The 60,948-nt window shown below is 43.4% G+C and overlaps 1 protein-coding gene across 1 annotated transcript; it reads right to left on the bottom strand.

Annotated features, from left to right (window-relative positions):
- Positions 1-317: 317 nt before the first annotated feature.
- LMAN1 (lectin, mannose binding 1) lies at positions 318-23,318 on the bottom strand. The gene is made up of 13 exons (XM_008705155.2): positions 22,993-23,318; positions 19,340-19,494; positions 18,975-19,082; positions 17,985-18,046; positions 16,674-16,773; positions 13,437-13,560; positions 11,723-11,781; positions 11,138-11,270; positions 9,560-9,753; positions 9,366-9,436; positions 4,645-4,798; positions 814-935; positions 318-523 (listed from the first exon to the last, which is right to left on the bottom strand). Exons 1-13 carry the CDS (start codon positions 23,228-23,230, stop codon positions 487-489), a joined length of 1,557 nt encoding a protein of 518 aa, XP_008703377.1. The 5' UTR covers positions 23,231-23,318; the 3' UTR covers positions 318-486.
- Between the last annotated feature and the right edge of the window lie 37,630 nt (positions 23,319-60,948).

Below are 60,948 nucleotides of genomic sequence, written 5' to 3'. Positions count from 1 at the left end.
TATTATCTAGATCCTACAGCTCTCAGACAAAATATTCTTTGATTTCAAAGGGAATGACATTAGCTAGAAGGACTGCTGGACTGGGTCTTGGAGTAGGAAACTCTGACCTCTTAAAAAGACTCTGGTTATAAAATAAACATGACTGGACCACACAGTCTGGGGGGGCAGGAAGGCAGGTGTGGAGACTTAGGGGTAACTTGCCCCTAGTTTCTAATATTTACCCTCTTATTTATCAATATTCTGTTCAGTGGCTGTATTTTACTGGCCAGACATTCGCTGAAATTTAAATAGATTTACGTACTATGCACAAATTTACATGTGGTTGTCTTTGTTTTAAGGTTTATTCTTACTGCAAATCAATGTTTAAACAGTCATTTTATACAAAATTTAATAATTTAGACTATGAAGCAATTTAAATACTTAAATTCCCTCAAAAAGACAACATTTTGTACATACATACATGATGTTCACATATGAAAATGGTGGTCAAAAGAATTTTTTGGCAGCTGCTTCTTGCTGAGTCCTAAGGAAAAAGAGAAAGAAAAAACCTGAAAGTTCTATATATTTCACTTCAGAAAGAAACAGGATTGCCTAGAATTGAAATATACATTGTCTTTGGAAGTATATAATGCGTTACGATAAGCATACTTTCTAAGCGTGCACTCCCACGTGACTGAAATAGACTAAATATAATACCTGCTTTGTGTTAAATCAAATTTTACAAGGACTGAAGTTGTTACACACATAGGTTACTTTGAGTACTTAAAATTAAACAAATACAGAAGAACAGTGAGTCCGATTTGAGAGACTTACCTATACATGATATAACCAATGAATAACACCGTTTGTACCACTACAAATATAACGAAGTGCATCGTAGATAAACATGATGGGAACGGTGGCAGTTCTGGGCATTTTGGTCTTTCATTTGATGGCTATAAGGCAAAGAACTAGGACAATTAGTCAAATTGGGATTTTAGAAAAAGAAAGAAATGTGACACCTTTACAAAATTAATGGTTAACTACATGAACTCAAGATTTTCATTTATTCATCCCATAAATATCTTCCACTCCCTTCTTACCATTTTTTCTTTAAATAAAGTTTACTTATTTTACTTCTTTAGTAATCTCTGTGCCCAACATGGGACTCAAACTCACGACCCCCAGATGGAGAGTTGCATGTTGTGCTGACTGAACCCGCCAGGCGCCCCTCCCCCCGAACTTTCTGCAAGAGTAGCTGACACTGGAAGGCCTCCACCTTCGCGGTCCAGTCACTATCACACCGCCTTCTGGCTCGAATCTGCAGCACAACGATGATGACTTTTTGTGTTCTTGATGGTCACAGACCACGAGCTCCCTGGACACACACAGTTTATACTTGCTGTACTACAGTGATATTAATAGGATCCCCTTTATTCTCAAAAGTGTTCTGGTTCAGGCAATTACATGGTCACCCTGCCAATGAACTGCCTGACAAATATAAGGGCTTTTGCTTAGCCCTCACCCTCCCCACCTCCTAGCAGTCAGCATCACCAATCAGTATTTTGAAAAATGTTTCTTTTCCTATTTCCATGGGTATTCTTTCTATTTTAAGGGGGTAATTAAATACCAGGGACAAAGATTTAAGCAAGGTACCCAGACAGAACGGCCTCTCGGATTAGTTGTTCTCAGTACGTTCACATCTGCGGGACAAGGCTCTGCAGGACATATATACACCCCCCCCCCCCCCTCCAGTGCCAGCCTGGCCACCACAACGCAGGCCAAAGCTGGGAGAAAACCACCTCAAACACAACTCCGGGAATAGACCACAATGCTTTGGATTAAAGGTAATGGTTACTAAGAAAACTCTTAACTCATATTTGAAAAATACGAATATCTAAGACATACATAAAAATATAGGTAAGAAAGGCAATATCTAAAGATATAAAGGAGACAAGAGTGTATGTTAAAGACCTAAGTTCTTCCCTTCTACCACTTACTAGTTATTGACCTCAGGAAAATTACGGAATAACATATTAACTTTCTTTCCTAAAGGATAATAGGTATTTTTTAAAAACTTCACATAACATATAAGGTATCAGGACTTCAAGGAAGGTAAACTGGGTAATACGGACCAACCACACAGCAGCAGACAACTAACAGAGCTAGACACAACCTAAAGCAAACAATACCTGTCTGAAGGCAAAGGCAGGGAACAAAATGGCAAGAAATGATGGGATCAGCATTTTGGGGGTGGGGGAAGGACAAAGAAAGACAACTTCAAACCCATGGATCAGAGAAGAAATTGAAATGGAAATGAGAAGGGGCACCTGGGTGGCTCAGTCAGTTGAGCATGTGACTCTTGGTTTTGGCTCAGGTCATGACCTCAGGGTTGTGGGATCGAGCCCTGTGGCAGGCTGCGCTCAGGCTGGCTCAAGATTTTCCAAACTTAATGACAACTATAAACTCACAGAACCAAGATACTAAACCCCAAGCAGAGGAAAAAGAAAACGAAAGCAAAACATATCATAGTCAAGCTGCTGAAAATCAGTTATCAGGGAGAAAAATCTTAAAAGCAGAGAAAAAAGACACATTAGGTACAGAGAAACAAAAGTAAGACTGACTGACTTCTCATGAGAAATGATAAACTATGATACAGTCACATAACGGGGTTCATGCAGCTGTAAGAGGAATAAGGCGGATCTGTACGCCACTAGGGGCACACTGGTAAGTGAAAGCAAGCAGGGAGAAGATAAATAGCACAGTCTGCTACTCTCTGTAAAAAAGGGGAAGATTTCATCACATCTTCTGCTTATAGTAAGAAAAGCAAGAAACAGTGGACAGAGAAACTACAGTCCCCCCAAATTGTTCCCTAACAAGGAAAAGTAAAAAGCACAAATAAAAAGTTAGTCTTCCTTGAATCTATCTTATTCTGCAGATGTGAGAAACTGTCTGAGCTTTAGTGTAGATCCGAATTTATAGGAAATTTACATTGAGTATAATTATCGATACGGCTGGCTTCATAATTACCATCTTATTACTTATTTCCCATTTCCCCAATCTGTCCCCAGTCTTTTAGAGCTATTGAAATAGTTCTGCAAGAACAGCCTTGAGTACACCACGTATGTTTTTTGTTATTTTTAAGAGACTTATTTATTTGAGAGAGAGGGAGAGAGAGAGTACGCACACACGAGAGTCAGGAGAGGAACAGAGGGAGAGAATCTCAAGCAGACTCCCGGCTGAGCGCGGAGCCCGATGCTGGGCTCCATCCCACAACCCTGAGATCGTGACCTGAGCTGAAATCAAGAGTCGGATGCTTAACCAACTGCGTCACGCAGGTGCCCCTAGGTATCCGTTTTTGTTTTTTTCGCCAGTGTGTCTGTGAAAAATGCTAGGTTAAATAGGCAAATGAATGTGTACTTTTACCATATGTTGTTCAACTCCCCTTCCCAAGGGTTAGGCCATCTTGTACTCCCTCTGGCACTGTGCCACTGGGTTTTCCTCTAGCCTCGGCAATGGAGTATGTTGTCAGACTTGGCTTTTTGTCAAACAGGTGTGGTATCACAGGAGAGTTTGATTTTTCATTTCTCTCAAGTAGCTTCAGCATCTTTTCATATATGGCACAAGCTTTTCCCGTGAACACTCTGTTCATTTCTCTAGCACATTTTTGATCGGGTTGTTCCACATCAAATTTTTAGTGGTGGTCATTTCAAGGAGATTGGACTGGAAGGGGGGGGGGCAAATGCTATAAGCATTTGTGAATTTTATAAGGGTTTTGGAAGCCAGTAAACAAGGACCACAGGTCTATCGTCTAATATTGTCTCTTGTGCATATTAAACTTTGAAAACACGTTACCTATCTTTAATATTTACGGCCAATCTCTAAAAATGTAGATGGACTTACACTTAAAAAAAAAAAAGGCCTGATAAAGTAAACCAAAACCAAAACCAAACAAAAAAAAACTTTTAAAAAGTGAACCAAGTAAGAGAGGAAAAGTTGCTGGAAAAAAGAAGAATCTTGCTTAAAGAAAGAGGCTACCAGTCAGCCAGTGTCAGACCTGCGCTTCCTCACAGCCCAGAGAAGTAGGAGCTACCCAGCATCTGTCTCAGTAAAGGGTCAAGAGATGTTCACCTTTTTAAAACTGTTTAAAGATATCACTACTGATAACAAGAGCCATTTTTTTAAAAAGAAAATTTACAGGAAGAATCTAGAAAACAGAAGTCTGAGACTGTGGTATCTCCAATGATAGGAATAGCAATGTATTTTTAAAAATTCTATTCAGTAGGGTAAGGAGGGGTGCCTGGGTGGCTCAGTCAGTTAAGCGTCTGCCTTCGGCTCAGGTCATGATCCCGGAATCCTGGGATGGAGTCCTGCATTGGGCTCCCTGCCCAGCAGGGAGTCTGCTTCTCCCTCTGCCCCTCCCTCTTGCATGCACATGCTCTCTCTCTCTTGAATAAATAAAATCTTTAAAAAAAATCCTATTCAATAGGGTATGGAAACATGGAACACAAAGGTATTTGGATCATATAGAATAATTCTACCTTGAATATTAAAAATGAACATTAGTATTAAGTAAAAAGTTTTAATATGTTCCATAGAATATGCGTTCGTTCTTTTCTAACTAAGGAAGACTGGTAATGATAAAAGTAGAAGGCAAGAGCTTACCATGTTTCGCTGCACTAAGTTGTCTATGTCCCGCTTCACGATGTGAAGGTGCTCTTTGATGTCATTGAAGTGCTGGGTTGACTCATAAACCCCCCCTGCAGACCCCGGGTGCTGCATGCCGCTGACCAGTCTGACAGTCTCACTCATGGAATTCCTGAAACAGAAAATCCCTTTAGACAAGGGAACTGCTAGAAAAATGATTTTTTTTCAGTCCCGCATTTTAAAAGGTTAGATGCACTTCTAAGCCCAGTATGTTAGATTATTAAAAAAAAAAAAAATCAGTATTTAGAAATACTGAATTGTATTCAGGATTGGAAAATAATTTATAAAACTACAGCTTATGGGGCGCCTGGGTGGCTCAGCTGGTTAAGCATCTGCCTTCGGCTCAGGTCATGATCTCAGGGTCCTGGGATCGAGTCCCACACCAGGCTCCCTGCTCAGCGGAGAGCCTGCTTCTCTCTCTCGCTCTGTCTCTGCCCCTACTCATGTTCCCTCTCTCTCTCTCAATTTCTCGCTCTCAAATAAATAAATAAAATCTTGAAATAAAAAAAATACACGGAGAGGGAACTTTAGAGTAAGAGTGCCAGCGTTCACTCTCAGGAAACGAGGGATTCAGGTTATGGCCGTGACCGCCACTAGAACCCGGAGGGGTTGATGGGGGTGCTTCATGAGGAACAGTGAGGATCCAGTTACTAGTAACTACTGCAAATGGGGGATGGGGTATGAGGGATGGCTTTTATGCTCAACTTCTTTGCATGTTTGAAAATGTCTAAAATGAAAATAAAAATCGGCAAGGCATTCTGGTATGCTAGAAATAGCACCGGAAAGTGAGGAGATAATGAAACCACTTCTGACTCTTCTTATGTTGGGACCTTTTACCAGTCAGGGCCTTTTTTTCTTTTTCTGTGAACTGAGCTTCTGCTAAAAAAAAATTCTATGATTCTCTAACGACAGGAAAATCCACAGACACAAACTACCCATTCCACAAAAGGCAAATATTTCCTTTCTCTTTAGTTTTTTTTTCTGAAGTCTAATCCAGAAGGAAAAAAGCTCTCAAGGACAAATTTAGAAATCTGAGTTGTTTTTACCTTAACTTATGGTATGTATGACATCTGTTCTCAATTAGTAAGTGGGAGTTTATGAGGATTGCTAACTACTCTAGAAAGTGCTTTCATGGATAATACAGCCAGAGGGCTAGGATTTACTAACCACTAACTGAATCTTAAGACTTTCTAGTACCGCTGTTATGTGAAATAAGCAAAGCACAAAAGAGTATCTAGAATATACTACCATTCACGTAAGGAAGAAGGGGATCTAAGAAAATACACATGGCGGAAAAAGTACAGGAAAAACAAACCAGAGATGAATGGGATAGGTTAGCAATGGGGTGGGGGTGGGAAAAGGCTAGAAAGGGGGGAAATGGGAATGGGGTGGTAGTGAGGAAGAGGGAGTGACACTTCAGTGAACATACATTTCGACCCAGCACCTCTCAGCACCATCATATTCACAAACCTCCCTATACGCCAAATATACACAATTAAAATCAACCAGGATGTAGGAAGAATACAAACGCTAGCAAAGAGCCTAACTCTACTACAAATGCCTATCATAACCATACTGAGCAGAGTGGGAAGAGAACTGAACGAAGTAACTGTCTGGAAGATACCATCTGCATTACAAACTCTAAGGTTAGATGCAAAAGGACTTTCACATAAATCCAACAGTAAACATGTTTCTCACCGGGATGTGAGTTTACAATCTGAAACCACTTTATGGGTACCTTATATGCACACTAACATAAGTAAATACACTATAGATAATAAAAACCAGGTTTCTTCCTCCTGAAGAAAGAATTTTCGAAGAAGGAAAGAAGGAGGTGAAAATCAATCCTGTAATGTTCAGCCTAGTCTAGTCCAACCAGAATCCAAAGTGTCTGGATAATCTCAGGGGTTTTTTATTTTTATTTTTTTTTTTAAGATTTTTTATTTATTTATTTGACGGAGATAGACAGCCAGCGAGAGAGGGAACACAAGCAGGGGAAGTGGGAGAGGAAGAAGCAGGCTCCCAGTGGAGGAGCCCGATGTGGGACTCGATCCCGGAACACCGGGATCACGTCCTGAGCCGAAGGCAGCCGCCTAACGACTGTGCTACCCAGGCGCCCCTCAGGGGTTTTTTAATACAAACGTAAAGTGATGGGTACAAAAATAAAGATATGTGTATATAGGTGGGTTAACAGACACTCATATATTCCCCAGCTCTGTCCACTGAGAGGGCCTAGGAGCAGGGGCACTGCAGGGGTAGTGAGCACACCTACTGTCCAGATCTTGGGTTTCTAAATACCTTTCTTCAATAAAAGGAACCAGGGTTCACTGTTCACTGAGGTGGTTGATTCTAGAGCCGGGGCAAAGAAAACACAAAATGAGCCTGAAACATGGTATAGCACCAGAAAGTGAAGAAATGCTTTAAAAAAAGATGGGAGCTTGCTGAAAGAACACAGAAGCCAACCTGGAGGAGTTCTTAATTACCAGAGCAAAACACTTTCAGCAGTAAATAATGATAGTATGGGACTGTAACCCATAGAATACATATCCATGAGCCCATACGACATAAATAACTGATTAAATAAATAAATGGTACAGAAGAGAGCCGGTCCTTACAAAATTCCAATAAATACATGGGAAGGAATGATGAAAATAGAAAAAAAAAAAAATCAGCATTTGGGAAAAACCTCATTCTTGTTTCACGCAAGGTGTCAATGGATGCTACAATTAGCAAGCAAAAGTTTAAACTGAAACAGAATATTTATATATTTACATAGTCTCAAAGTATCTTTTCCAAAATATAATTAATCACCACAGGAAAGATACTAACAGAGAAAGCAGGAAGAAACCACCATAACCAAGTAATCCCAGCCAACGTCAACAACAATAAGACACACAGACATCATGAACATGATACAGTGTTGTATTCTTGTCAGAAGTGCAGAACTTCCATCCAGTCACGAGTAAACGCCAGACAGACCTGAATCAAGAGACAATGGACCAAATAACTGCTCAACGCGGAAACTGTCACGGTCATGAAAGACAAGGGAAGATGAACTATTTCAGACTGCAGAAGTCTAAAGAGATAGAACTAAATGCAATGTCTGTTGCTGGATAAGATCCTGGAACAACAACAACAAAAAAGGGCATGCATGGAAATGGGTGAAATTTGAATAAGATCATTAGTTAATAGTACTGTACCAATGATGTTCATTTCTTGGCTCTGACAACTGTGCTATGGTTATATAAGTTGTGAACATTAGGGGGGATGGGTAAGGAATAGATGGAAATTGTACCATTTTTGCAAGTCTGAAGTCTAAAATTAGATCAAAATAAAGATTTTTAAAAATAATGTCACATGATCCAGTCTCTTTCTGAAAGAATTTTTTTTTTTAAAGATTTTATTTATTTATTTGACAGCGCGAGAGAGCACAAGCAGGGGGAGCACAGGCAGAGGCAGGGAGAGAAGCAGGCTCCCCGCTGAGCAGAGAGCCCGATGCAGGGCTCAATCCCAGGACCCCAGGATCATGACCTGAGCCAAAAGCAAATGCTTAACCGACTGAGCCACCCAGGAGCACCTAAGATTTTATTTATTTATTTGACACAGAGAGAGAGAGAGAACCAGAGAGCACAAGCAGGGGGAGCAGGAGAGGGAGAAACAGGCTCCCCACTGAGCAGAATGCCAGAAAGGGGTCTCGATCCCAGGACCCTGGGATCATGACCTGAGCCGAAGGCAGACACTTAACTGATTGAGCCACCCAGGCGCCCGTATTTTTGAAAGAATTTAACTATTCATTTAAGATCATAAATATTTTAATCGTAAGTTTACAACTTAAAGATTTTTAAAAATGCCGGACAGTACAAGTGAAAAGAAGTACAAATTTGCAGTTCCAAGTGGGGTTGCCTTTAATCTCTAAATGTGGATATTATCACCTTCTGTTTAACCTAATACTGTTTAATTTTCCAGTGCTAAAGAACTCACCCTGACATTCTTGTTTGTCAAGGGTTGTACTGGTTGGTTCACTACTCTAAAATGTTAGCTTATAAAATGTAACATTTTGCCTGTTTCTCTACTCTAGGCATTGAAAGCTGTTCATTATCTGCCTAAGTGAATACTTTTTACAAACTTATCATTCAAAGTTCCAAGGACACAGTAGCTCCTCTCTGCTCCAACTCTCTGTCCAGTCTCTCTTAGGATACAAGATGGAATGGAAGAGAGGTAGTCACACCCAGCATATTTCCTTGAAAATGGTTTCATTCCATCACACAGAAGTTCCTGCACCAGGCACACTTGTATTACAGTTCTACAATGCTATGCATGCTTGCTCTTCTAGGATTTTCCACAGAATTGTTATATATTACACATATTCTCTTTATTTTAGAAATGTATGACTACTCCTGGCTGTCAAGTAGCTGTGACAAATGTATTTTTTAAAAGATGCTAAAGCATTTTTTCTCTTCTGGCTTAGAACAATTCAAACATTGAGGCCTATTGGCAGTTTTTGAATATCAAAGGTTCCTGTACTTTCCACTCCCTGATTTATAAAATGAATCTAGAATGTGATTCTTACCCTCATGTGGAATTCTTACAATAATAATGTGCTTGCATAGAGAGAGAGAGGTCATGAATTTTGGATAAATGTATCACCTAACACTCAGACATTACTTCTGTAGACTTACTTCATTTCATTCACTTGTCTCAGGATCTCATGCTCAGTGTTCACAACAGTATCCAGCTCTTGCTGGGTGATCTGGAGGAAAAACAGAAGAACCCAGTTCTGTAGGAACATATGGCAGAGTAGCCTTTCTTTCCTCCAGGCCTCCTCCTCCATCAGACGCCACCTACGGCACACATGCGTATTTGGAAAGCTTACCTGTCCCTGCTGCCCTGGGATTCCTGCTCCTCTTTTAGAGATCTCCTCTGTCAAGGAAGAGACGTATCTTCTCTGTTCATCAAGAATCATGTCTAACTGTCGGTTCAGCTGCTTGATTTCTAGATGGATGCGATTCTGTCCTTCGAAGATTTGTCTCAGCTCGCGGTCTCCTACGCTCTCAAATATTTCATCCGCTGAAATGGAAATTGCAAATTAAAACGATCCAAATCATTTCTGAAATACCATAAGTGACTGAAGTATCTACATATACTAACATTAGACCATCATCAGTATGATCTACTCCAGCGGTATGACCTCCTCAACAGTAAACATGCAGATAATCAATTCAATCACGACAAAACTACTATTTGTTTTTTGCCATGTCTGGTGGCTGAATACCTATTATAAATTAGTTCTGAACTTTTTTCACCTAAAAATAGTTTTCTTTTAAATATACTATATGATTCTAGCTATAGGAAAAGGCAAAACTAATCTGTATCACTAGAAATCGGGAACACTGGTGGCCTCTACAGAGGGGGCCTGACTTGAAAGAGGCAGAGGGAACATCCTGGGGTGATAAAATTATTCTCTGTGTTGACCTGAGTGATGATTAAGCCGGTATACAAATTTGTCAGAATTCATTAAACTGCCCTTTTAAAATCTGTGCCTTTTACTTACACAATAAATTTTAAAAGGGAGTTGAAAATAGCTGATTTTCCTTTTAAAGCTGACTGTGCTGAAAACTATTTCATTCACTTACTACAATAAGCTTCAGGATATACTCACAAATCATATGTGATATTTAAAATAAATCCAAGAAGAGAAATTTATTTTTCACTCTTATCTTCATTAAATCTGATTCCTATTACTGATCGTTTAGAGAAACATACTACAGGGAGTACAAAAGCTAGCTATGGCTTTATTAAATACAGCTTTGATCATCTGTGCTGGTGGGAACAAGCCAGATAAAAGTTAGCAGATAATATAAAGTCACTCTACTTGGACTTGTCATGTTTTATTTTTGACACGTAGCACACTGAAGTTCAGCACTGGCTTAGACTATTTTAAAATCTGCAAATTTTAAAATTCAGAGTTCTGTAGAGCAGTAAGGGTAGGAGAGCTAGAGAATCATTTCGTATTACTTTCATAAGAATTATGATATTTCTCCAGTATTACCTCTATATTAATAAGGTAATGTGTGCCGATCAAAGGAAAGACAAACTTTACGTGATTTCATTCCACAAATATTTACTGAGTCTCAACTACCAGGTCAGCATTGGGTTTTTCGTGTTTTTTAGGTGTAGGGGCGCAGGGCAGTCAACAGAAAAACAATCCCTGTTCTCACAGAGCCCACACTTTGGGGGATCACTGTTCACATCACCCAGTATTGCCCACCACACGCTTTCCTAAGCCACACTCTTCTGGTAGAAACATCAACCTCCAAGCCTTGTGATGGCAGATTTGCTCATAGATTGCTTCAGGAAACTACTTGGATGTGCCAGACAAGAGCTCGAGGATGGGATGAGTGCACCTGCCACAGCCCCTGTGCGGCTCTGAGCACAGCTTCCTCCAACTCACCAGGATGCCCCTGAAGGTCAGGGTGGCCCTTCTGGAATTCCTCCTTTTTTTTATCCAATTCTTGTTGAAAGTGCTCAAATTCCTCCTGATACTTTTCTTTTTCTTTTTCTGAAATGTCTTTATCTGGTGTAGGCTTTTTTGAAATTTAGGAATAGATCATTAAAAAAAAATTAAAAAGAAAATAATAAACCTCAAAATACTTTTTTCCCCTTCATTTTAACTACTCAACCATTAGTTGAAAGGTTAACATAAAAATGTTACTTCTTATTTAAATCAAAACCAATTTACTCTTACTACTAATAATCACAACAAAACGGTAACACTGGCCACCACCATTTCTCGAGTGCACGCACTGTCTTATTTAATGCTCATGACACCATGAGGCAGCGGTACCAATGTCTCCGTTTCACCAGCGAAGAAACGGAGCGGGGTACAGAGGTTAAATCACTTTTACAAGATCAAACAGCAATAACAGGCAGAAAAAGACTCAAATCTAAGTTGGGCTTCCCAAGTTTTCAGATACAAGGAGAGACCAATAAACTGAGAACAAACTTTTTTTGGGGAAAAAAAAATGTGTGTACTTACCAGCTCTTTCCCAGGCTCAGTCAACTGGAAGGTCAGAAAAGAAAGGACATCATGGTCATCTACCAAAAAAAAAAAAAAAAAAAAAAAAAAGAAAAAAGTTCCATAATAGATTATTTTTATGGTTGTGAAGTTACTTTAGAAAGATCTATTGCTTTAAAAATAGTCAATATGAAAAATAACAAAAATCAAATCTCATCTGGTAAAGGCAATGGTGCTCTGTGAGCTCAGAGATAAAACTCACCAGCAAGATTTACATAAAAAAAAAAAAAAGAAAGAAAAAGAGTTACATCAGAAATCAACTAAAATTCACTTTCTTTTATCCTAAACCAGAATATTTAACAGTGTTTAATATATAACAGATGTTTAATAAATAAGGGTATAAAGGATAATAATAAATAGGGGATAAGGGAATAAACAAAAAATGAGGGGTCAAACCAAGCCCAAACTCCTAAACCTGACACCCAGATCTTCCCATATTTTCCCACAAATCTCCTTCACTGGCTGTGTCCCAGCCAAATGAGACAAAATCCCGTCCTTCCGTATTTCCGTACCTGTCTCTCAATCTTTCTTACAGTACTTACCACTACTTGCCTTACTTTCTTGTTATAAACTTGACATTGCTTTGTCCTGGCTTACTGGGACAGTCCTGATTTACCTATGTTGTCCTGGCATTACTAAATGCATCTTCTTTTATTCTCAAAGCATTCCAACTTAGATAATATGATGACGCTGTCTATACATCATTAATGTTTGTTTCCCTCACACAGCAGATATGAACAATTTTACTTTATCTAAAATCATATTTTAAAAATCAAATTAATATCAGGCTGCTTAAGCTGAAAACGGACTTAGCAGATCAAACCTCATAATGCTGACCTAAAATACCAATCCTGGCTAGTCATGTCTGCAAAGCAAGAGCAATTAATTCCAACTGGCAATCTCTATGCTTTCTGTCACTATTATGGAGATCCACATATGCAGCCAGATGAAAGAGAAAATTGTTAACACTCTAAGTGTGTAAGTTACGGAACTTCAGGAGAAAACGTACAGTGTAATAGAGCACTGGACCCAGGAGTCAAAAACCAAAAACAAGTCCTGCCTTGGTTTGGCCATTACTGGCCACGTAGTATTTATAATGTACTTTAATCCAAGATTTGGCAAACTTAACTAAAAATAGGGTAAATACAATCTGTCCTCTCTCTCTCCCTCCCTGTGATGTTGTAAAGGAACAATTATACATTTGAAAATAGTGAAAAATTATACAATGTACCATGTAAACAACATGATATATTTTTTTTAAACACAAGATGGTATTAATGTGAGAAGTTCATTTATCACCAAATGTGGAGCAAAAATGGTAAATAAATCTTGTTTAAACTTTAGTCCCCAATAATATGTCCTCAGGCTACTAAATTCATCTAAATGTGCTGTGACAACCTTCAGGATCCTAAACCACTTGGCAATTACACTATTACAGCCTTGACTTGAAATGTCCACCATCAGTTGTATGCAGCCCTAGCCAGCTGCATACCTACAGAATCTCAGGAGAAAATGAGCAGATTCAAGACACCAAAAGACTGGCTCTGCAAACTATGTAAAGGTTACAGCACGTCTTAAAAGGTTAAAAGTAAACAAGTCTACATATCTCCAAATAGACTATTCCCCATGAAACTCAATTCACAAACTTCTAATATTAAAAGACAGCAAGACTTACCTGCAAGACCGCCAGTTGCAGCAGATATGCCAAAATGCCCCTGAGAAGGGACGACCATATTGTCCACTCTGGCGCAAAATTCATAGTCATTTTTATCTGGTGTGAAGCCATTATTGATCATTACCTAAAAAAGACATACTACAGCTATAGCTTTTACAACAGACATTGTAAAATGAATTTCAAATAGTCAATTTATGATTAATTGATCTTTATATTTGGTCTACTAACCAACTGTCAAAAAGCTATTAGTTTTCTCTCACTGTTATAAAGGGTAATCCTCTTCCGTGAAATAACCTCACTTACTTAGCATCATTATACAAGATATTTCACTTTATTTATTTGACAGAGTGAGAGACAGAGAGAGTGCACAGGCAGGGGGAGTGGCAGAGGGAGAGGCAGACTTCCCACTGAGCAGGGAGCCCGATGCGGGGCTCAATCTGAGGACCCTGGGATCATGACCTGAGCCGAAGGCAGACGCTTAACTGACTGAGCCACCCAGGTGCCCCTCTATTACTAATTCTTTAAAAAAAAAAGGGGGGGGGGACATACTCATTGTATTATGAGTCTGGAGGAACGTTAGGTGTGTGACTGTACAGGCAGCACACGCCCACTGATTAGTACCGGGAACACTTCTCAGGAGATCATCAATATTCACCTTATATAGTATCCCTTACTGATCTCACAGTTTCAATCCATGGTTAACTCCTACTCGAGCAGGATTTAAAAACCTCTTGTTTTAACTAAGTTCCTCCACTCACAGCATTTCTTGCTCCTGCTTACACTGTTTTTCCCTCTGAAGTTCAAACAATTGCGACAAGATAAATGTATAAGTGCTAATTCAATAAACATTTCCTGAGTTACTAAAATGAGCACAATATTAGGGACTATAAGGAATAAGATATCTACACTGACAAGTTTATCATCATACTGATGAGAAAAAACAAGCAAACCATAGTTAACTAGTAATTCAAGACAACGTATTTCAAAGGCCAAATATGCATTAGAGAAAAAAAACAGTTTCAGAGACACAGATCATTATGAGCCGATGTTTGGTGTGTCTGATGGAACAGGGATCTGAACCAGTGTGTTCTAGAATAAGGATGACTCGGCCACGTGGAGAGAAAAGAGGGGAGTACTGCAGGAAGAGATAAGAGACTGAGAAAACATTTTATAAAGGCTGGAATCAGTCAGTCTTGTGTCCTGCCAAGTCGCTCTCAAATGTATTCTTCCGAACACTAGTTTTATAGACATTCAGATATTAGGTAATTCCATGACTTTCTAGAATCTTCAATGTGCTAATTTGCATAGCCGTGCCCAATCTCTTCTGACTATGGAGCTCTCTTGGGAGGCATTCTGTAGGACGAATGTTTTGGGTATTGCTGGTAGGGTTCACTGCTTTGGGCCGTGTAGGCAGCCTCCCTGCAATGTGTGAACTCAAGTGTGTGTCTGTACTCCCCATGGTTGGTGTCTGGATTCTGCCACGTAACGGTGAGCGTGACTTCCTGATGACCCTAACGGAACAGTACAGGATGTGTAATAATTACAGTGGAACTCAAGTCCAAGTCAATTGTAATAGACTAGACACCTCTATTCTGAGACCTCTAAATTAGTTTGGAATTTAAGACTAAGCCAATATAAAGTTTTCCAAAGAACTGCCTGTGCAACGCTAGCTCATGATTTAGGAGAAAAAAAAATTTTAAATAAGATATTTTTTATTTGTAAGTATTATATAACCAGGTATTGATGGCACCTTTAACAAGCAAAGTTCACATGATATTAATACTAGAACTACTAGCTGGATACACCCACTTTATTTTTTGTTTTTTAAAAGATTTTATTTATTTGAGAGAGAGCGAGAGTGAGAGAGCACAAGCAGGGGGAGCAGCAGAGGGAAAGGGAGAGGGAGAGAGAGAACCAGACTCCCCACTGAGCAGGGAGCCCAATGCAGGGCTTGATCCCAGGACCCTGGGGATCATGACCTGAGCCAAAGGCAGACACTAAACCAACTGAACCACCCAGGTGCCCCAGGATATACCCACGTTAAGTATTACCCTGAACTCAATTTGTCTACAACTGAACTAATTACCAACTCTCAGCCTTCCGACTCCTCACTCAAACCCAAATGTGCTACTTCTTGGGTTAGTTGTACAACTGGCCAGACCCCCAGGAACTACCTCTGACTCCCCCACTGCACACACCCTCCTACCCCCAAGCACGTCTCTCCCTCCTAACTGCCTCCCCTCTCTTTCCTCTCCCCTGACTCAGACCGCAAGTGGAGTCTTGCAGGGAAGACGGCACTCGGTTCAAATCACAGTTGTGTTACTTATGTGGTACGACGGTAAGTTACTAAAAATGTCCCAAATCCCATCTCCCCGTGTATAAGATGCGGATGCCTGCCCCATAGGGCTACTGGAACAAGTAAGTGAGAAACTGCACTTGAAGTACAGAGCACCAGGCATGGCCCATTACAAGTAAAGTCCCCCTTCAAAAACACCATTATAAGAACACTGCTGCTTAAGTCATCTGCCCAAACTGCAAATGGGATCATTTCACTTTCCTGCTTAAAACTTTCAACAGTTCCTTATAGGATGAACTACCCAAGGCCTACGTGCCTTGCCACCACCAAACTTTCAACCCCACTCCCCACAGTCTCCTCTATCCTCCAGCCGTTTCAAATCATGTGCCCTTCCAAGTCTTTCACCATCCCTGTGCCTGTTTTCTGCCTGGAATATGCACCCCGTCTCAGAAATTTCCACTTTCCCTTCCTGGTGCAGCTCAGTTCTGAGAAACTGTTTCTGACCTTCCCTGCTCCCATCTGCAGTTTTAAGAGTCTAACCCCTTGATTACTTAATGGTATGTGTGCTGTGATACGTCCCCGACCCAGCACAGTAATGTGACACAAGTGTCTCCCCTCCAAGAGACTACAAGCTCTTTGGAGAAAATGACCTTTCTCTTACTCAGATTTGTATCTGGATGGCTCTAATATGTATGTAATGGGGGATATCTAGCAAGCGGGATGCTTAAACGTGTACTGACTGAATGCAAACCTATGGGGAAGGTTTTACAACACATGACCACTTAGGCCAAGCTCTGAAGCCACTTCTGTTCTCTCATAGTAACACCGTGTACATAAACCCACATCCAAAGTTACATGCCTTTAATTTCTATCAAAGATTCAGAATGAGAAGTCCTACTAGAATATTGCTCAGTTGAGTATTTCTAAGTAATGTTACTTACTGTCAGTGTTTTCTGATAATACGTGATCTTTGCCCGGACAGGATAGGGTTTATTACGAAAGTCTCTCTGGCAACTTGCTAAAGCTTGACTAGCACCATCGCTATAGCGTGAAGAAAGGGAAAACAAACAAATAATGTAAGAACGCTTCTCAATATTTAAAAACTATTTAAAACGATCATCGTCCAGAAAGATAAAATAATATCAAGTAATGACAGTCTTGGGAAATCTGAAGTTACTTATTCAGAAGACACAAAGTTAATGTGCAAGTTTTCCCTGTGATTCCTGTCAGAACTATGGATGACATCAGAAGCCAATGCCGCCATGTGCTGACAGCAAGAGGAAAGTTCTACTCTTCTGAGACGAGGGCAAAATCGTCCTTTACGTCAGGGCAGAATCGAAACACATGTGGAGTTTTTAAAAATGCAGATTCCACCCAAGTCAACTCAAGCAGACTGACAAGGAGGTGGCCTTGGCACCTGCGGTTTCAATAGCTCCAGAGGTGGTCATGAACCAGGAGGACTAAAAATCACGAAGGTAGGAACAGTAAACGGAAGTGCAGATGAGTAATTTTTCTTACAGTTCACCGACTGGCTCAAAGGTAATTCCTCCCAAAACAAACATGGAAAAATAAAAAATGTACATACCTAATTCATACACACTATAAATACACCGAACACTTAGACATTTTGTGGCCTATTGAGAATCTTTTTTTTTTTTTTTAAGATTTTATTTATTTATTTGAGAGAGAGATAGCCAGGGAGAGAGGGAACACAAGCAGGGGGAGTGGGAGAGGAAGAAGCAGGCTCCCAGCAGGGGAGCCTGATGCGGGGCTCGATCCCATAACGCCAGGATCACGCCCTGAGCTGAAGGCAGACGCTTAATGACTGAGCCACCCAGGCACCCCGAGAATCTTTAAATAAAGCAACGTGAAGAATGAATAAGGTGGTGTGAATTGCTCGGTCATTAGTTTGGTCAAGGGTTTCAACTTTATTTTCGAAAGATAAAGATGAAAGAAACACGATTAATGGCATCACCGAGAACCAGGAACATTTTACAAATCTTTCAAAATACTACATAATTTTAGGTTCAATAAAATAACTCTTTTTTATGTCTGAAATCTGAGGTGGTCCATAGAATGAACTTTAAAACAGGACCATATTAAAATAAGACCTTTCTACCAAGTTACAAAATATATCTCAAGAAAAAGAATAATCGTATTTCATCTGAAAAATATTCAGATTTGAAACAAAATATTTTACAAGGTTTTCACAAAGAAGTTACAATCAAATAATATAAAAAGCACAAACTTACTTTTGATGGTCATAATGGATTTGTCCATTGTTGCCTATAATTACTATAGCAGGATTATTTTTCTAAAAATAAAAAGAATGTATTTGTTTTAAAGTCCTTAGGTCAAAGAATTCTAGATCATTCTCTTATATCTCTAAAATTCTAGGACTCAAAATTTTAAGATACTTAATAGAAAAGATTTCTACCTATTTAGAAAAAATTTAGTGAACTCTTACAATCATTCAGAAGCAGTCTCTTAACGCCTCAATAGAGACCAATGATGTGCCCTGTGTGAATATTCAACTGCGACACGCATTTGAGGACTCACTCTGTGTGACAAGTGCGGGACCCAATGGAACTTAGTAACAGGAGGACTAATATGCCTCAGCATTCAAGGAGTTATTAAAGTTCTCCTTTACATTGCTAATAATGACCTCTGACAATCAGCAGAGAAACCACAAGCTGAAACAAAGATCAATCTTAAGTCTGCTAAGGCAGCACAAGTTAATGTCACTCAATGGCAAGTACATTTTGTTCTGAACTGTTTTAGTCTCTCCTAAAGACATCAAAGAAACTGGCGGATCAAAAAGAGGGATTAACATATGAACAGGCATTAATATGTGAGCTAGTGGTAGTAATGCACAGCGTATTTTCATGAAAACAGACCATAATCCCAGACACTGCTGGTTTCACTGCCTACCTCTGAATGACTCAGGCTTATGCATCAAAATTACTAAGCACATTCAGGGCACTGGGGAAGGAGGTCACTACAAAGTTCTCAGAGTTAGAACTCCATTACGACCTCAAGCTGGTGTATGACAAATCAGGAGCAAAGAGTTTAAAGTTCTAAAGTCCCAGTTATATAAAGACTAATCATCATACTTAAAATATAGTTTGGGAATTTCTTGAGCTACTGACCTGACGAAAGTGTTAAATAAGCTGTTATTTCTCAGAGCCTAACTTTGTTAGCAGATATATTCAAGGGGGTAATAGTCCTGACAACAAATATACCTTTCCGTCATTGTCGAAAGAATCAAAAAATATTCCAACACCATTCCACATATCAGCTGATCCAAACACAGGACCCTCCAAGCCGTGATTTTCTGTATACCAAACTGCCTGTAAATATATAACAAGGGACATTTAGAGGCTAGTGGTATATGCATTGATACATTTTTTTTTAAAGATTTTATTTATTTATTTGACAGAGAGAGAGACAGCCGGTGAGAGAGGGAACACAAGCAGGGGGAGTGGGAGAGGAAGAAGCAGGCTCCCAGGACTCTGGGATCACGCCCTGAGCCGAAGGCAGACGCTTAACCACTGAGCCACTCAGGCGCTCCTGATACACATTTTCTAAGTTAAAGAAGTTATCATACCAGGCCATCAGCTCCAATTCGACCTCTTCCAGTCACTCGAAATGTCACCTCAACTTCCCAGTTCTCGAAGGCTGCTTTTGTTTTTGTCCACACCGATCCTCTTTGGCTTTTTAAAGATGGTGCTATTCGAATTTGATCTGAACTTGGAATAGCATCTAGAACAAAAAACAGGGAAGAAGAGCTTTAAGTTATGATTAGGTAAAATTCAACGAACCATCACCAAACTGTTCCATATGCCTACAGAGATCCAATTTTAACTCAGTAAACTATACAATAATTTTGTTAGGAAAAAAGCACACGTTGACAGTTTCAACTTTAAAATTTTAGAGCTTTTGGGGCACCTGGGTGGCTCAGTCAGCTAAGCGTGTGCCTTTGGCTCAGGTCATGATCCTGGAGTGCCAGGACTGAGGCCCGAGTCCGGTTCCCTGCTCAGCAGAGAGCCTGCTTCTCCCTTAGTCCTTCACCCTGCTCGTGCTCTCTCTCTCGCTCTCTCTCAAATAAATAAATAAATAAATAAAATCTTTTAAAAATTTAAAAAATAAAAAATAAATATTAAAAAAAATAATAAAATAAAATAAAATTTTAGAGCTTTCTAACAGCCTTCCCGCCCCCATCTTTTGAATAGTGAAATATCTCTGGGGGAAAAAAAATTAACGCTGCAATACATTAAAAATTCAAGGGGCAGAAGGGAGGAAACTATGGCTTAAAAAGCAAATCAACTATTTGATTTCCATAATATTCTCTTTCAAGTACCTCAGAAACTTGCATATTATTTTTTTTTAAAACTGTTTTTAGTTTTAAAACTATTTTACCAATTTACAAATGTTAGAAAGCTCGGTGTGAAAAGAACATACCACTAGGAATCAAGAGACTTATTCCTAGACTCAGTTCAGCTGTGTGACTTTGAGCAAATAATTCTTACTGTCTTGGGTTCACCATATGTTCACCTGTAAAATGAAGGGGCTGGGCTCAATCACTTCCATAAACACCCCAAAAATTATATATATACAGAGAGAGAGAGTTTTGTGCACATATACATTCTTCTAGGGAGAGGGTCAACTGAATTTCAAGTCAATAAACAGTTCTTTAGCTCAAAGAGAATTGTGATCCCCAAAATAGTGGTAGGCACGTCCAAGCGAGGTTCAAATCCCAATTCCACCACTTTTTAGCTGTTTGATTATAGGCAAGTTATTCCATTTCTCTAATAACCTCACAGGCATATAAGTGCACAGAAGTATTTCAATAAATGTTAGCTAGTCCTGTTATAGAACTAGATATTATTAAAGCACCTATCAGGCAAGTTTGAACAATTCTAACACACCCTCTCAGATATTAACCAGCTCTGACATCCATTCTGGGAAATAACTGTATTATGTCTTCACAGCTAGGAGAAACTGACAAAAGACAAGTTGAGTACTTTAGTAAGATCAGTCACTCTGTCACCATCACTCTCAAGCACTTAAAGGTTGGGGCAAGTCTCACAGAAAGAGTACTGGACACAGAATCAGAAGACCTGGATATGAGTTCTAGTCTACTGACACTAGCTATGTAACCTTTTCAAGAACCTTAACCTTTCTGAACAGCAGATTTTTCATCTCTAAGACAGCTAACACCTGCCTTGCCTACAAATAATCAAATCAGAAAATGAAGGTGAAAGCACTCTGAGAGCTACAAAGGGTTACAAACTGCTGTGATCATTTTTGTGCCCTTATGAACCCAGGACGTGTACTAACAGTACAAAAGGACATTTGAGTTAAGAAAAGTACCACAATCGATTTGGTCTTCATTTGGGGATGAATGTAATGGGCCATGTTTAAACTAAATCTCAAATTTCTCTATTTAAAAAAATTGCTTTAAATAATGGCTCTCGGGACAAAACCAGAAGGGAAAAAATGATCAATGGTGTTAAGAAAACAGACTGTAGAAGTTCCAGTGATAATGAAAGCAAGTGGTATTCACAGCAGGGATTCCCAGAGTCAGTATACAGAAGAGTCATGACTAAAACACTAATCCCTTTATTTCAAACTCAGTCTAGTCATACTTTAATTCTTTGCAGACAAGACAAGCTTAGTTTGGATATAGGGTCTGCAGAGAAAGTCAAGGTAGCTAATTGGAGTAGTTGATTAACATTCTTAATTGGCTGATGTATGTGGTGTAGTGTGAAAGATAGAACAACAAGCAGGCAAAGGAGAGATGCAGAAGTGAAAATGTGTGAGCAAATTCATCACCATGACTGAAAAGCTCATCATCATTACAAAACAAAAACCAAAAACCCCCAAAACTTGTGTTTGGTACATCTGCAGCATCTTTGCATATTAGGAACAATGTCACCTTGATAACAAAAGGCCAGCAATATACCCTAGATGAGTGGGCACACAGCAAATGTCTGCTTAGTAACAAAATAATTGCACTCTACTTCAAAAACTTAATGACTTGGTCATTAAGTCAAACTGAAATTTTATACCTTCAAATTACACATTAATTTCAGTTTAATGGTCCTTCCTCAAGTGTGCTTCCTATCCAGTAATTACTTTCTAGAAATGGAATATTTCGTTTCAAGCACTTGACATTCTAAAACGATATACACAAACCTTATATAAAGGATTAATTACACATAATGATGGAGCTTTAAATGCCAGAACTTCTCACCCCATAGAAAGGCATTTGCCATTTGCTTCAAAGGGTGCATCTGATGGTCACTGAACAGAGCTTACAGCACGCCAAGTGTTATGGCTGATTCCTTAGTCAGCAGTGACACATCAGCACTAGAAAGTACAGATAAGATACATTTTCTTTCACATATGTAAATGTCTAGCAAGGCTCTCTACTTACTAACAGTGACAAACACACAGAGTGAATAAAATATGGAGCACAGATTGCATTCAATTTTCAAAAAAACTAAATATAACTTTGAAGAGGCTGTATATGTAATGTTATTTTCACGTATCAAGTGCAGAAACAATACCAAAAAATATATCCCTTCTGCTAAATAAAGGGATGAGCGCGACTCTTGTTACATAATGTGTTAATACAACTGAAAAGATCAAAGACCACACCAAGTCACTGAAACGCAAATTCAAGGTGTAGTAGTTGCAACAGCGTAACGATGTCCTCGAACATAACAAGGCTTTAAAAACTACTCGAAAACCAACATATGCTATCTCCGGAGTCATCAGGGGGTACAAACTGGGGCATTAACCATTGCTAGCACTCTTTCCTCAAAGAAAAGACAGCAGGGGAGGACCTAGGAGCAGCGGGAAAGGAGGTAGTAGGGAAGCTGCTTCAACAGGTCTCAGGTTGGGATGGCCGGAGGTGGGGCTGCGGGGCGTTCGCGTTGAGACGTGGCGTTAGGGTGAAATGTGATGCTTAGAAGAGAGTTTGAGTGCTTGGAAGTGTAGGAAAGTAACAAAACACCTCTAGACCGAACGGAAAGAACGGACGAGATCAAAGGAGGACAGGAGGCCGAGGGGTGGTCAGAATAGGGGTAAGAGTCGGGCGCAGGCGGAGAGAGCCTTGCGGACCAGAGCCGACCTGCAGGAGGGGCTGCTGAGAAGGGTCCACCGCGCCAGCGGTGTGCAGCAGGGAGAGGGCAGAGAGGAGGAGACGCAAGGCGGGGAGGAGACCCTGGCCCCCCGCCCTCTTTCCCGGCTTACTCCCCGCGTGGGCCCAGAAGGGCACTGTCCCGTCGCTCTGCACCAGGTGCGGCCCCTTGAAGCTGTATTTGTACTCGAAACGGCGGTGTGGCGACGCGGCTCCGGTGCCCGCGGTAACAGCGGCCGCAGGGTCGCCTCCCATGCCGTCGCCCCCCGCGAAGCGACTAAGCGACAGCAGCAGGGCGCAGAAAACAGGCCGAACTCTGGCCTGGGGACCCCTTTGCCTGGATCCCGCCATCTTGGATTCTGGGAAGCGGAGGCCGGCGGGAGGAGGAGGGGCGCGGGAGCTGCGGACGGCCAACAGGGCGCTCGCTGATTGGCGGAGCCCGGGAGACCCCGAGGGCAAGGGTGAGCCCCGCCCCCGGACTCCGCGAGCCCGGTGGCTGACTCGGAGCATCAGTGGGCGGGGCCCCACGGGAGAGGGCGGGGCCCGGGGGCGGTGCTGTCCGCGAGCTCCTCCTGTCCTCTCTGAGGCGCGAAAGGGTCTCCAACATTCCCTTCCAACGCGACCCGGAGTGTTGGAAGAGCAGACCACATGCCCGCCTGCAAGAAGCTTTCTCCTGCCTCGTAACATGCGTTAGAGGTGGAACGCAGGAGGGCCCCTGAGTGGCTTAGTCGCTTAAGTGTCTGCCTTCAGCTCAGGGCATGACCCCAGGGTCCTGAGATCCAGTCCCGCATGGGGCTCCCTGCTCCCTGGGGAGCCTGCTTCTCCCTCTGCCTCTCTCTCTCTCTCTCTGTGCGTAGCTCATGAATTAAAAAAAAAAAAAGAGGTGGAATTCCTGAGGGCTAACACTTGTGGACCAACCACATCTGTCCTCTGGCTGTAATAAACCGTTCCAGGATTTGTTAGAGGAAAGTCATTTCGTTTGATGTGATACCGATTGTTCGGTAGCTGGTTTTCATTAGGTGGACTTTGTAGAAAGAAGGCGTAGTTCAGTGGTTTGATGGTCCCAGCCCACTGAGCTCCGACAACCTGTGTGAGGAAGTTTCAAGAGGGCCATGAATATTAAGCTAGGGAGTTTGGGATATTGCTCTTGAAAGTAGGACGTGTCTGTAATGGTCTGAAGGAGAAAAAAATGGGGCAGGTTCTTGTTGAGCGAGAACACCTAGGGGAGAGGTGACCAGTGTCTGAGTGAGACCAGAGTAGGGCAATTGATGGGGCGCCTGGGTGGCTCAGTCATTAAGCGTCTGCCTTTGGCTCAGGGAGTGATCCTAGGGTCCTGGGACCGAGGGCTCCTAGCTGGGAGCCTGCTTCCTCCTCTCCCACTCCCCCTCCCCCTGCTTGTGTTCCCTCTCTTGCTGGCTATCTCTCTGTGTGTCAAATAAATAAATAAAATCTTTAAAAAAAAAAAAAGAGTAGGGCAATAGAAACAAGAGACAAGAGAACTTGACACAGTGAATAACTTCAAATTTCTCTCCTAATTCCACCTCAGCACACCCTCCACCTTGTATGTCCTTAGGTTTGCCTTTCAGTTGAAGTAATGATTGATGAGGGAACAGAAGGCAAGCTGAGGACAAAGCAGAAGCTGACACCCTGCAAACCCCCCGCCATGGGATGTATGTGACATTCCTCGGGCACTCCTGGCTGCCCTAAAGGACAAAGAAACAGTCCTTACTACTTACAGCTCATTGACAAGTCCTTGAAACAGGCACGGTGACATTCCTCTAGGAACTCAGCAGCCTCGATGTTAATACTTTGCTAAGGGCAAAAGGCAGTCCTAGCCTGCCCCCCCCAACCAAGATCCTGTAAGTCTACTTTAACATATAAAAATTCCTTTGGAAACTTCCTTTATCTCTAACCCCCCAAGATACGTATTGGCAATCATCCCCCAAGCATATGGCCCACCGATATACATATGAAGGGTCTCATGACTCAGGTTTTATTAGACAGTAATAAATGACCTTTTCCCAACAACAGCTAGCCCCCTCAAGGTCCTGGAAACCTTGCTTCCAAAATTCCTTAGAGACTTACGCTATCCCTAACCCCCTCCCAACTTGAGAGTATATAATGGGCCATTCCTCACAAACCCCGGGGCAGTAGCTCTTTCTGCCCACGGGTCCTGTCCCTGTGCTTTAATAAACCACCATTTTGCACCAAAGATGCCTCAAGAATTCTTTCTTGGTCGTCGGCTCCGGACTCCACCCCACTGAACCTCACGTATATTCCCCAACCTCATCAATGATTGCCTAGGTGGATATTACTAAATACCTGCACACTATCTGTTCCTCCTTCGGTTCTGTTAAGAACACCATTTTGCTTAGGGTGGCAATACGTTAAGCTGAAATACTCATTTCTCCAGCCTGCAGGACATCTAATGAGAGGTAGGCAGAAATGCCTGAGGAGAGTCAGGTATCAATAAAAAGGTAAAACCTCGCTAGGTGAAGGCTTTCCTTTTCCCTCTTTGTACTACTTCCTGCCTGAAATGTGTCTGCAATGCCTAGAGAGCAGCAGCCATCTTGTGACCAATAAAAATGATGGCCCAAGAAGCCAGAGGAGCCCCTAACTTTAATGATTTCCTTGAGCTCTCTGGCAGGCCAAGTCTGCCTATCTCCAGACTTCTGTTTTCTGAGATAAGACCCTCACTCATTTGAGCTATTATTTCCAGATTTTGTTACCTGCAATCCTAACTGATATCATAGCTCACATGTATGGAGTGCTACTATGTATCAGGCACTATTCAGGGTGATAAACGTACATTCACTCATTTACGAGGAAATTAACCCAATATTTTCATTTAACATCAAGGCTTTGCCCTAGCTATTTCATTTGTAAGAAATAGTCCTCTTTCTCAAACTATATGTCTATCTTCCATAAAATAACATGTTGAACATCTTAAAAGCCCTTCTTCAAGTTTTTCCCAATTACAAATCAGTCATGAAACGTGAAGGCTTCTTTACAATAGGACCTTTGGGTCAATACCACAAGGTTTTTGTTGTTGTTGTTGTTGCTTTAATATATAAGTTTTGTAAAATATGGCAAGAAGGGATTTTCTACCACTCTCCAATGCTTGAGTCAATTTTCAAAAATTAAGCTTTAATTTTTAAGTCAGAAGGGAGATATAAATTACAGAAGTCTATCCCCATCCTGCTGAGCCCAGCACAGAGCTGAGAAATGAAGTAGCCACACTGGGGCTCACTTTGGTGACTGATTCCTTGTAACTCCTTCCTGGTAAGAGCAGTGACGCCGTGTATGCCTCTCCGATGCTAGCAGAAAGTGTCTTAGATGCCGGAAGACTGACTGGACTGTCCCATTTATAAAACCTGTGGTGTTGCTTTGCTCTTAAATGAGTAAAAAGATCAGGAGCAGACTGGGAGGCATCTTTTCTTCCTGGTCTTCCCGCTCATTGAAGTAGCCTTTGGATCGATGTGTTGTTTTTCCATAATTGGTGATCAATTTCGATTTTTTTTTTTAACCCATCTACGTTACCCTTACCAGTGGTACTCATTCTTGTTGGCTAGAGTCAGGGATAAAAATCTGGTCCATGAAACACTTCAACAACCTTAGACTCTCATTTTCACTTAAACTGGCTGGGAAAAATTTCACTTAGTTGTAGCAAGTACAGTGTTCAAACTAAGACTACATGACAATTCGCTATTTGCATTACAGTCATGAAAATGATGATACTATCTGCTTGATCTTTCAGTGTGTGGTCATTCATTCATTCATGCATCTGTTCATTTGTATCACTCACTAAGCGTAATTGAATACTCCACTATACTGGAGGCAAGGCCGTAAGAATACCACCTGTATAGAGAATTCAGATTTAATCTTAAATAATGAGAAAATTAGTATATATATTTTAATAAATGGGACGTGTTGGGCTACAAAAACAAAACAAACAAACAAAAAAACACAACTCAATTTAAAGTGACAGAAAAAATAACATAAACTGTAAGTTTTCCCCAGAACTGTAGGTGAGAGGTAGGACTGGGTGCAGGAAGGTACAAGGCTCTGCTATGCATCTTTGAAATTTCCTTGGCTCTACCTTATTTTCACTTTGTCCTCAGGCTTCTCTCCAACTTCTAGATGGCAGTTCCTTCTCCACATTCCATGGGAGAGAGAGAGAGAGAAAAAAAAATCTCTCTTCCAACTTTGGAATATATTCTTCTATTCTTTTTTTTTTTTTTTGTAAAGAATTTATTAATCTTTTTTTTGAGAGAGAGAGAGAGCTTGCTCAGCAGCAGGAGGGACAAAGGGCGAGGAAGAGGGAGAGAATCTTAAGCAGATGTAGCACTGAGTGAGGAGCCTGACCCTGGGCCAGTCCCAGGACCCTGAGATCACGATCTGAGCTGAAACCAAGAGTCGGGCCCTTTGGGGCGCCTGGGTGGTGCAGTTGTTAAGCGTCTGCCTTCGACTCAGGGCGTGATCCCGGCGTTCTGGGATCGAGCCCCACATCAGGCTCCTCCGCTATGAGCCTGTTTCTTCCTCTCCCACTCCCCCTGCTTGTGTTCCCTCTCTCGCTGGCTGTCTCTATCTCTGTCGAATAAAAAAAAAAAAAAGAGTCGGGCCCTTAACCAACTAAGCCACCTAGGCACCCCCAAACTACTGTTCTTTGTTCAACTTAGGTTACATGCCCATCTTTGGAACATTAACAGTAGCCAAGAGAAGACCATACACTGAATCAATTACTGATAAGAGGGGGATTACTAGATTTGGTTAAGAACAGTGGTCCTCAAATCTTAGTTTGATTCAGAACTCCCTGTGGAACTCCACCCCCAACATTCATAATTTAGCATGTCGAGGATGGGGCCCGTGACTTTGCATTGCTAGCAAGTTCCAGTGATGCTAATGCTGCTTGTTTTGGGGACCACACTTTGAGGATCACCGGCTTAGACAAATCATGATCTACCTTAGGATCTGGGGAGGGAGATGGCTCCCTGAGCCACACCCCTATGTGTGGGAGGGGTGAATAGCTGACCAAAGTCGAGGTCCAGTTTAGAAAGAAGAGGGTTGAAATGAAAGATCAGAAGACAACCAACAGCGTCTTCTTAGACCAACACTTGTTTAAGCAAGAACATGATAACTTGTTTAAGCAAGAACATGATAACGATTTTATACGTGCGTATGGGTGCAAGACGGAAGAGTGATCTAAATTAGGAGGGCATGATAACATGATTATAAGAACAAAGAGTTTTCAGTTCAAGATTACACCATAGTTCAAATAATCAGATAACAGGGATGCAAGATGTAAGATTTTTAAGGACGGTGAGCACAGCATGGGATCGAGTCTCTAGACGGAACTGTCGAGTTCCCTCTCTGGATCGCCTCTCCTGCCTTTGGAGTCAGTATTGTCTCTTGGAGGCCAGTGTGTAACTGCTAGGGCGGAGCCATAAGCAATTTGCTTCGATCCTCAGGATGGTTTTTAATTAGGGTACCTTTTATAGGTGAGGGTGTAGTAATCAATGTTTGGTTGGTCAATCTTTGTATCATTTGTATCTGCACCCATTGGTCAAATCAGAGTAAGAGAAACAAAAAGGTGCTTCCCAGAGTGTGCTCCTTAAAATTCCCCGGTGCCGAGAGATGCTATGAGAGACCAGGAGGATCAGAGTTCTATTAGCAAATGAGTGTAGGAGATTGAAGCTTCTGTCTGCACATCGAAGTGTTAAAAGCTCATAGAAATTCTCTAGTGGTGAAGCCCAGTCGATTTTGTTTTAACGCATTTCCCAAAGCTATTCGGTCACAAGAGCCTTTTTGCACACTTATTAACATACGGCAGGACTCCTGGAACACACTTTTGGAAATGCAAAATGAAACTACTTTAAAACACTATCAAAGAAATTCTGTTTCCATTAGGAACCACTCCAAGATTTGCCAAACTTCTCTCTAAAAGCAAATGCACTCTGATAGCTAGCTAATCTGACTGTACCATAGTCCATTTCTGAGTGTTTCACACATACCATGATTAAGCTATGATCAAATCTAATAAAATTATTTTCATAGGACTTCTCTGCTAATTCCTCCTGTGACCCCTACAGGTGGACAAAATGAGGGCTACTAATGCCTTATACACAACAGATACTTAAATATTTTTAAAGGTGAAATACAGCTGAGGAATATAATCCTGAACATACAAAGCTTTGTATGTCATCAGTGAACATTCCGATTGAATAGGATTTTAGCAATTTGCCAACAACTCCTTCAAAAGTCTGCACGAATAATATGAGGTATCCAATCACCAATGGTCTTTCTTTCTCTCTCTTTTTTCTTTCTTTCTTCCTTTCTTTCTTTTCTTTCTTTCTTTTTCTTTCTTTCTTTTCTTTCTTCCTAATGGTGTTTGTTTCTTTTTTTATTATTATTATTTTATAATAATCTTTTATTATATTATGTTAGTCACCATACAGTACATCCCTAGTTTTTGATGTAAAGTTCCATGATTCATTATTTGTGTATAACACCCAGTGCACCATGCACTATGTGCCCTCCTTACTACCCATCACCGGTCTATCCCATTCCCCCACCCCCCTCCCCTCTGAGGCCCTCAGTTTGTTTCTCAGAGTCCATAGCCTCTCATGCTTCATTCCCCCTTCTGATTACCCCCCCTTTCTTTATCCCTTTCTTCCCCTACCGATCTTCCTAGTTCTTATGTTCCATAGATGAGAGAAATCATATGATAATTGTCTTTCTCTCCTAATGGTGTTTGTTTCTAACACATTCAATTCGGTTGTTTCCTAAACACTTCCTGGATGGATGGCTATGAGATTCCAGGGTCTCTACTATTTCTAGTTTGTTACTTTTATGTTGAGGACCATTCATAATATTTAAAATTTTAAGACAGTGTCTTTTTTTAACTTCAAGAACTACACTCAATGGTTTCAGTACAGTCTAGACGAATAAACAACTAGTAATGCTAAATGCATGCTTTCATGATAATTCTCATTCAATACCCGCATTTACTCATATTTTACTTCCAAAAACCATCTGAAGCGGCGTCTTACTAGCTGCATTCTGAGGGCCCCTCCTTCCACTAATCTCCCTTTGAGGCCTGCATAATATAAGGGAGGACACGCTAGTGCCCCAGCTTTTTCCCCCAAAGTGTTTACTTTCTGTTTTTTAAAATAGTTTCTTCCATTCCCTTGCTTGTCCCAAATTGGTACATGAAGCTTGGTGATTGCACAGATGAAATGCATAGAGTAAAACCCTGCAATTATGGTAAAAATACGTACTTAGATTTAAAGCAGTTAGTTATCAAAGACGAACGGATGCAGGATCCTGCACCAGAATGAATCTGCTCAATATTGACATAGTGAATTGTCCCGGGAAGATTAAACCACAACTAGAAAAGCAGGCGGAGGAACAGTGAGTGACAGGGGCTTTATGGGGGGGCAGTGCCTCCCAGGGGGAGAGTTCATCTTCTTACTCAAAGAGACGCCTTCAGGGATCATGTAACTTGAATTCCCTGTGAATTCAGTGTCATCTTAGCTTGACCAGCTCTGGAAGAACATATTAACCTCCGCTTGTGATTTTCAGAAAACCATTCTAATTTAGCAAGTAATTAAGGGTCACATGCAGGATAAAGAGCTAGATAATCTTGGATTACCCACAGGAAGCTTTGTCTCCAAGGCAACCCCCGGTGGAGGGGCTGTTAATGCAAAGGCCAGTCGGTTAATGAACTGGGAATGGTAACTGGCTCCCAGACCCGTTTGAGCCAGGGAAATAGAAATAACAATTATATTGCTATTGAATGATGCAGTGATAGAAAAATAAATGCTTCAAAAGCTATAGCAGGCTAAACATTTAGAGAAAAGGATATAATTGTCACTATTCAGCTAGATCAAGGCTACGGAGCTAAAATTAGCTTCTCTTGAATTCAAGCTATGCCAATCTTTCTCTATGAATTTTAGACTTGTCTCCAGCTGAATCCTCTCATTTCAGGGCTTCCTATGACCTAATTACCTCACAGCCTAGTTTCTCCAGAAGGGTGGCCTCAGTAACTACACCAGGCTGGGAGATTGGCCCAAGGGACCTTTGGAAGAGGAGACAAAGGTAGCATTGTCCATCAGAGGCTTTGCTATCTCACGCTGAACTAAAAAATAAGATAAGGTTGCACAGATAAGCACCATAACAGGATTTCTGACCAGGTTGGTAAAGGTGGAAGGGGAGGGTGCCAAGGACCTGATGAGAAGTGCTGTGAGAAGGTGGGGATGCAAAGAAAGCCCCATGAGGAAACCTAAGTGGGACAGGGTGGAGACCTCCAGCACCTCGCTGACTCCTTAAGGGGCCTCGTTTTCCCCAATGCCCAAGGTTGGGTCTTACATTAATTCCACAAGGCTTTCTACAACTCCGTGAACCCTGTTCACGTCCCTCCTTCAAAAGCTTACTGAAACACATTTCACGCTCAACTGTATGTTCTGTCTCGCCTGCCTTGGTTTTGGGACTCTTTGCTTGTGAGTCATGTGTGTTTTGTCAATACTCTATAAACATTTACTAAGAATCGGTCGTAAGGTGGGCACTGTGTTGGATGCTGGAGATACCAAGATAAATGAGATATGGTGTCTGACAGCAAGAGTCCACAGACTGGTGAAGGAGACTGGTGAGCAAGCAGAAATGTGCTGTAAACCCCAAGAGAGAGAAATGCAGTCGGACTTACATGGGATGCTGTACATTCTTGGATATTCAGTAATAAGAAGGAGAGCTAGTAACAAGAAAGATGATTTATCACGAGGGCCAATGGCGTGGTCGACTAAACCAGCACTCAAGGAAACCTCGGCACTGAAAATTTCAGCTCATAATCACTAACTCAAGAGACAGATGAAAAGCAGAGGGTGATGAACTTCTGGGTTCAGGTAGAAAAGAGTAAAGAACAAGGAAGATATTTTGGCAAAGATTTACTACCACGTCCTTGCCAGGAAAATCAGCCCAGCATGATGTGATTTCAGCATCCACCGAGGTACACACGTTCTATGGTCAGGACAGTTTTGAGTACGTGAGAGACGAAAATGATCCCAAACTTATCAGAGTTAGATGCCAGGAAGTGGAAAGAGACAATTCACTTTAACGTGACACCAAACTGGAAAAGGACAGATTTCACGGTGTTAGGGAACGAGTCTTCAGATTCCACAAAACGGAGATACACAGGCTGATGGGATTTATGAATGTTGTATGTTTATTTAGGAAACTCTTTTCATGATAAAGGAATGAATGCCCAGTGTTGACCAAAAAAACCGAGAGAGACAAAAGGAAACCTGATAGAATAAAGCTCACAATGCGCTGAGATCCAAATAAGATTGCTGAGTGAGAAGCAGAGCCACAAAGAAGGGCCAAAGAAATTCGGAGACTTGAGGCCCAAAGGCAAAGGAGAAGAAAGAGATATCAGCTCTACTGAGGGAAATTGAAAACACTTGGTTGTATAGTGGAGACCCTCAAGTGAGGAAAACATGCCGCTTTATCAGATGGGGTGGGGGAAGGCTCCCCATGGAGGTAGAGGACGCTCAGCTGAGATGTTCACCCCGCCCATGTGCATTTATAAAGGGAAATGGGATGGGCGGAGGTAAGGGGGCCTCATAGTTTCCTTTCTGTATTTGTAAACAGATATAAAAAGCACTGGGGTGGGGAGGGAAGTAGATTTGTAGATTTGGTAGCAGATATAACACACCAGCCAGCTGGGAGGTAGAAATAAACTGAAGCCCTTTGTCTGATGACTGTTTAAATGGTCTGGAAGTATGCAGGAAGGTGCTCTGTGCCTATAATTATGGTCATGATTTATAACCTTCTCTGGGTTCAATTTCAGATGTGTGTGACCACATCTAAAAACCATAACAAGGGCCCAGAACTGCAATCAACTCATTAACTCATCTGATTAACATTTATTTTGTTCCTCTACACGCGAGCACTGCTCCGAGCGTTAGGGGTAGAACAATGAGCCAGACAGAGGAGGCCTTGGTCTCCTAGTGTGTTACATGCTCATAACAGGAGATAGACAGATTTTTTTAAAAGAAAATTTCAAACTGTGGTATTGATAAATGCCGCAAAACCCAACAACAACAATACCAAAAGCAAGCAGAAATGGGAGTGAGAGTGATTGGCAGGGTTGGGTGGGCAGGTGGAGGGCTCTGGGACGGCCTCACTATCAGGAGACATTTGATCTGAGGACTGAGGAATAAAGAGGCAGCCAAGTGAGGATCAGGCGACAGAGTGTCCCAGGCAGAAGGGACAGAAAGTGCAAAGTCCCTGGGTCGGGAAAGCTGTGGCTTGTGGCAGAAGAGAAACCCAGAAGGACTGGGGTGTGGTCCAATGTTGGAGAAGGGTAGGAGAAAATGCTGGGAGATTGCAGGGGCTTTCTGAACATGGTGAGGGGTTTGAATCTTATTTGAATTACAGAAGGAAAGTGCTGGAGTGTTTTCAGCAAGGAACTACTATAATCTTCCTCTGTGATCTGTGCCATTAAACGAATCTCATGGACCAGTGGCACCAGTATCATCTGGAAGTTTGTTAGAAATGCAGATCTCAGGGCACCTGGGTGGCTCAGTCCATTAAGTGCCTGCCTTCGGTTCAGGTCATGATCCCAGGGTCCTGGAATTGAGCCCCACATTGGGCTCCCTGCTTAACAGGGAGCCTGCTTCTCCCTCTGCCTGCTGCTCCCCCTGCTTGTGCTCTCTCCCTCTCTCTCTCTCTCTCTCTCCCTCTCTCTCTGTCTCTGTCTCTCTCTCTCATGCGCACGCATGCATGCAAAAATAAATAAATAAAATCATAAAAAAAAAAGAAAGAAAGAAATGCAGATCTCAGATCCTACCCCAGACCATGGCATCAGAATCTGTATCTAACAAGATCACCAGGCTCTGCACATGTACATAAAACTTTGAGATGCACTGCTATAATCATATTCATGCTTTAAAAAGACTCTAAGGCACCCCTAGTAAGATGGTTATAATTAAAAAAAAAAAAAAAGGAAAGGAAGTGTTGGTAAGGTTGTGCAGAAGTGGGAGCGCTCGTACATTGCTGATGGGAACGTGAAATGGTGCGGCTGCTATGGGAACTGGTTTGCCTATAACTCAAGAACATACTCAATAACTCAATAACTCAAACGTAAGTTATCAGGGGACCCAGCAATTCCACTCCTGAGTATACATATCCAAAAGAATGGCAAACAGGTGTTCAAAGAAAACGTTCATAACAGCACTGGTCACAATAGCTGAAAGTTGGAGACAACTCAAATGTCCATTCATGGTGCAGGGTAAACCAAACGTGATAGATTCCTACAATGGGATATTATTCAGCCACAAAAGGAACGAAGAGCTGATATGTGCTCCAGTATAGATGACCCTTGCAAACATGTACGCTGAGTGAAACAAGCCAGGCACAATAGGTCACTTACTATATGACTACGTTTATATGAAGTATTCAAACTAGGCAAATCTATAGGGACAGAAAGCAGACTGGTGGTTCCCAAGGGCAGGGGGGAGGGAGGATGGAGAGGGGCTTCTTACTGGGTATAGGATTCCTGCTAGGGGTGATGAAAATGTTTGGAAACTAGACGGTGGTGATGGTTGTACAACACTGTAAATGTACTAATATCACTGATGGTAAATTTTATGTTATGTGTATTGTACCGTCATTTTTATTTTATTTTATTTTATTTTATTTTATTTTATTTTATTTTAATCCCAGAACGCCGGGATCACACCCTGAGCCGAAGGCAGACGCTTAACGACTGAGCCACCCAGGCGCCCCTGTACCGTCATTTTTTTAAAAGGATTGTAAAGAACAAAAGTGGGGGGCACCTGAGTGGCTCAGTTGGTTAAGCAGCTGCCTTCAGCTTGGGTCGTGATCCCGGGGTCCTGGGATGGAGCCCCACATTGGGGTCCTTGCTCAGTGGGGAGCCTGCTTCTCCCTCTGCCTGCCGCTCCCCCTGCTTGTGCTTGCTCTCCCCCTCCTGTGTCAAATAAATAAATAAAACCTTAAAAAAAAAGAACAAGAGTGGAAAACACATCAGACGGTACTTCCTCAAAGCCATTCGTGGGTGTGGTGCGTGGTTGCTAAGTGATGTTTTGATTTTGTAACATTTCATTAATGATCAGCATAGTAAAACTTTAAAATGCATCTACATTGTTTTGAGAAAACATCAAGCTAATGCACCTAGTAGTACCTTGTTGAAAGCTAACATTAAAATGTGCTTGGCTAACTTAGATATGAATCAAGTTGAATGCAGTTCAACAAGGTCAAGCAAAGGAACTGAAGAGCTGATGAGGGTGGGAAAGTGACAAAAGATGCGAGAGATGAAAAATCAAGGAATTAGAGGCCATGGCCAGAGGGAACTCTGTGGACAGAAAGTCAACTGGATCCCAGGATTTTGGCAACTGGATTCACGTATGGGTGAACTTCAGATCACATAGAAACCACCGGGTTCCCTTGCCATGCCATTCAACATCGTTCAGACACATTCTCAAATTGCACTTCCAGCTCTGGGGTTGGTAACTTGGGAAGCATAGGAGAATGATGAATTGGTTGGATTTAGATTATGCACACCATCAAGAGAAGTTTTACAAATCCGTTCATTTATTTGTCCCCACCCTTGTCTCATCTCCTGGTCACCTATTACTACGCCATGTCCTGAGAGGCAGTAAAGCACGGGAGCTCTGTCTAGAATGGTCTTGAATCATGCCACCACCATTTATTGTGTATGATACTTGGCAAGTCACTTAACCTTTTGTGCCTCTGTTTTCTTATCTGTAAAATGGGGATAATGATTCAGAGTTGTGCAAACTAACGGAGTCAATACATGGAAAAGATTCGGAGCCATGCTTGGAACCCGAGTCACTCAATCCCATTACCGTTACTCTGCAGGGTGCTGGGATTATGGAGAGAGTAAGACCTTCTCCCTGCTATGGTAGAGCTCACAGCTGGCGGGAAATCCACTGCCGTGCTGCCTAGTAAACATGAAATAAGAGGTGGGCACAAAGTGCTTTGAGATCCCAGAAGAACTTTAGTTCTGCCTGGGAGGAAATGTGAGGGTTCAAAGACTGGGGGACCTCTGAGGAGATCAGGAAAGGGATGACAGTCATTGTCATCAGACCAGGCCAGAGGGGACAATAGGTAAGGAGGTCCGAGGGGATGAGGTAGGCATCCCTGTAGATGAGCGGGAGAGCCCCGGCTTCTGGTGGTTACCAGTGATTTCTGGCATTTCTGGCTGTGACTACATCACTCCAGTTGCAGTTTCTGTGTTCACATGGCCGTCTTCCCTCTGTGTTTCTGTGTCTAATTTGATTCTTCTCATAAGGACACTAGTCATTGATGAAAGTCGCCCTAATCCAGGATGGCCTCATTTTAACTTGATGACATCTGAAAAGACCCTGTTTCCAAATGAGGTCACATTCATAGGTACTGGGGGTTAGGGCTAGAACATATCTTTTCTTGGTGGTGGGGAGATACAATTCAACCCACAGCAGGGCCTGGCCCATTAGACCAGGGCAGAGATGCATATTAATACGTAGTTTATGTGGATCGCTCTGGGGGTTTGAGATGAGGAGACTGAGGACCACAAGATGCTAGAGGACCAGTTAGGGGTTTATTGCAAAATAACTTCTGAGCCTGGGACTAAGGTCATCTTTGAGAATGCTGAGCCATCAGAATACCACCATTCTCGTTAGAATTTTTGGCAAGAATAGGTCATAGGCAGCGATGAATGTGTACTCCTATTAGGAGATGCATCATGTCTGGTTCTGAGCCACCATTGACAATTCTTTCTTCCATCCATTATTTCATTGGGTTTGATAAGATGATGATATTTTTTTAAAAGATTTTATTTATTTATTTGACACAGAGAGAAACAGCGAGAGAGGAAACACAAGCAGGGGGAGTGAGAGAGGGAGAGGCAGGCTTCCTGCCAGCAGGGAGCCTGATGCGGGGCTCGATCCCAGGATCTTGGGATCATGACCCAAGCCTAAGGCAGACGCTTCATGACCGAGCCTCCCAGGCTCCCCAAGATGATGATATTCTTTTTTTTTTGGCACATAAAATATGTTTAATAAATATTTTGGTCAAAATTAAACTAAGGAAAAAACAAATATACGGTAAGTAAATGCTACCAAAACAATCTAGAAGCAAAATGAAATATCACAAACCAAAAGCAAGAACATTAAAATGATGTCTAGGTAAGATGGCGTGTCGTGCACGGAGACCTCTCTCCACCCAAACCTACCAATTAATCTTTCTAACTCAAGTTCCGTCTTTTCCAGGAAGCTTTCCCCATCACTCCTGGTGTGTACCAGGAACACCTCTGAACTCCCAAATTCTGCCCTCTGCCCTTAGAGCTTCTCTTCTCCAGAACAGCTTTAGTCCCTTCTACCATTGCCCTTAGTCATCTTGTAGACCCTTTGGCACTATGGTCCTCCTCCTTCATCTAAATTCCCATTTAGCACTAGAATCCTTTTGATAGAAAGCTCCCTCCCAGCCATTCCAGATGGGAGGCTTCATGCTCCTGCTCCTTTCCATTCCTGCTGGTGCATTACCTCAAGGCTATCGTTGCCTCTCCAATACTTGCCACCTGCCAGACTTTGCCCTTCAAATGTACCCTCCCCTAACCCCCTTCAGAGCCTGCTTAACATGAGCTGGTCAGATCACATCTTTCCCCTCCTCTGATACCTACAGAGCATAGCCCACGCTCCACAGAGGGTTGAAATGCAGGGACAACACAATTAAACAGTTCCAAACGAAAGAGTTAGTTCCCAGGCATCATCCAGAAGTGACCTATATGTTTTTGTTGTTGGCTTCCGGTGTTTTTCTGTTTGGTGGTGTCGTTTTGAACTCATGGCTTTTGATGTATTTGAGGCATTTTAACCCACTTTATGTATTATCCAGGAGCCCCGTTCTCTAATCTTGCCGTTGGCATGATCTTCGAGGAAGTCACTTACCTTTCTGGATCTTCCCTTCTTCCTTGTCCAATTGGGAGATATGTCTCTGTGATCTTCAAATTCCCCTCTCACGCTAAAATGCTGAGATCTTGGGGCACCTGGGTGACTCAGTTGGTTAGGCGTCTACCTTCAGCTCGGGCCATGATCCCAAAGTCCTGGAATTGAGCCCTGCGTCGGACTCCATGCTCAGTGGGGAGCCTGCTTCTCCCTCTGCCTGCTGCTCTCCATGCTTGTGCTCTCTCTCTCTCACCTCTCAAATTAAAAAAATAAAAATAAAAAAAAAAAGCTGAGATCTTAATTTCTGGCTCTCACGTGTCTCAGACCTCATATAAAGGTATTTTTCCAATGAAGTCAATCGAATACTTGTATAACTAAGTTCAATTTAAATTTTGTGCAAGTTATTTGATCAAATTAATTTGTAAAACAAAAACATTGTCAGATTACTCGTTCTGGTTTTTTCTTTTTAATATTAAAAAATACGGCCACTGAACTGATGGAGGCCACATTGATCGACCCTTCTGCTTGCTCTTTCAGAAGCTGCAGTCAGCTGGCAAACAGCTTCCCCAGCCTCCTGCTGAAACATCTGCTTCGGTTCTGCAGATCGTGGTGTGTCCTCCCTGCCCTCCCCTCCCCCGCCGGCTGCCCAGTCACCCCCATCCTCAGGCTGCTCATTAACTCATTAGAAGCTGCTTTAATAGCCGCTGAGGGGAGGTTTTGCTGTCTGCTGACCATAGCTCAAATCACCTGCCTCAGTGTCACCTGGAGACCTTGGTAAATGTGTCCTACAACACCCATACTCTGGCATCACACACTGCTTTTCCCCCATAGCATTTATGCCAGCATCAGGAATCAGAATATTTCTCGTGTAAATCTTCGTGCAATGCCTCCCTCCCTCCCTGGACAAGAAGCTCTGCGAGGGCAGGTTGTGTGGGGTTTTCTCACCTTCATAACCCCCGTACTCAGCTCAGGGTGGTACTTTGCAGGCGTCCCAGTATTTGTTGGATGCTGAATGCCCAGCTGCGTGAGTGACTGAGTGCCTCGGTTTGATGGAGAGCCACCCGGACACACACAGAGACCTTCCTCTTGGTTTTCAAATTGTCCATGTAAGATGAAAGAAGGATTTTCCCCCAACTGGGGCTGACATCGTAGGTCCAGGTGTCAGAATACGTGTGCAAATCCATGCGTGTGAATACAATGGACAGCAGGGCTCTCCTGTTCTAATCCAACGTACTCAGGGACTTCAGAGGAGGAGACTGGCTGGTTTCCAGTCCCGTGGGGCTGCATGTTATTAGGGGAAAAAAGCATTGACCTGGTAAGTTGAAAATCTAAAGTCTGGTGCAGACTCAGCCCCTCTCGGTGACCTGGGTGATTATGAGCTCATCACTTCTTCCTCTGCAGAACAGTGGCACCTGTAGGGATCTTTCTAGCGCTGCAATCCTAAGGTTCTCCGTGTGGGGAGTGTGGTCTCACCGACCTAGAGCCAGGGTACTGGCAGTCTGCCTTCTCAGCCCACAAATGACATAAATAATGTTCATTCTAAATATCTCCCCCTAAACCACACTCTTCCTTTGATTTACAATTTTCAGACCAGATGCTATGCAATCATTGTTGCCTTTTACGACTGTCCGCTTCCCAGGTTTCTGTCTCTCAGTCTCCTTGTGTTGGCTTTAAATTATTGACACCTAACTGCATGCCAGGCACTGTTCCAAGCACTTGGCATGTATCAGCTCATTTCAACAAGGAGAAACTGCAGTCGCCCTAGGGTTTGCACATGTCACGTGCTCACAGTGACAGGCTGACCTGTGGCATGTCAACTTTGTATTTCTTTGATCGATGGCTACGGTGTGGCTGGATTTTACATTAAGACAGCATGGAAAGGTAACTTAAGCACTTGAATACTTGGGTGGAAGTGGAGACAAACCGCAGGGTGAGTGCCCTCAAGTAAGTTACGATGTGTCAGGAAATTCACCTGCAAGGAGTGTTTGACAACAATAAGACATATAAAGTGCTAAATCCTTCGGCATACTTTCTAAATCCTCCAAGAGGTCAGGGAAGGGAGCGTCAAATGGCAGCCCCATGTAGCCCCTGTTCTTGATGCTTATCTCCGCGTCCCCCTGGCATCCTTCCTTTCTGTGGGGTCCTGTTACACAGCAAGAGCAGACAAGCCCACCGCCCTGCCCGCCAGAAGATGATTCTGGAAGCCCACTGTTCCCTAGCACCCCTCTCCTCCCTGGAACCCACTCCGCTCTCATTTCTTTGCTACTTAAGAACGTAAACTGTCACCTTGACTGAAGCTATTAAGATGCCATTTTTCTGATGATAAAAGTTACACAGGCTCATTCTGAAGATTTGGAAAGCATAGAAAAGTATTAAGAAGAAGCAAAAAAAAAAAAATCAACACATTCAACTCTCAGAAGCACTGTTGGTTAAGTCAACACTATGTTCTTTTCACTAATTCCTCTTCCTTGAACGCAAATATTCATGACCACGTTGCACCCCATGCCTGGGACTCAGGGGCAGGTCTGTGATGGAGGCTCCTCTCCACGGGGGGAAGAAATGGCAAATCACATCCAACTCGAGCTGGAGGAGAATTTTTTTCCCTCAGAGAAGGGGGACAAAGGTCAGGATGACGCATGCCTGTCTCCATACAGTCTCTGCCCACAGTTCTGAAAGGGAGCCAGGGAGTCGGAACACAAAGGGTTTAGCCCGAATTCGGCCCAATATGGGAATGAGAGGACGGGCACAGCCGACTAACCAGATGATTCCTGTTCTGGCTAACCTGGGAAGATGCTCTGGAAAGATCTGAAAATCCAACCTCTCGGTCACGCCTTTGCTCCCCCACCAAACCTTTCCCTTTCAGCCCTCCTGGACACACACAGATGACAGCTTTATTTGTGGTCCGGCTACGCTTTAGAGTTCTCTCTCTTTTTTTTCTTTTTTGGTCTCATTAACTCCACTCCCTCAGTCTCCCCAGATTTTCCAATGATTAAAGTAGTGGGCTTTTTAAAAAGGCCTCCAATTAGCACCTCATCAGCTCCAATTAGAGGAGACAAAAGCAGTGTAAAGATAACTCAATGAGAGAGGCCGGCACAACCTCATGTAATCACTTAAGACAAGCATTGAGCATTCTCTTTGCTAACCACGCTGGGCCTATTCACCTTTCTTTCTTCCTTTTGGATGCATTTAAGACTGTTTTGCTGGGAAGACAGGCCTCCCGGGAGTCTCATAATTCCTTATTCAGAGGTTACCTGTTTACAGCTCCCGGAGCCGAGGACCTAAACAATCCTATATTGTCCGCCTGGCGCTTCCCTAAACTTCAGCCTCCCTAATGGCCAGTTCCCCGGGAGCGGCAGCATCAGTTAAAGCCGGGCTTTATATTCACGGAGGGTTCTCCTTGGAGTGTCTTCTAATTACACAGGAGGGCAACAATGTATTTTTTTTCAATGAGAGTTCTTTGGAGCAGTTAATTTGGTGCCTGTACTAAATGCCCCCAAACATTAATTAGGGTGGAAGGAACCCTAATTTCCTCTGCAGCTTTCCCCTCCACTTACTTCCCTCGCTTTCACATAGGCCTGGATGAGTCTCCATAATGAAATTACCTCATTAATGCCTTTATTCTTCACAGTAACTCATTCAAAACCGACCATTTAGCTTTAATTTAATGCTGTCAAAAAGAAAAAGGTGCATTCATGGCTTTGATTAGCAAAAAATTTTCCCCCCTAAGGGGCGGACAGATTTAAATTATGAAGATGGTAAGTAGTGAGTTATAATTGGGCACAAGCAGCACTTGAGGGAAGCGTAAATGCTTTCAAAGCTGGGCCTGGCTGGTCCGCAGACTATTAACTGTGTCCAGTGCCTTGTTCTCTCGATTTGAATTGATGGCAAGTTAACTATAAAAAAGAAAATGGGGTTTAATTTTTGTTTAATACACAGTGGGGCTGTATTTACCCACAGAGCAATAGCTTTTCGATGAGCTCAGTCTTTGTTCTCTTAATAATTTATTATCCGTGCTTTCTAGCATGAGTCTTGAAGGGCGCCGTGCATGCCTGTGTCTAGGGAAAAACAAACCCTTAAGTGCGTGGACTGCGCAGACGGGTGGTTGACCTAACGCCTCGACTAGGGCAGCACCAGCTACGTGAGCTCGAACAACATGTTTCATAAGGATTTTTCAAGTCATAGCGCTGTGGGGATTTAACCTTTAAAAACCTCTTTCCTCGATGTTTCCTCAGTTGATACAACAATCGCAGGAAGAAAGGCTTGGATAGGACGTGCCTGGTGAAAAAGCAGACGTTCAGGGAGCCTGAGGGATCTACTAAAAAAAAATAAATAAATCACGGTTAGCGGCGAATGCAGGACCAAAAGCCATCACACTGCAAGCCCGGGGAACACACAGTACACCAAACTCCAATTTTGAGGACAGAGCTGTCTTTTGGTAACATGCAGAGTTTCAAGTGTGTTTACATTGCCTCCATCTCAAGTTGTATATAAAGGAAAGTCTACATCACGAGCTAATACTATCCTATCTGAAATATACTGCCTGGTGATGTAGATGTATATAGATGTAATCACATAGCACACGGCTCATTACATGTCTGTGAATCACAAATGGAGGGAGTAGGTCGTTTTGGATGCACAGAGGTGTTCAGCCACTAAGCAATGAGAGACAGAGCCAAACAAGATCAGGTAGCTGCTTCTCTTAAAACCTGAATTTATGTGACATAACCATCAGAACAATACAGAGGCTCAATAGAAAGAGTACGGGACTTGGGGTCAGATAGAGCTGCTTGAAAAATCCCACCTCTACCATGAACAGGGGCCTTCTGTTTTCTCAGTCTGAGTCACCTCATTTGTCCAATCACAAATCCAATTTGGGAGGATGTGATAACACCAGAAAAGAGTAAATATGTAAACAGTGTCTGCAAGTTTCAGAGAGTAAGTATTGGGGAGGAAGTATTTTTCCTCTACACTCTTAGGTTCATGCTTGAGGCCTGCAAATAAAATGGACAAACCTAGATTAGCAAGAGAAAAGACAGATTTTTATTCACACAAAAATGTGACTCAAGGAGGAATCTGGGATTTATATACCATTTTAATAGGAGATAGGGGAGAGGCAGAGGAGCACTTCTGGGAGAACAAATGACTTCTTAGAAACAGGGTGGGGAAGCAGAAGAAAAAGGCATTTAAACACAAATGATTTTTTGGAACAATAAATGGGCCCTTGGGAGAATAGATGGGAGATATGATAGTTTTGTGGCATGTATGTTTGGGTGTGGTGTAGACTTTTCCTCTCCAAGAAGAGATTAAAATTGCTTGAAGGGAAAGGATTTATGACAACCGAATTCTTTTAGGAGACGCTGCTTTTAGGCAAATATGGGTTTCAGGAACTTAAATGCTTTCAGCTTAAAATATTTTTTATGCCACAGTGGCTTATTCTGGACCCCTTCAAAAGGAAAACATGGTATTAATAATAACCATTTACTGGACCAAGCTAAATGCCTTATATCTTGGAAAAGCTCCACATTGCATCAATTCATATGCTTTTTGAATTAATTCATATACTTTATGTTTATAGAAGATAATATTTAAAGTAATAACTATTTTTATTTTTATTTTTTTTTAAGATTTATTCATTTATTTATTCGACAGAGATAGAGACAGCCAGCGAGAGAGGGAACACAAGCAGGGGGAGTGGGAGAGGAAGAAGCAGGCTCATAGCGGAGGAGCCTGATGTGGGGCTCAATCCCACAACGCCAGGATCACGCCCTGAGCCGAAGGCAGACGCTTAACCGCTGTGCCACCCAGGAGCCCCTAAAGTAATAACTATTTTTAAACCACCAGATATTAAGCATGCCATTATAATATTTTATACATCTCTGAGCACGTGAGATTACAAAATACTTCAGCAACAAATGTCAAATACAAATAGTTCTGCCCATATAGAAAATACAGACCATGGGGAAAATGTATTTTTTACATCAAGTCCATGTAACTCCATCAGATAATTGACATATATTTAACCTCTTCTTGGTTGTCACAGTCAAGCATATTATTAAAAAAAAATTATTCATGAGCAAAACAAAATATCTCCCTTCATTAACATAATATCAGTTGTTGTAGCCAATAATCCAGCATGCCAATGTGAGAACCAATTATTTTTCTGGCCTTTGGTTATAATTTACTGGGCTTGGTCATTGTTGAAATGGCCATGGTGTGTTTTGGATCAAGACCCTTATTTTCTTGCCGTGGAAACATGAAACGCACTCAGGTTTGGAATAGCGGGAAACACCAGATCTTCACAGGGAAAGCATCCTTCATGTTGGCTGCTGTGAAATCATCACAGCTTCCTGTTCCTTCCCTATTTATGGTCGCTGTGTGTGTGTGTGTGTGTGTGTGTGTGTTACTGAAAAAGGTTAAAATCTCAACTGGCTTGGACTGTGAGCTTTCCTATCTTCCTGACATGTCGAGCACAGTGATGTGGACAACACACCTCATTAAATGTTGTTATACACAAGGGCATGTACAGGATGGCCGCTCCCCTCTCCCTTACTCCATTAGTGCAGTTTTTAGACATGACCTCAGGCTTTTTATACTAAAAGAGAAGGATTTGCAAAGTATCTTTTTGCGTATTTCCTCTTCATTTAGGACTTTCTGTGGGCACATTGCTAATATCAATAAATAATTACACACCAGTGTGATTTAGTTCCAGAATTAGAAACATATTGTATTATATTGGCAATGTATTCCACATAAGATACCAAATTGCTTAAAGGCCATTGGAAAATAGGTGCTGTTGGGGCACCAAAGATAGCTGGTCACGCCTGAAGCCAGGACAGACGCCTGGGGCAGATCCTCTCCCAGAGCCTTCAGAGGGAGTGTGGCCCTGCCAACAACTTGATTTTGGATTTTGAGGCTCCAGAACTATGAGATAATGAGTTTCTGCATTTTAAGCCACCCATTTTAGGGTATTTTGTTTTGGCAGCCCTAAGAAATGAACACAGGTGCAATACAAATGTTCTTAGAAATGATTATTTAACCTCATTTTAAGTAATGAGGCTTACTCTTCTGTCATCACGATTATGACTAATACAGTGATTTACTATATAAATCAGGTTCATATGTTCTTATATGAACATAAATATGTTAGTATAATATTTATGTATTTTTTTGTTCATATAATCCTTTTCTTCAAAGATCTTCGAGCAGTAACAGTTCAATCACTGGTGGATATTTATCAGAAAACAAATTTTCCTGAGGCACTTCTCTGACATTCTCCCTTCCCCACCCCCCAAATAAAATATCCTACGTATAGGCCTCTTCAACGTCTTGCCTTTACTCTGTGGTGTTTTCAACCATAGGGAAACACCAGATGTCAAGGTAACCTTCTCATTAAGGAAAGTCATTTTCATCTCTCATTGTTAAAATGAAGATAATATGTACATTTCAAAAATTTTAAGAGAAATTACATACTTACAGCATCGACAGAATCAAGAACCATGGAGTAAGTGAAAATCTTTTCCACAAATAAATGAGAAACAAAGTTGAAAGTGTCTAGTTCAATGGCTGTTATATAGTAAGAGCTTAATAGATATCTCTTTCTGTCCTCCCACTAAGGGCATTAGTGTAATAGAAACAGGGAAGTTAGGCAGCAAATCCACTTTTTGGAAAAAAGATTTATTTATTTATTTATTTTAGAGAGAGCGCGCGTATGCACGCACACGTGAGGGGGGGAGGGGCGGAGGGAGAGAATCCCAAGCAGAGTCCGTGCTGAGAGTAGAGCCTGATGTGGGGCTTGATCTCATGACCCATGAGATCATAACCTGACCTGAAACCAAGAGTGGGACGTTTAACCGACCGAGCCACCCAGGTGCCCCAGGAAATCCACTTTTAATCAAAGAGCTATGTGGGAGATACTCAGAGACTTTTGTAAACTCTTAAGACATTTGAAATATGCATGGTGTGAGCTTTATAGGTGCATCAGAGCCATGAGCTTGAAGCAAGGCTTTAAAGACATAGATTAGACATACCCAGCGTCCTTGGATGTGACTGTCCCAGCTCTGAATATCCATGTTGGCTTGTTTTTTTAAGCACAGTCTGCCTTGGAAGTTGTTTGTCTGTGAACGATCTCATCTAACAGACTCCTGGAGGAAAGGAGCCCTTTTATTCAACATTTTGTTTTGGCCCACAATGACTTTACTTTGTATGTTGCCCCAAGGATCGTCATTCCTATCTTTTCTACACTGTTTACATGTCTGCCTTCTCCAGTAAGCTATGAACTCAAGGGCAAGTGCCAACACACAGACACATTCTTACTACCACTTCCTGCTCCAGGGTGCTGGCCAAATTCACGTCTGTTTCAAAGACACTCTTGTTTCTGACAAAATCCTCTTGGACCTGAGCCGGTTTCCTCCCTTGGGTCCAGGCCAAGAATTTTAACTCCGTGATCTTATTCCACACAGCGTGTTTCTACAACAGAACTCAGTATGGTGCGCATTGTAGGTCCATACGTAACTGTAAGAATAATGCTTTAGCATATTATAGTTATAAATTGTGCCGTCCCGTGACATCGGATCTTCATTAAAGGTCAGCTTGGAGATGGAGACAAATGCCATTCTTGTACGGCAGTGGAGAGACCAGTAGTGATTGAAGGCCGGTGATGTGTAAAGCTTTATTTCATTCTTTGGGTCCTCATCTGAACAATGGAAACACGAATGCCAGTCACCGTTAAAAATACCGTATTCATTTTACAGGGGGTAATTTTCCAATGAGCAAATAAAATTGTGAGCCTTCAGGAGTATTCATCTCCTTTGATTGCGGGCTCATTTAATTCATGCTAGACTAAGAGTCTGTTTTGAAGAACATAGAGACAGTTTGTAATTATGCCCTGGAAAGTACACGATTTCATTTTCTTCGCCGCGGTTGTGCTGGAAGGAAAACTGAACACAAACCCCTTCTTCTCTCTCCTTCTTTCCTTGTTGCATCTGGTCAATTCTAACAAACACGACTAATGACCAGGCTATATCGGCATCACCTAGTCAAGTAGCCCATTCAGTCTGCTCAAAAGAGCACAGACATCATCAAGCATTTGGCTGAATGCACAATTCGCGCTGAATAGGGCAAATATTTGGATTCAAGTATAGGTCAGCAGCAACCAATTGAAATATTGATAAAGGAAGCCTGTGGGAACTAAATGTACATAAAAGAAGGAAAGAAGGTAAGGGAAAAAAGGAGGTTCTCAAGGGGCGAGCCAGGGCACCGAGACCGCAGGGGTGATTTGTCTCTCCCACAAGTAGGTTGGTGGCTTAGCTCAGAGGCGAGCAGAGCCAGCACTAGACGCCTGTTTTCCGAGCTTCAGAAAGTGCTATGTTCAAACTGTGCCGTTTGGTTCCAACGTGGAATTCATAGCTTACCACGAAAGTACCACGCAGCTTTACCAATAGGAACCCTCTGCCCCCACTCACCCAATTTTATTTAAAAAGTGAATGAGGCCGGAGTCTCTTTGAGGTTTGTTTTTTTTCTTTTTAATTGTCCTATTTAGCCTCCAGATCACACTGGGGTAGGTTTTATTGACTCGAAAACACTCCAGAGCAGGGAGGAGCCCCGGTAACCTCCTGGCTCCGACCCCCATCGTGCGCTCACCCGTGTCGCTTAGCGAATCCAGACCTCTGCGGCTCAAGTAAATGTTTGAGGCCGTCACAGCCCATTTATAACGCTTCGCTTTATGGGTGGTTTAATTCTCAAACATCCACTCTGCATGGGGGCATTAACGTGTCCCAGCCCCACACGCAGCCACATCCTTTTCCTCATACAGGGGTCAGAAATCCCCATCTCCCGCTTCACCAGAACACTCAGCTTTCCTGCATTGTCCGACCTGCTAGCCCCAGACTCTGCTGCTGGGCTAGCCTAATTCCCCCAAGCTTTGAAATCCCCTGGTGAGCGCGGCGATTGGGACAAGAGCCCCCAGTCCCCGTGTTCCAGGCCTTCTCCCCTGCTCTTGGAACTGCGGTGGCCAACAGGAACACGGGGCAGCAGCTTGATCCCCAGCACCAAGGCAGCTCGGCTGAATTTGGAGGGGGGGGTGTGGTTAGGTATCCAGGGGTCAGGCCTTGGAAATGAAGGTTCTACCTGCACCCATACCCCCGGAGATGGTACTGTGCTTCAGAGAGGAGGGAAATGCGGGTATTCTCAGCTCGTTCAGCCTCACGAAGAGATTAAGGGAAATGACTTTTGTACTTTTGTCCTCACCATTTTTAGAGGAGATACCAAACTTGAAACCAATGAAAGGCACAACTAACTTCTCAGCAATTTCTTCCAAAACCCAGAGAGGAAATGTTGGTTTATTTAACCTTCTATGGATGAGGCTTCCTTATCAAACCTGGAGTTTTAACTCTATAGGATAAAGACAATTGATATAACAAAGAACCGTAACATCTTGCAATGTTAAATTGTGCTCAGAATAAAGTGTTCTCGTATAGTTCTTTGTATTTTTATTTGTTTATGGAGCGTATGATATTTATCTAATAATCAGAATGTTTATCTAAATAGACCACGCCACACTCAGTCACTTCTGATCATTTTTTGGTGTGTCTTATATTAAATGGTTATTTAAATGCTACTTGGAACTTTCTCACCCCAAACCATAGGCCAACCAATGAGGAGGGCCAGGGTGGTCGTGGATAGTGTGTGCACACTGATCTCTCATGCAGAAGATTCTCACCCCCTCTGGACCGCCACCTGTGTATCTTGGGCTGTTAGAAGCTTGGACAAGGAAGTGGGTGAGTCAGTAAAACTCATGATTGCTCTTTAAGAAAGAGGCTAAGTCCGAACTGGAGACGTAGACTGGTGGGTGAGGGTATGTAGGCAGCACTCAGGCCTCAGCAAGACTTTTACCATTGTAAGAGCAGAATCCAATCAATGAGGAAAGTAAAAAAGGTAGGGTGAGTAAAGGGTGCCTCAAAGTTGGGAGAGCAGTGGGCCTTGCAAGCAAGAGGGATCGTGAAAGGCAAAGCCATCAGGAGGGAAGGCAGAGGTCCCTCCTCTGCCCCCCACTCCTTCTGGGGCAGGGTGGTCTACTACTTCGCCTCTCATGTGATCGCTGGATATGAGAGCAACTCCAGAATAGAGACAATACTCACATTATGCTGATTTCACTCATTTTCTTTAAAAAAGGGAAAGTACCATGCCTTATCAATTCTAAGATGCCTTAGATTATAAGACCCATCATTAGCTGAAGTATCTCTAAAAGAGAAAATCCACCGCCCACTAAACCCTGACACCATCTTAACAATAGTCCTTTGCAATGCACAAATTGATGTCACTGGTCTGTCATTGCTTTGACGTTTCTTTCATCCATTCTGCGGGATTGGGCCCTTTCTTCTGCCTTCTGCTGCATTTCTGGGTAAGCAATCCTTATCCCAGTAAACAAAAGGTGACACAGCTTCACTGGCTCGTGGGTATCTACATCTCTTAGACCTTTTGAAATGATTTGCAAGAAAATATAGAACTGTGGTTTACTTCCACCGAAGAATATTTGCTTTACTAACAGTAAATTCACACCCCCTTGTTCTAGTTCTGTGCCTCTTGGTGGACACAATAACGTTTTGTTTCCATGTTGAATCAGAGAGGAATTTTCTTGAAGCCATCTTAAAGGCAGCGTGAGTACCAAAAATGCTCGTAACTCAATGGAAGGGATGATAACATGGTCAGCTACGGGTAATGGGAAGACGCACGGGTGATGGCAGGTACATGGAGACTGTCGGCTGGTTGACAGCGATTATAAAATGCCTCTGACTTGTAAGATGCATTTGATTTGTAGATGTTAAAGTGGGAAACACTGTGCATGTCATTACAGAGGTCATGACATTTGGTATTTATTCGCAGGGTGGGTGTTGAGAATAGAGGTCGTCAAAGGGGGTAACGACCAACGTTCTTTCCAAAGAGAACTTTCCAGGGCTGTGAGGGTGTAGCTAGCTAGGACGCAGCATCCACTCCTGGTGTCCATGTAACTCAGGAGCTTTAAAAACCTGTCTCCTGTGAGCCTCATGACAGGACCTAGGAGTAGGCATTAGATCTTGATTTAGTGGCGAGGAACGGGAGCCGCAGGGAGGCAAAGCGCCTGCTCCCGTCACACCGTCTGGGTGGCAGGGAGAGGGGACGTGGAGATCCTTGTGGCTCCAGAGCGGGTGCTTTCCTCATACCAGGGGGTGCGGCTGGGGCAGGTAAGGGTTTGTAGGCAATTCTGCATGGATGGCAGAACCGCATGGAACGGCCTGGATTGGAGATGGGCCTGGACAAATCCAATTTTAAAACCAATGCTTCTGGGGCGCCTGGGTGTCTCAGTGGGTTAAGTGTCTGCCTTTGGCTCAGGTCATGATCCTGGGGTCTTGGGATGGAGCCCCATATCAGGGCTCCCTGCTCAGCGGGGAGTCTGCCTCTCCTTCTCCCTCTGCCCCTGCCCCCCCATGCTGTCTTGCATGCACTCTCTCTCTCTCAAATAAATAAATAAAATCTTTAAAACAAAAAACCAATGCTTCCTTCAGCAGAGAGCTGAATTACAATGTAGGTGAAGGCTCAATATTCCCTAGCATGTCTTGGACAGAAAATATACGGGACAATAGAGAAACCCTTTGGCTGATTTTTTTCCCTTTGGGGCCTAAAAACTTATGCCGTATATATATAAAATGTCATAAAATATATGTATACTATATTGATATCTGTGCCAAATACAGATGTGAAATCAAAGTAGGCCATTAATGATTTCAGCAAGGTTCTAACACCCTTCTTAACAAACATTTATGAAATGAAAGGACCTAACCGTGACGCTAAATTGGCCTTCACAAACTCGCTCCAGCCCAGGCACAGCTTGTTCTTTTCATTATTATCCCACACGTAAAACTTCGTGGCAAAGGCAGCTGTATTGTATTTAACACATGTAGAAGCCTCCCGTGGTCAGGAGTGGTTGCTTGGTTCATTGAGAAAGTCCATCAAACCAGACTTTAAAAAAGTAAACATTTTCATTTAGCTTAAAGCACAGAAATGTATACTCACACCGATCTGAAGACATAAGCCTCTTGCCTTCTCTTTGCACAGGGTCCGCTGGTAAGCGCTCTCATTTGTTTTGCACAAATCACACCCTTAACACATTGACTCTAATTTCCAGTTTTGGATTCTTTACATTGCAGAGACACTGTAACACAATAAAAGTGTAGAATTCTACCAAGTGTTAATAAATTTCCCCTAAAGTTCTTTTTTTTTTTTTAAGTGATCTCTATACCCGGCATGGGGCTCAAACTCATGACCCCAAAATCAAGAGTCGCATGCTCTACCAACTGAGCCAGCCAGGCGCCCCTTCCCCTAAGCTTTTAAAGCAATCTCACCCATACCTGATTGGATAAAAAAATATATGCTTCAATGATTATTTGTTTTTACCAAGTCTCTTCAAAGTATCCAATTTCATTTTCTTTTTGTGTGTACTCTCTTGTTCATAGATCTAGCCAATATTTTATCAGCTACGTAAGTACCCTAACGGGCACTTGGCGTGCCTTGCATTCTGGCCTGACAGCTTCCAGCCAGGCCTGGCTCCTTCCCACCGTCTCATACAGGCCTTTCCTCTAATACAACCCACGCACATCGGAGTCTATCTGCAGCTGCTTCTCGGAAGACCCCAACGGACACGGCACACATTACATTTATTATAGGAAAAATTCACTGTAGTAGAAAAATATATAACAACTGAAACAAAAAATGAATTAAGCGTTCAGATTTCCTGAGATCTGAATCTACGTGAAACACAATCTTTGATGCCGGCCTAGGCACCATCAGTGGTGAGGAGAGAGGGGCCCCGAATAGTGCAATAATCTTAAAGGCTCAGTTCTCTAGTTTGTACGTTTAATAAGCTAGGAAACAGGACTTGTGTGTTTACTAAATGCATTTCTATTGATACAGAAATATTATAATTCCATTATGGGAAATTGGAAAAGAGATGAAAGAAGGCATCTCGCCTGCTAGCAAAGCCATTGCTGTTTTGATGAAGGGTGAATTCATGAATTTTAGAACATTTTCACAGGCATCGAAGCAAATAGGGTTGTGAATTAACTATCAAGTAACCAGAACATTCAATTAACTAGAGCCCAAACCAGGAACTTCTCGGCACCCCAGATTGCCAAATAATCCCAGAGGTGGTCCAGAGCTGGGCCAGCCTTGTTCTGTGAGGATCTGCTGTGGGCTTAGCTTCCAGGCCTTTCCTCAGTAGCCTGACAAGGTGCATGGGATGGAAGTTGGCTCAGGAGAATGAACCAGGCGTCACTTTTCGCCTGCATCTCTCAGGCTGATTGTGGTGGGTTGTTCCATCAGAGGTCAGAACTAATAGTCACATCGTCTCGCAGGAACCTAGCCACCTGCGATAGGTCTCTACCTTGTGATCAAATCTGGTACCAGGTGGGCAAGGCTTGGATTTTGCGGTTGAGAGAGGCGTTAGGTAATTACCCGGAGAGCCTGATGCTTTCTAGGCGTGCTGGAAGGCAGCTAAAGGCACTACCCACGCTTTGGGGGCCCTCCCTGGTCTCCACACCAATAGTTCTCAACAGTGGCAATACTGCCTCCTAGGGGTTGTTTAGGAAATGATGTGTGGTGTATGGTGTGTGTGCGTGCGCGCGCACGAGAGTAGAGAGGGCTTGCTGTCGCCACGAGTGAAGACCCTACAGCCTCACTCTGCTTTCCACAGCAACACAATTTGTCTTTTAAAACTTTATAATTATACATAAATTAAGGAAAGATTATACTTACACTTGATTGGAATTTTGCTGAGAGTTATTCCCCAATACAATGCAGCACGGGGTATTTAGTCGCCAGCACTTCCTGGGCTCTGCAGCTGTCATATTTGGGTGAGTGTGTGAACAGGTCCAAGCATCAGACTACTCCCTTATGTCTTCTGGCTGCTGGAATACATATTAGTTTATGATGACAACTTCTCTTTTATTTATTCTTTATATATTGTTAGGACTTTAGAGCGAGGAAAATAATATCTGTGTCGATAATTATGCAGTTCATTTTAGGAAACAATAGGCACGAATTGCAGGATATTTGCTATGAAAGGGGAGGGCGTTGGGTCTCATAGGATTGGGAAGTGCTGCTCGAATTGAATCTACAACGCCCCGTTATTCCGCTGCGCGGCAATATATGGAAGTCAACTGTGTTCTGGAATATGACTGCTATGGGCTCTGCCTGACACACTGCAGTGACTGTTCACGGGCTAGACACTCTGATGCTGAAACACAGGTGCCCCCGACTCAGTCCTCCCCACATTGTGTTGGTGCAGCCCTAACCTAGCCTCTTGGAGCTAGGCCAGACCAGGCCATATGTGTCCGATCCTGGACAGTCAGGTGCTGGCGTGAAAGGCATGAACTCCTGAGCGCTTCCTCTGCATGGCTATTCCAGTCTCATATCCCACCTAGAACATCGGCTTCCCTTCACCCAAGCAGACAGAACAATGGAGAGCCAACACATTCTCCTTGATTCCAAAACCAAAAAAAAAAAAAAATCTTCCTTAAATCCAGGCAATGAACAGTCTTCCTCACAGACAGAATATTAATGTGATCAGGAGTTGGCCCCTTACGAAGCTCCTCTGGAGCTCACCTGCAGGAAAACAACAGACACCTGGCTTAACCGCCCTTGGCATGAAAAACAGCAGTTTGCATCTCCCGGGGGTGGGGGGTGGGGGCTGCTCCAGGCAGCTCGGCTGGGTGTTTCCGTGAAACCTCAGACCGGATAGCGACACTGCTGTTTCAGCCTCCCGCCAGGACCGCTGCCCTCCACTGAGGAACGTTCAAGAAGGAATGTAGGTCCGTCTCCAATGAAAGCAGCGCGGGGTTAGCTCCTTCGGGAGACGTGACTCCGGCTCGCTGTGCGGTTCAACTGCTCCCCCTGCCGAGCGAGCTGGGAAATGCAGGAGGGTGTGCGGAGGGAGCTCTGGACAGGAGGGATGCGAGGGGTGACCTGACGGCTTTGCGGTCCTCAGACTGAGCCGGAAAGCTAATTTCACGTTCGATGCTTATAGTCTCCATGCACGTGCTAATTTCCCAAGTGCTGCATATGACAGAGGATTTGTATCTGTTTCTGCTCAAACATCGTTTCACAGCTCTGTTCTTTAAGGAACTGATTTCTTTCTTTCCTACGCGCTCTTTCACATCAGCAGAGCTAAACCTTAGCATTGTACCCAAATTCCTCCTTCCCCTCCCAGCCTCACTGGGCAGCCTCTACCAGGGCTGCCTGGTCTCTTGGGCCATGCCTCTGCAGAGCCTCCTCCAAAAGACCCTTTGCCTCCTGTTCCCCTTGCTTTTACAGAGATGGCTTCGGAAGGAGTTTTTCTCTTTTCATTCATCCCTCTCTTCTTCAGTTCTGCTTTTGGGTAGAGTACCTTGACACCTGTTAATTATTTTTTGTCTGGTTACACTTCCCCTGGTCAAAGAGAAGACCAATATCGAAAGGATATTCTATGTATTTCTATATATAATCTAATGTAGGGGGTTCTGAAAGTGTGGTTCACAGAACTTGTTAGAAATGCAGGTGTTCCACCCCACCGCAGACCTGCTGAATCACAAGGTCTGGGCATGTGGGTGCAGCAAGCTGCTTTCACAAACCCTCCAGTGGTTCTGAGGCCCACGCAGGCATGAGAACCACAGGGCAAATGTCTTTCTTCTCTAGTTCCCCCTCTCTTCTTGAGCAGGCGTACTCCCCCTCCGATGGCCCTGGAGGTCCTGACGAGCACTGGGGTCTCTTCTAGCAAATGCTGGGGCTGGGAAAGCAGACCGCCAAAGAGCAAGCACGCAAACACTTACACTGTAGTATTTAACCACCCTTCCAAGGTGAGAGTCTGGGTGGGAAGTCTGCGAGCAAGCAGCCTCTCAAAGCTACTCAGTGCCCCAGCCAGAGAAAGTAGGACAGTCCCCATCACTTCAGAGTTAATGTCACGAACCCTGGGGCGAGGGGCTCTCATTTCCTCTGAAACATGTTCTATCATGGGGTCCATTCCCGACCTGAGGCAGAGTTTTGGAGGGTCTTCTATTTTTTCTTTTTTTATTTAAATGCAATTAGCCAACATATAGTACATCATTAGTTTCAGATGTAGAGTTCAGTGACTCATCAGTTGTGTATAACACCCAGCGCTCATCACGTCACGTGCCCTCCTTCGTGCCCATCCCCCCGCTACCCCACTCCCCCACCCACCTCCCCTTGGAGGGTCTTCTAATTGGGTTTGAGGATTTGCTAATTTTCACTCTCAGGGAATTTGTTTGTTGAGGGTTTTACCAGATCAGATTGAGTTTGACTGCATATTACAGAAAACTAAAAACTACCCATAATGTCAGTGGTTAAAAGAGGCAGAAGTTCATTTTTCTCTCACATGCAAGGCCAGAGGCAGGCAGCCAAGCATTAGTGTAATGGCTCCATGATCATTAGGAACCCTGGCTCCATCTGTTTCTGCTTTACCCTCCTTAATGGTTCAATTCGTGGTACACAATAGCTGCTTACGTTCTCAACATCACATCTAAATTCCAGGCAGCGGGAAGGAGGAAAAGAGCACATGCCCTTTCTTTGAGGACACGTTCTGGAAGTTAAACATAACATTTTGCTTACATTTGTTGATTGGTACCTAGTCACATGGCATCTCTAGTTGCAAGGGAGGCTGGGAAATGCAGCCTTTATTTTGGATGGTCACAAGCTCAGTGAAAAACCGGAATTGTTATTATTACTAAGGGGGAAGGTTGAGTGCAATTAGCGAACTGCCTCAGAGGTTCAATTTTAAGGGCTGTGGGTCACACCTACATCATTTCTAGCCTCCTGGGCTACCCCAGAGTCTCTTGCCTGAGTTTTTGGGGCCAGTTCTGCTGAAGGATTAACTCTCTGTTTTTCTCACTCCCTTTCCCCTCTTTTTAAAAGCTTTTCTTTCTTTATTTGACAGAGAGAGAGAGAGAGAGAGAGAGAGAGAGAGAGCGCACCAGCAGGGGTAGGGGCAGGGAAGAGGGAGAAGCCGACTCCCGGCCAAGCAGGGAGCCCAACGTGGGGCTTGATCCCAGGAGCCTGGGATCATGACCTGAGCTGAAGGCAGACGCTTAACCGACTGAGCCACCCAGGTGCCCCCCACATTCATTTAGAATTAGAATTTACTGAGTAGTCCAGTGGAACAGAAAAAAAGAAAAAAAGAAAAAAAAAAGTCTTTGGTATCTTTTCCCATGAGACCCAGAGTCCCATGCCACTCCTATCTCTTTTGTCCAGGGCGAGAGGAAGTGGAGAGAAGCTGGTACAAATTTGTGGGGCCAGGTATTGTGGAAGGAGGCCTGAAGGGAATTCCATGTAAAGATTTTTAGCTTGTTGGGGCTTGGAGAACTCTTCCCCCTGGGGACCAAACCTAATCCTAGCACTTTTGCCTGTGGCCAGGGGGATGGTCAGGAAAGGACTGTGACAAATCCCCAAATTGATGAGCCCGCTAGAAAATTTTAGAAGAAAAACCTGGCTCAGAAATGACAGCGGAGGGCATATGACTCAGCTTCTTCCACGGACTTTGGGCCCATTTTGTCGGGAAGGAACAGCAAGAATAGAAAACAGAGAAATGGGATTTCATTCCATCCAAAGTGTATGGCTATGATTTCTCTGGGCCAGAGCCAGTTCTGTACAACGGGGACTGCTCCAGGGAGGCAGGCTCAGAGCTTCCGCTCAAGGTGGACACTGGACTGTGATCTTGACCTTAGGATAGTAATGCTTCCATTTGAAAACCAGCCAATTATTTTTCCAAGCTACTAAATCTTCATGCAATTTTGAAAGGCTTTTAAAAAAAGACATTTTCATGGGAACATTGTAATGAACATCCGTGTACCCATCAGTCAGCTTTCAGTTACCAACCCATGGACATCTTGTTTTATCTTTTTTTTTAATTGTTAAAATTTTTAAAAAAGATTTTACTTATTCATTTGTCAGAGAGACAGAGAGAGAGAGAGAGAGAGAGCGAGTGTGCACAAGCAGGGGGAGCAGCAGGCAGAGGGAGGAGAAGCAGGCTCGCTGCTGAGCAAAGAGCCCAATGCAGAGCTTGACCCCAGGCCCCTGGGATCATGACCAGAGCCAAAGGCAGACGCTTAACCAACTGAGCCACCCAGGTGTTCCTCTCTTGTTTTATCTATACTCCCACCCATTCCCTCTACCCCATGGGATTATTTTAAAGCTATCATTTAACACATCATAAGATTTTAGGTAACCATTTTTTTAAAGATTTTCAAAAATCATAAAACGCATATAAAATATTTTAATGGTGTCATGGGCTGACTTCCACAAAGTCAAAAACCAAAATTAGATAAACATGCCCCCCCATTCTGTTTTTATCCTTCCCACCCAGCCATCTGCCCTCCCCCAAGTGAGTCACTGCAATCAAGACTAATTATGGAGCTATTTGGACATCCTTATGCCAATAGCATTGTCTCAATTATGTGCCCCAGGTCCCAGAACTGGGAATCTTTGCAGGCGAATCTGCACATGCTTGTGTTTCTCCCTCCCGTTTGGAAACCAAATGACCTCAATGTTTGGTTTGCCATGCACGTCTTTCATTTTTCGCCTCCCTCGGTATTTTAAGGAAATCTCTGCCTAGGCCTGGATTTCCTCACATGCATTCCCCGAGGCAGCAGGAGTTGTGAAATGCCAGAATGGCTACAGCGGAGATGTCTCCCGAAGACAGAGTGCAGAGTTCTTCCTGGGGACGGCGCTGGTGGAGGCGGGGGGCTGTACCTCACGGAGATGAAGGCTCATGCCTCCATTTCCAGATCCACAGCTCCTCGGGCACTTGCCTTGGATTGGGATTGGACCCATGCAGATTTAAAAGATGGAAAGAAAAGACGATCTTTGGGCATAAATAAAAATAAATGAAGTAGAGCCCAGAGTAAATAACTCTACAAAGTGAATTTGGAAGTGCTAAGTAAAGAATGCGTCTCATCTGTAACTGGTTTATTGGAAAGTCTCAATTTGTTGAGGATAAAAAGTGGTCTTTAACTTTTGTTGAACTGTGTCCCCCCCCCCCTTTTTCGGTTGTGGTTCCTTTCATGAAATTTTGGCCAAATTCGAACTTTCTAGTCACCTTTGGGATTTAAGACCAAGTCCTGTTCATTTAAAATACCTTAACCTTGAACTTGATTTAAATCTTGGCTCTTCCCTGCTCCCCAACTGCAGTGGGGGCTAGGGCTGTGGGCCTGGCTGTTTGGAAAGGAGCTGGGGTCTGGAGCTGCGGGTCCTCCTCTCCTGGCCTCTACCAGTTCAGGCTTGGGGGCGGGGGGGCTGGAGAGAGGCAGCAGGGGTGAGGACCAAAACTGGTGATGGCTCATGTCTGAGTGGGGAGGGGTCCCTCGCTCTCCTCTTACTTCTGTGCACCTTCTCACGCAGGTTGCCCTCCTTGCAAACTCCTGTACGGTCTGGCCCCATCTTCTTCCCAGGGACAAGAAACCATGGTTCCTCAGGCTCCAAGGGAGAGGCTACTCTCACCGAGTCTCTGACTTTACCAACACAGGTGTTCCTTTTTAGGTGGAAGTATTTCCCCTGTCTTCCGGGCATGCATGCCAAGCACCCCGTCTTCTTCCGCATGGGGGTGGGGGGTGTAGGTGGAAAAGGAAAGCAACTCCTACTCCTGGACTCTCAGAGCATCCTCCCAAGGGTGCCCGTGCCTTGGTCTTGTGGCAGTAACCACGCACACCTGCGAGTCCTGCGGCTCAGCATGCACCCAGCGAGGGAACAGCTGCCCTATTGCTGTGAGCACCCCACATTGTCATAGGCATTCCTTTTGGAGCTCCCTCTCACTTGGCTTTCGGATGGGGAGCTCCTCTCCTCATCCCTGCAGTTAGGGAATCATCCAGAACTCCGTCTTCTCTACTGGCTCTCTGTGCCTCCCTTCCCCCAGCCCAGTTTTCCCATAGCCCGCGTTGGGTAGGGAGTGCGGGGCAGGCACCGTTCTGAGCAGGAGCTGCTCATGAGGCCCCGTGGGGAGGTGGCTGCTGTCTAAGGACTTGAAGCTGCTCACTTTAGGGGCATGTGGGCGGCTCAGTCGATTAAGCGTCTGACTCTTGATTTTGGCTCAGGTCATGATCTCAGGGTTGTGAGATCGAGCCCCATGTCGGGCTCTGTGCTCAGCACGGAGTCTGTTACTTTAGAATGAGGGGGTTCCTGATGCATTCTGTTCAGCTTTGGGCCAGAACACGATTTTGGCTTAACAGGAAAATTCCATCTCCTGGCCAGGCCTTGCGGCTTNNNCACCTGTAAATACAAGCTTCGTGCAGAAGAGGCAGCAGAAAGTTTGTAAGAGGCCTGTTTTATTGGCTTGTGTGGGGTGGTTAAAAGGGGTGAGAGTCAAAGTAAACAGGTGGTGTTATCCAGCATGAAATTTCATCAGCTTGACCACAATCCCGGACACCGACCAGGACCGGTCTTGAGATCTGTTCTATTTGCAGTGCTCACCACAGTGTACGTCACAGAGGGAGCAGTCGATACAGATTTTTTGAAGAATTGAATGAACAGAAGTGATTGGGGTCCCCCAGTGGCTGTATCCTTAGAGACCGGCTGCTTCCTGCAAATGTTTCTGAACTCTACGCCCCAAGCACTGTTGTAGGTTCCCCAGGAGCTATGAAGATGGTTAAAATTCCTGTCCCCAAGCAGTTTTTGACAAAGGGTGGGAAAGAGAGTGGCACAACTCCCTACCTTATAAAGCCTCTGGATTCTATTTGGGAGAAAGCTCGCACCCTGTCTTTGAAGCCAGCAAGGAGTCGGGGGGGGGGACCCCCTGGCATGACTCCTACGATCCGAACTGTGTCAAGTGAAGCCGGGTCCTTCATGTTCCCTCAGTATGACATGGGGGGTCACCCAGCTAGTAATGGCAGTGACTCAGAAACCCTCGTCGTCACGTTGACGGTTAGCGGAGACCACATTCACCGAACTGGGAGACACGTTTCATTTGAGATCACAAATGGGTTCTCTTGACTTCTCATAACCTGCCCTTCTTCCCGGAGGACTCCCGTCATGCCTACCTTTGGCTCGCAGGTTAGATTTGTTTTGGTTTGTTTCCCCCTCGTTATATCTCACCAATTCCCTCAAAATTGTTTTCTGTTGCATCTTCACGTGGAATCAGGTGATTAATTTCTCCACGCACCTGCTGGTTAATGAAGACTCCAGCTCTCACAACTGGAAGCTGTAGCCTGAGGCAATGGTCCTTAGGAAGGGAAATTAGTGGTGAGGATTTCAGACTTGAGGCAGACCCGTGGGGGTGGGCGGCTTGACATTTTGGGTTGTCAGTCGCCTATCCCCACTCTCTCAGAGGGTGGCCCTTCACTCCTCAGAGGTCCTATCCACACACCCAGAACCTCCTCCTCCCCCCACCCCCTTAGCCTTGAGTGAGCCTGGGGCAATTCTCCCCTGAGAACAGTAACCAGATGCCTTGGTCTGGGAGGGGGGGGCTTTGGGAATCAAGTAAAAGGCACAAAAGAGCCTGAATTGCCTGAAGAAGGGGTGCCTGGGAGTTGCTTATGCACCTTTCTGCAAACTGGGTGTAGCCCTCCAGTCCCATCTGACCCCGGACAGGCCACTGAGCGCAACTTCAAGTCCAAGAGTCAGGGAACTGAGCAGAGCAAGACCCAGGTGCCCCCAATGGGTCAGTTACCCAAGAAAGACTAAGAGACAATTCTCCCCTACACCAAGCACGGATCTTATCTTTGGTAGAAGGACGCGGAAAGCCAATCCCCTGGGGCTACTTTTGTTTCCTAGGAGCAACCAAATCAAATCGTATCAATCCAGAGGCTTTCCTTCTCCCTTGCATGAATATTTATACATAAAGCGTGTACCAATGGGGCGAGCGGCCCCGGATCTCCGCAGCCGACAGTGCCATAGACGCAGCCCTGGAAGAAAAATGTACTTGGCAGCTGCCCTTGGAAGGCTCTTTTTGAAATGTTTTCCAGCTGTTATTTCCTTTCTGAATAATCTGAGCCTAATTCAATTTGTGGCACCTCTCTCTTTTCCAGATTTTTGCAGAAGGCAAATGACCCACATCTGGCTCTCTATAACCATGTATATGTTCTGCTGGGTTTGGCTGAGACTTTT

The sequence above is a fragment of the Ursus maritimus genome, unplaced genomic scaffold (assembly GCF_017311325.1).
Source record: "Ursus maritimus isolate PB19 unplaced genomic scaffold, ASM1731132v1 scaffold_18, whole genome shotgun sequence".
In the NCBI taxonomy this organism is placed as follows: Eukaryota; Metazoa; Chordata; class Mammalia; order Carnivora; family Ursidae; genus Ursus; species Ursus maritimus.
Note: the sequence above shows the minus strand (reverse complement) of the source record. Positions and strands in the feature narration are given on the sequence as shown.

Bases quoted from the DNA above. Each gene is read 5' to 3' on its own strand.
- LMAN1 (XM_008705155.2), bottom strand. From the start codon at position 23,230: ATGGCGGGATCCAGGCAAAGGGGTCCCCAGGCCAGAGTTCGGCCTGTT. The intron at 11,782-13,436 runs GTAAGTCTTGCT...TTTTTTTGGTAG, and splicing joins TGCAACTGGCGGTCTTGCAG to ATGACCATGATGTCCTTTCT. The intron at 4,799-9,365 runs GTAAGTCTACAG...TTTCTGTTTCAG, and splicing joins AGACAAGTGAATGAAATGAA to GAATTCCATGAGTGAGACTG.